This window comes from Leptodactylus fuscus, chromosome 2 (assembly GCF_031893055.1).
Source record: "Leptodactylus fuscus isolate aLepFus1 chromosome 2, aLepFus1.hap2, whole genome shotgun sequence".
In the NCBI taxonomy this organism is placed as follows: domain Eukaryota; kingdom Metazoa; phylum Chordata; class Amphibia; order Anura; family Leptodactylidae; genus Leptodactylus; species Leptodactylus fuscus.
Window position 1 is genome coordinate 50,902,249 of NC_134266.1, and position 72,089 is coordinate 50,974,337.

The 72,089-nt window shown below is 42.1% G+C and overlaps 2 protein-coding genes across 3 annotated transcripts; one reads left to right on the top strand and one right to left on the bottom strand.

Annotated features, from left to right (window-relative positions):
- Window positions 1-17,666: 17,666 nt before the first annotated feature.
- On the top strand, window positions 17,667-46,452 carry NUFIP2 (nuclear FMR1 interacting protein 2). Of its 2 annotated transcripts, none has more exons than XM_075263705.1 (4): window positions 17,667-18,000; window positions 37,973-39,637; window positions 43,852-43,884; window positions 45,421-46,452. In XM_075263705.1, the coding sequence occupies exons 1-4, from the start codon at window positions 17,805-17,807 to the stop codon at window positions 45,471-45,473; spliced, it is 1,947 nt and encodes a 648-aa protein (XP_075119806.1). In that variant the 5' UTR covers window positions 17,667-17,804; the 3' UTR covers window positions 45,474-46,452. The 2 variants fall into 2 exon arrangements, with proteins under 2 accessions (XP_075119806.1, XP_075119807.1); XM_075263706.1 differs by lacking the exon at window positions 17,667-18,000 and adding an exon at window positions 34,434-34,733.
- Window positions 46,453-67,614: 21,162 nt separating this feature from the next.
- On the bottom strand, window positions 67,615-71,765 carry CRYBA1 (crystallin beta A1). The gene is made up of 6 exons (XM_075263707.1): window positions 71,685-71,765; window positions 70,357-70,421; window positions 68,823-68,941; window positions 68,592-68,733; window positions 68,288-68,430; window positions 67,615-67,817 (listed from the first exon to the last, which is right to left on the bottom strand). The coding sequence occupies exons 1-6, from the start codon at window positions 71,713-71,715 to the stop codon at window positions 67,670-67,672; spliced, it is 648 nt and encodes a 215-aa protein (XP_075119808.1). The 5' UTR covers window positions 71,716-71,765; the 3' UTR covers window positions 67,615-67,669.
- Window positions 71,766-72,089: the final 324 nt, after the last annotated feature.

Consider the following 72,089-nt stretch of genomic DNA (forward strand, 5'->3'; position numbering starts at 1 on the left):
CGATGACGTCATCACATCACGCTTACACACGCAAGCCGGGCCGCAGCTAAGCAGGAGCTGAGGTCACAGCTCCTGCATCGCGTATGTGACTGGAGTGAGAGAGAGGAGCGTCGGGGGAACGATGGAAGGTGAGTGATGGAAGGTGAGTGTGTTTGTTTTGTATTAAATATTAAGGTGGAACATAATGAAGGGGGCCCATGAAACTGGGGGGCAAATGAAGGGGAGGGGGGGAATGGCATGACACTGGGGAAGATGAAGGGGGGGAGAACAGCATGACACTGGGGCAGATGAAGGGGGGAGAACGGCATGACACTGGGGCAGATGGAGGGGGGGAGAACAGCATGACACTGGGGCAGATGGAGGGGGGGAGAACGGCATGACACTGGGGCAGATGGAGGGGGGGAGAACGGCATGACACTGGGGCAGATGAAGGGGGGGAGACGGCATGACACTGTGGCAAATGAAGGGGGGGGAGAACGGCATGACACTGAGGCAGATGAAGGGGGGAGAATGGCATGACACTGGGGCAGATGAAGGGGGGGAGAATGGCATGATATTGGGGCAGATGAAGGGGGGAGAACGGCATGACACTGGGGCAGAGACGGGGGGGGACATGAAACTGTGGGCAGATAAAGGGGGAGAATGGCATGAAACTGGGGACAGAGATAGAGGGGGGGGACATGAAACTAGGGGTAGATGAAGGGTGTATATGAAAATGGGGAGAGATGGAAGGGGGACATATAATTTACGAGTGAGTGTAGGAGGATTATACTGTGTGGAATCACATGAAAAATGAATGAGAATGGGCGGAGTCAACATAAAAGTGGGCGGGGCCTAATTTGCTGCGGCCCGCAAACCCTGGATCCGCCACTGTCCATCACCTATAGTGAATGATGGTCCTCATGTTATCTATCTATAAATGATTCATGTCATTGTTATCCTGCCTATGCTAATAATGATTTGACTCCTGCAAAGAAATGTCCTATTATTAGGTTTAGTGGCCAGAGTGAAAACTCCAGGATTTTATGATGACACGTCTCCTAGTAGTAATAGTAGTAGTAGTACCGGTAGTGGATGGTAGCTTGAAAGACAACATGTATGTAGAAAATGCAGGAAATATTACATAACAAGGAATGCTACTTATTAAGCTTTATATCCAGTATGCGGATCCCTTTCATGTTAGAATGAGTAAATCCTGGAAAAAAGAACATCACAGGGGGTTAAGACTTACTCTTAAGAAATATTTGCCTAGTGCGATTCTCCTGCTGTGTTACCACGGAATTATCGTAAATGGTTTACTACTCACTGACTCCCTATTGATTTTTCCTACTAAATGAAACTGCCCCACAATAGCGTCTGCACCATTTACATAGTGCCTTGTGTTACTACCACCTTAGGCTCTTCATAATTCTGAATGAAGCAAATACAAGCAGGACATGGGGCGTGAATACATCATCTTAATCAGTTTCTTATGTATACTGCTCCCAAGTAAAGCACATCTTTGAAATGTCTCAAAAATAAGGCGTCTAATAAACTGTTTTGCTATCACTAATGTTTACATTGGAATATGCATGTTTTAATATAAGCATTACAATAATAAAAGTCCATGCAAAAGATACATTGAATTTACTAAAGAAATCCTACTAATCCTATTAATATTATAAATGTGAAAGTTTGTGAATTTGGATGTTTATGGGTTTGTGTGTTTGGATGTTTGTTCCTCAATCACACTCGAACGGCTGAATGGATTTCCTAGAAATTTCACACACACCTACATATTGGCCAGGAAGGGGTAATAGGCTACTTTAAAAGTGTCTCACTCACCCCAAAACGCCCATAGAGTTCTATGGGCGAGTCCGTTCAGTGCCGTGAATTCACTGCCTTTGCCGACCTGCTCTATAAATTGAGGACCACGGTTGCGACCCGTCATACCACGGATAAAATATCCGGTGGTGTAAGAGGCCGCACTGAATATAGTGTGTCCGCCAATGGTCCGCAATTGAAAAATGGCTGTGAGTCACTTAGCTTCTCAGTATCCGCACTCATCAATATTCATATTCATGAAATATCAGCTATGTTATATTTGATACGTTCAGCCCTACATCTCTATCACTCTATATATAATTGTGTCTTTTCTTCGGTACCTGAATCATCTACATTTATAAGTTTAGCACAGAATTATTTTAGGGACTGGCGCATAAAGCAATTTCCTAAAGTACTGTATTAGTAATAGTAGCTGTAAAGGTGGAATCTCACTAAAGGAAGTATTTGCTATTAAAATAGTTCTAAATGTGGATTTCCAGTTGCTGGATACTTAGGGAACTTATTGCAACATGTTGCTTTACAGCTATTGCAAAACTACAAGGACCAGCATGCCTTGACAGCTGAATGCTACATTCTGTTAGTTGCATTTCCATAGCGGCTGATGAGCCACAGGTTAGTACCCACTACCTTAGAGGAGCCTGATCCATAGAGCTATAGCTGGCTTTGCTATAAATGCCTGGTTTGTAATATTATTCCATCGCCATAAGTCCTACTGCACTGGCTTAGAATATCAGGGACACAAGTAGATGACATTTCATTATTTATTATACTTACATATCATGAAAACTTCTTTGGTATTTACTTCTCTGGAAAACTACTGAAAGGATAGACTATTTGCAAGTACTTTATGTCTGGCTTTTGAAAATGCTTCTGCTGCTATAGAAACAGGAGACAAATCTTCCCATGCATTATTTGTATGGACAGCGGCACTGCCAGCTTCACCTACATCTGCAACATGAAGCTCTGTTTGTCTACATTAGAACAGCGCGTTCTAGACTGGCATTCTAAACTGCATTATTATGCTAAGTGTTTGTGACTGCTCAGGCCTGAAGTCGCTTATTTAGTAACTTCAGCATCATTTCACAATACCAGCTGCACTTACGTCAGACTCATCTTATACAATGCAAAAACCTACCCTCTATAGGATATTCGTGATGTTCGTAATAGTCTCCTGCTCATAAAAGATTAAACTCTTGAATAAAATGGCACTAAAGATTAACCCCCAAAATACTCAATCCATACTGCATTACTGAGTTGTAGCTAAGTTAGAATTCATTTAGGGCAAAGATTTAGTATGTCTTCTTAACCCGTATCTAAATACCCTGGCCAAGGCCAAGTGCCCTATTGGTACCCTGGGTACTAAGATTCTAGGACACATATGGGTAGTCCTCCCCTAGCTATGTCTTTGATGTAGTATGTAAACCACAAGGTGGTTCAGACAATGCAAAGAGAGCTTACACTCTATAAGGAAGCAGGGATATACTAGAGGTCAGACGGCTTGTTGGTACGTTGGTCCAGCCATCTATTAATAGATCTGCTCCTATAACTGAAGCTGTATGAGCCAGTATCTTTGACTATACAGATAATAAGTGCATGGAGTGCAGAGTAACCTTTAAATGAAGGGGTTAGGTTCTGAGGAATAGAGTAGAAAGCAGTGGCATAACTAAAGTCTTGTGGGCTCCAGTGCAATCTTTAGTCTGGGCTCCCTACTTCATCCCTACAGCGAATTCTTGATAGTGATGGTTATGGGAGCTAAGGAGTTTAATCCACCTTAGTGTGGTTAGGGTAATCTGTGGGTCTCCTTGGTTTATGGGCCAGATGGAAGCTGCAATCTCAATACTGATGCCAGTGCTTATGGGGCCACTAAGGCTCCTGGGCCCCGGTCAGTGCCGCACCTCCCATGAGGCGACCTGAAGCGAGCGCTTCAGGCGGCACTATGCCAGGGCCTCAGGGAGGGCGGCATTTTTGCTAACCTAAGCCAGTCCAGGACAAGCTGTCCTGGACTGGCTTAGCACCGAGCGGTGGTTTGGGGAGGCCACTGGAGCAGCGCTGCTCCGGCAGCCTCCCCTCACGCTCAGGCAGAGAGCAGGCAGTCTCCGGGCCTACTCTCTGCCGGCGAACGGGGCTAAGCCCCGCCCCTTCACTCGACCACTCCCCCAATCCATCCGGCCACGCCCCCGATCCACCGGCCACACCCCCGATCCGCCCCCTCCTCCCGGCAGGGGGGGGGGGCGGCTTTCTGCAGTTAGCTCGGGCGGCGAAAGGGGAAGGATCACCCCTGGCCCCGGTGCGACAGCAGATAGTTTAGGATGAAGAAATGAGTGAGGAAATGTAGAACAATGTGATCAGGTCATGTGATAAGTCTGCCTAATGAGATTTTAGGGAATATTTGAAACTGCTGTACTTGCAGATATCCAGATTCTCCAGGTTAGAGCATTTCAAAGCACCGATGCAGCTCGAGAAAAGTCTTGGAGACAGGAGGCAGAACGGAGAGGATGGTTAGGGCAGTAGACAGGAGGGATGAGATGTAGGGAGGTCAGCCCTATGGATGGATTTGTGGGTGAGTGTGATAATTTTATATTATATTCTGTGATGGATAGGCAACCAGTGCAATGACTGACACAAGGTAGATGCATCTGTGTACCAGTTTGACAGAAAGATCAGTCTGGAGGCTGCATTCAGGACAGATTGTAGAGGGGAGAGATTAGTAAGAGGAAGAATTAGATGAGAATTGCAATTGTCAAGACGAGAGAGAATCAGAGTGACAATGAGAGTTTTGATGTTTCCACAGTGAGAAAAGGCAAATTCTAAAGATGTTTTTAGGTGCAGGTGACAAGAGCGAGCAAGTGTCTATGGGAAGAAGGTGGGATCTGAGTCAAATATAACCCCGAGACACTGGGCATTCTGCCTTGGTTTTATAGTAAGACCACAAGTACAAATGTAGATTTCAGGGTTAGGTCAATTAGTAGATGGAGGGAACACAAGAAATTCATTTTTTGAAAGATTCAGTTTTAGAAAAAGAGAAGACATGATGTTAGAGACAGCGGAGAGAAAGCCACTGGTGTTCTGTAATAGAGCACAGGTGATGTCACGGGATGAGGTATATAGCTGGGTGTTATCAGCATAAAGATGTTGATGGTTTCTCCATTAGGAACTGTGTAGAGAGAGAAGATAAGGAGGCCTAAGACCAAGCCCTGAGGAACCCCAACAGCAAGGAGAAGAGAAGAAGAATTAGCACCAGCGAATGATACACTAAATGAGTGGTCAGAAAGATAGGAAGAAAACCAAGAGAGAGCGGTATCCCTGAGGTCAATAGAGTGGTGCATAGTGAGGAGGACTTGGTGGTCTACAGTGTCAAATGCTGCTGAGAGATCCAGAAGAATAAGTAGTGAATAGTTCCCTTTAGACTTATCAGTTGCCTCTGTATCCATCTGTCTGAATGCCAAGGAGTGGGTTTTCATTATTGGCAGGGAGAAGCTAATATACCTGGTTCTAGTAAAGTATAAGATATAACCTTCTTAGTGTTACTGACATTCTGGCATTTGTTGGTACTCCCATCACCTCTGTGCATGATAAGCCACAGTGGCCTTTACAAAAAAAGAACTTGAAGCAAAAAAAACGATATCCAGGAAATTTCAATGGGACTCCACTGCAGTACCTAGACCTGCTTCTACACATCTAAAGGCAAGTAAGCAGCATATCTCCGAGCTTGTAAGGCCTAATACACAAGATTGGGGATGCAGGCCAAGGCACATCCGATGAGTATAGAGCAGGTTCTATCCTGCTCCATGTTAACATTGTAGAGCAGATCAGAAGTCCCCATAGATATGAATCAGGGAAGGCACTTGGATGTGCCTCTGGGACACTCTGGGAGAGTCAACAAGCTTGCATTACTCTGTAGGTCTATTTGGTTTCCTACCTATAATAAAATACTGGAGATTTATGAAGACCTGCTTATTCAAAGGCAGTCTTAATTTTTCTTGTGACACTCCTCGTCATAAATCTAGCCCATTCTACTGTAGCTTGTAGGCCCCATTTTTGGAAAGTGATGAGGGCAACAGCTGTTAAACTTCTGTCCAAATTAGCATTTAAAAAGTGACAAACTCCCAATTTGGAACTTTTTTTACACTAAAAAATTGGCATGTTCAGATAATAAATGTGCCCTATAGTTTTTGGGAGCATTACTCCCTGTTATAATATAAAACAAACTATAATAATCTAGACATAACAGTAATAAATCAAGCCTTTTGCCACAGTGGTCATACTCGTAGAGACACACTTTAAGCTGGCATATGGGTACATGGGACAACCTCTTTAACCACCAGAAAGGTCTGATAGGTACTGGTTAGGGGCCGAACTACTGCTGTTACAGCTGTAATAGCTTCTATGGAGCCCTGCAACATTAAGGAGCCTGGCTTGGCGACCTACGGCTTTTGTTTTTGTAGTATATTCAGCTTTGCATCCCCATTCACACTAACGCCACTCCGGGAAAACTGGACAGGGAATGGCTTGTCGGCGATCAGCTTTAAAACCCATTCATTTGAATGGATTTTTAAAGGTGACCACCGGTGTCCATATGTGGCCTCTCCACCTGGAAACCTTTTTTTTTTTTTGCATGGACACAAAGTCCTACAAAGCTGACCACCGGCAAGCCGTCCCCTGTCCAGTTTCCCCAGGGGTTTACAACAGAAACTCCAAGATGGATAGCGACGGTAGTGTGAACGCAGCCTAACTTAAAATTTATGATTTTTGGCCTTTTTTTCGGAAATGCTATTTTATAGCGGTCATAAAACAGAACATTTTGGACAGATGATATAAATGTTCCAGCACATCCTGGATTGGTATTATGATACTTCTCACAAGCTCTGTTGCTTTCTCTTTCCAGAGTATATTGCTGACAATGTAACCAGCTCAGAGACATGTGACTTCCTAGGAAGTGTGTGGAATCTGCTCTGCAGAGGACTCTGCTACCTTTTACATGGCCCCACTGTGTAGAAAGTGCAGTCTTGGAAGAGATAATGCTGACGTTGCCATCAGTGGGAGCGCGCCAAGTCATAAGAAGGCTGGGATACAGATTTGCAGAGCTTTGTCTAACCCCATGTAAACAGTAACAAAATGCAATTGGTCCAATTATATTCTGCAATGATTATTGTGTGACTAAAACCTAAAAGATATTGTTATCAAGGAACAGAAATGATTGGTTATTTTGTGACAATTCAGGCAAAACAGATTCACAACTGATGACATATACATAAAATATGCATACAGTACTGATGACATATAGATACAATACACATACAGTACTGATGACATAAGGATACAATACAAATACCGTACAGTACTGATGACATATAGATACAATACACATGCAGTACTGATGACATATAGATACAATACACATACAGTACTGATGACATATGGATACAATACACATACAGTAATGATGACATATAGATACAATACACATACAGCACTAATGACTTAAGTATACAATACACATACAGAACTAATGACATAAGGATACAATACACATACAGTACTAATGACATAAGGATACAATACACATACAGAACTAATGACATAAGGATACAATACACATACAGTACTGATGACATATAGATACAATACACATGCAGTACTGATGACATATAGATACAATACACATACAGTACTGATGACATATGGATACAATACACATACAGTAATGATGACATATAGATACAATACACATACAGCACTAATGACATAAGTATACAATACACATACAGAACTAATGACATAAGGATACAATACACATACAGTACTAATGACATAAGGATACAATACACATACAGAACTAATGACATAAGGATACAATACACATACAGTAATGATGACATAAGGATACAATACAAATACAGTACTGATGACATAAGGATACAATACACATACAGTACTGATGACATAAGGATACAATACACATACAGTACTGATGACATATGGATACAATACACATAAAGTAATGATGACATAAAGATACAATACACATACAGTAATGATGACATAAGGATACAATACACATACAGTACTGATGACATAAGGATACAATACACATACAGTACTGATGACATAAGGATACAATACACATACAGAACTAATGATGTAAGGATACAATACACATAAAGCACTAATGACATAAGGATACAATACACATACAGCACTAATGACATAAGGATACAATACACATACTGTAATGATGACATAAGGATACAATACACATACAGTACTGATGACATAAGGATACAATACACATACAGTACTGATGACATATACGGTAGATACAATACACATACAGTACTGATGACATAAGGATACAATACACATACATTACCGATGACACAAGGATACAATACACATACAGTACTAATGAAGTAAAGATACAATACACATAAAGTACTAATGACATAAGGATACAATACACATACTGTAATGATGACATAAGGATACAATACACATACAGTACTGATGACATATACGGTAGATACAATACACATACAGTAATGATGACATAAGGATACAATACTCATACAGTACTGATGACATAAGGATACAATACACATACATTACTGATGACATAAGGATACAATACACATACAGCACTAATGACATAAGGATACAATACACATACAGTACTGATGACATAAGGATACAATACACATACATTACTGATGACATAAGGATACAATACACATACAGAACTAATGACATAAGGATACAATAAACATACAGTACTGATGACATAAGGATACAATACACATACAGTAATGATGACATAAGGATACAATACACATACAGTACTGATGACATAAGGATACAATACACATACAGTACTGATGACATAAGGATACAATACACATACAGAACTAATGATGTAAGGATACAATACACATACAGTACTAATGACATAAGGATACAATACACATACAGCACTAATGACATAAGGATACAATACACATACTGTAATGATGACATAAGGATACAATACACATACAGTACTGATGACATAAGGATACAATACACATACATTACCGATGACACAAGGATACAATACACATACAGTACTAATGAAGTGAAAATACAATACACATAAAGTACTAATGACATAAGGATACAATACACATACAGTACTGATGACATAAGGATACAATACACATACATTACTGATGACATAAGGATACAATACACATACAGAACTAATGACATAAGGATACAATAAACATACAGTACTGATGACATAAGGATACAATACACATACATTACTGATGACATAAGGATACAATACACATACAGAACTAATGACATAAGGATACAATAAACATACAGTACTGATGACATAAGGATACAATACACATACATTACTGATGACATAAGGATACAATACACATACAGCACTAATGACATAAGGATACAATACACATACAGTACTGATGACATAAGGATACAATACACATACATTACTGATGACATAAGGATACAATACACATACAGCACTAATGACATAAGGATACAATACACATACAGTACTGATGACATAAGGATACAATACACATACATTACTGATGACATAAGGATACAATACAAATACAATACTGATGACATATAGATACAAAATGCATACAGTACTAATGACGTAAGGATACAATACACATACAGTACTGATGACATAGGAATACAACACACATACAGTACTGATGACATATGGATACAATACACATACATTACTGATGACATAAAGATACAATACTCATACAGTACTGATGATATAAGGATACAATACACATACAGTACTGATGACAGGATACAATACACATACAGTACTGATGACATATGGATGCATCTGTATATTGAATATTCCCTGTATATATCTCAATGGGTGTTGTCTTTATAATAGTGCATTGTGAATTTCCCTCCCTTCTGCCTACTGAGGCCACATACACCGCTGGCCAAGATGAGTGTGCATGAGTATAGAGGATGTGTGTGAAGAGGAATAGATGTGCTCATCTATCAGTTAAAGTGTGTCACCAGTCATAGGCCTGGTTCATGTCTGTGTTCAGGTTTCATTTCAGGGAGTCCGCTTGGGTCCCCGAACCGAAACCTATCCACGTAACAAAGTAGTTACCTATGGAAACCCGTGAACCTCATAGACTATAATGGGGTCCATGTGGTTTCCACATGAAAAATGCGGAGAGCAAAGTGCTGTTTACGGAACTTTTCATTTGTATTTCCATTTTGTATTTTTAGACGTCCATAATGTGGAAACCTAAGTAAGCTAAATAGAAGGAATAGCAGTGGATTTGCAATTCTATCAATTCTATGACTAAAAGATAGCATTACAACTTCTAAAAATGTCTCAGGAACTAATACAGCCATGGCAAAAGAAAAAAAAAGCATGTGCTTTACTCGTGTACTGTTTAAGCCCACTGAATCTGGTAAAATCACAGGTACCAATGCCCATCACAGAACCTCAATGGGTCTCTAAAAAATGACATGACAATTATCACAGATCTATTACCTTTCGAGGGGTATGAATACTTTTAGAAGACACTATATCTGTGGTAAGAGGAGTCCTTCAATGTGCCTGGTCTTCTGTTCTAGGAAATAAGTGCTAGAAGTGTTGGCCAATCCTAGCATGTTGTTTGTATACAGAGAATTACTGTTACTTATAGCAAACTGTTATGTCAGTCCAGGTAGCTGCAACGGGGCTAAGGAATAGCAGTAGGGAATCTCGCCCTGCACTACTCCCACTAGCTATCCCGGTCCCTGCCTCACGGGTGTGGGTCGGCTGTACTCAGGCTAAGCCTGACCCCGACAGCTCCTCTCTCACTGATACCGTAGGCCTAGAGGGAAGTGGGAGAAGGAATGCCCTATAAGATCTCTAGGGACTGGAGACTAAAGGGGGTCACCCCTAACGAACAAGTGAAGCTGCTACTGACAGGGACTGACAAGGGTGTGCGCTGACTAACAACACAAGCAGCACACAGGAAAAATGTGGGAAAGGATTCCCCCAAACCAATATGGGAAGGAACCTTACACTAGGAAACAAACACAGGGAAACTGAGTCGAAATCAAAGGATAAGGCAATTCACTCACACAGTCAATTATACACAGAGGGAGGATTGGTGAACACAGAAGGGAAAACACACAAACCAACTCGTTCACCCAAACCTCCCAAAAACCAACCACGGAACTTCCTCTATCCAAGATAACCACCTACTCCTCCTGCTAAGGCCTAGCTCTGTAAAAGCGACACTCAGCACAGAACCATGGGAGGCATGGGTTTAAATACAGAGTAGAGACCACTCCTCCCAGGTGCAAATGGGAGGACAGACTAATCAACCAGGAAATAAAGCTGCCTACCATCAGTGCGCACGTGCAAGTCAGAAGGTGTGCACCAATACCCACGACAGGACAACCCCGCAGCGCCAGGATGCCACCCCAGACACTGCGCAGCCAAAAACTCCCCAGGTAAGAAAAATAGAAAGTAATGAACCTAAATACTCCTAACAGCAAACAATATAAACTGCTTCCTCGGAGGTCAAACAAAGTTTCTGGGTAAGAAGTTGCACTGGAGCTCCATCCAGCTGTTCATACCGGAGTTGTACCATCAAGAACGAAGAGGCATGAAACCCCAAATTTCCAGCTTATGCAACACTTGTATTTTGACCTTGTAAGCCATTATATAATAAAACTAAAATAAATTTGACATAACAAAGTTTCATGGCTGCAGCTAACCCTGTGCTCTTAACTGTATAAGTGTATAATGACCGTAAGATTAGCGGTGAATAGACACTAAAAAGAGCTTACAAATTACCCAGATTCTGTTTCATACTATGTAGTTATTTTGTGGTTTTGTGAAAACTGCAATCTCCTGCTTTGTTCTAAAAATGCAAGTTTGGTGAAGAAGAAGAAGAAGAAGAAGAGTTTGCCTAAAAAAGAATCCTATAAAAAAAAGGGGGTTGTAAAATGAAATGTTATGATTTTCGGCAAATTTGGGAAAGAATGTGCTGGGTGCAGTCGGTCACTCTAGAATTCAGACAATGTACCATATATATATAAAACCCCAAAACTGTTACTATCAGTCTTATTAGGTTTTCTGGACCCCCAGACCATTTTTATGATGACCTATCCTCTCAGATGTTTTGGCAGTCTCAAGACATCGGCAGTATTGTGTCGTATATATGATTTTATTACAATGTGTACTATGTATTTTATAGAATAGATGTTGTATACATAGTTTTTTGTTGTTATCTATATATTATGGTATATGGTGGTGTTGTGTTGTTTATTTAAAAGTATTACATAGTGTATTTTAACAGTATTATGTTGTTTCCAGGATAGTATTATATTTTGTATATAGTTTTATTAGGTTACTGTTGTTTTATTTTGATTATGTAATACTATGATGTATTTAATAGGTTTAAGTAATTAATTAATTATTTAATTGAATTAAGTATAGTTTTACCATGTTGTTTATATGATAGTATTCTGTTGTGTACAGGATAGTATTATGTTGTGTATATTATTTTATTGTTGTTTGTTAGCTTTATTTTGTTGATATAATAATCTAATGTGTTTACTAGAATAGAATTATGGTGTGTATATGATGTTACAAGGTAGTTTATATGATATTATTATGTAGTGTATATGACAGTATAGTGTACAGGATGGTAACCTGTCTATATGATAGTATTATGTAGTGTATATGACAGTAGTGAGTACAGGATAGTATGCCGTCTGTATGATAGCCACGGGAGAATAGACTGTGCCAACACTGCGACCAAGTGGCCCTAGCAGACGAGGCCCATTTCCTGCTACACTGCACCAAATACTCTACCGTCTACTTCCAAAGACTCTGTGCCCAAATCCTTTATTTCACATCTGCAGACAAGAAGAGGAAACTCTACATCCTACTGGGAAGAAATGGAGTCCACTGTGGAGATCGCTGCCCAATATGTGTCCACCTGCCACCAAATGAGGGGAAGATGAGACTCAAAGGACTATTGTACCCCAAATCACCCACCCTACGCCTGCCCATACCCACCACATGCCCATTGTCCACCTGCCACCAAATGAGGAGAACGACGAGACCCCCAAGGACTATAGTACCCCAAAACCATGTATCCTGCATACCAACAGGGATGTGTCCAGGTGGAAGGTGGCTCTGTAATGGTCTGGGCTGTGTTCACATGGTCACTATTGGGCCCCATTGTCCGGGTGCAGGGATCAATGACCGGTGCTTGATACATACAACTTATGGCAGACCATATGCACCCTTTTCTGGTGTTGGAGTTCCCTGATGGGGATGCTGTGTACCAACAGTATAATGCAACATGTCATCGCTAGTTGGTGGCACGGGACTGGCTTAAAGGGGCTTTGTCACCATATTTATGGCCTATGAGCCACACATATGCCTGAATAGCCTTTAAAAAGTTGTGTTGAAATCCCGCGCATGCGCAGTACGGTTGCGAATTTCAATTGACAAATATGGCCCTGGAGCGTGCGCAGTAGTGCTCCGGAGGGAGCGCTACTGCGCACGCATGGGATTTCAACACAACCCGCCAGAAGAAAAGAAGGTGAAGGCGTGGAAGAAAGAGCCCAGGAGGACGTCGCTGGAAGACACCAGAGGAGGGCGTGACCAAAAGATGACATCCAGCAGTGCACGAACCGCCCACCGTGCACGGTAAGTATGATTTGAATATTCATATTTAGGGTCTTAGTTTAAAATGGGGGGACTTTTACAATACGATTAGCGGTGCCTGAATAGCTTTTTTTAAAGGCTATTCAGGCATATGTGTGGCTCATAGGCCATAAATATGGTGATAGAGCCCCTTTAATGAACACACCAGTAACCTCACAACCCTCGATTGGCCTGCCCGCTCGCCCAACCTCAACCACATAGAGCATTTCTGGGATGCTGTGGATACCAGTGTCCGCTCCATGGACCCAGCGACATCTACACAGGACCAATGGTGGGCTGCAGTGCAGACTGAATGGATCAATATCCCTCCAGAACTCTTCCTACACCTTGCGGAGTCCATGCCTCATCTTCTTGCTGCAGTTATCAGGGCTCGCGGAGGGGCGACCCACAATTAATGGCGCATCCGGTACTTTCCCATGACTTTTGGCTACTGAGTGTAGTATTATCCTACTAATATTATAAATGTGAAAGTTTGGATTTTTGTTAGTCAATCACGCAAATACGGCTGAACGGATAACTTTCACATTTATATTATTAGTAGGATACTATATTACACTGCTTCTGCAGCAGCCTTATCTCAGGTCCCAGGGCTGTTATCTCTCTGTGTAAACACACGCTAACCCTCAGTGGTTTTTGTACCTGCATTTGCATATTATCTGATCTGCTCCAGGCAGGGCAGACAAACTGACATGGGCAATCACCTTTAATCCAAATTGGCAGTTCGTCAATTTTAAACATGCCTGGAAAAAGAAAATCTAATATGTCGCAAACAACGAGAGCTATAAAGGTAGCCAGAAGTCACAGAGTTCTCCTCAAGCGGAACTGTGGGGGATCATCGACGCCAACAACACATGCATTATATGGTGTCCCACCGAGTTGCTGAGATGCCAGAACAATTACAGGCACGGTGCGAAGAACAACTTCAGTGCCAGGCCAACTTGAGAGCTGCCGAAACGCCGGAGCAGGTGGATCATCAACGCCAGTAACACGCTCATTATATGGCGTCCCAGCAAGCTGCTGAGATGCCGCAACAATCACGGGCACAGCACGAGGAACAAGTTCAGCAACAGGCCAGCTTGAAAGCTGCCAAAACGTCGGAGCATACGAATCATCAACGCCAACAACATGCTCATTACATGGTGTCCCAGCGAGCTGCTGAGATGCTGGAACAATCACAGGCACAGCACAAGGAACACATTCAGCGACATGCCAGCTTGACAGCTGTCGAAATACCAGAGCAGGTGGATCATCAATACCAACAATACATTCATTGTATGGCGTCCCAGCAAGCTGTTGAGATGCCGGAATAATCACAGGCACGGCGTGAGGAACAAGTTCAGCAGCAGGACAGTTTAAGAGCTGCGAAATGCCGGAGCAGACAAACCATCGACGGCAGCAATTTGCTGAATATAGGTGGATCATCCACTCCAACAACCTGCAGACAAAGTCACGGGCAGAGGCTCGTGTAGCGTATATGACAGTATAGTGTACAAGACAGTATGCAGTGTCTATGACAGTATAGTGTACAGGATAGTATGCAATGTATATGACAGTATAGTGTACAGCATAGTATGCAGTGTATTTGACAGTATAGTGTACAGGATAGTATGCAGTGTCTATGACAGTATAGTGTACAGGATAGTATGCAGTGTATATATGACAGTATAGTGTATAGGATAGTATGCAGTGTATATATGACAGTATAGTGTACAGCATAGTATGCAGCGTATATGACAGTATAGTGTACAGGATAGTATACAGTGTCTATGACAGTATAGTGTACAGTATAGTATGCAGTGTACAGTATATGACAGTATAGTGTACAGCATAGTATGCAGTGTATATGACAATACAGTGTACAGCATAGTATGCAGAGTATAGGACAGTATAGTGTACAGTATAGTATGCAGTGTATAGGACAGTATAGTGTTCAGTATAGTATGCAGTGTATATATGAAAGTATAGTGTACAGCATAGTATGTATGACAATATAGTGTACAGCATAGTATGCAGTGTATAGGACAGTATAGTGTACAGTATAGTATGCAGTGTATATATGACAGTATAGTGTACAGTATAGTATGCAGTGTACATTATATGACAGTATAGTGTACAGCATAGTATGCAGTGTATATGACAATATAGTGTACAGCATAGTATGCAGAGTATAGGACAGTATAGTGTACAGTATAGTATGCAGTGTATATATGACAGTATAGTGCACAGGATAGCATGCAGTGTATATGACAGTATAGTGCACAGGATAGTATGCAGTGTATATGACAGTATAGTGTACAGGATAGTATGCAGTGTATATGACAGTATAGTGTACAGTATAGTATGCAGTGTATATGACAGTATAGTGTACAGTATAGTATGCAGTGTATATATGACAGTATAGTGTACAGGATAGTATGCAGTGTATATGACAGTATAGTGTACAGGATAGTATGCAGTGTATATGACAGTATAGTGTACAGGATAGTATGCAGTGTATATGACAGTATAGTGTACAGCATAGTATGCAGTGTATATGACAGTATAGTGTACAGTATAGTATGCAGTGTATATGACAGTATAGTGTACAGTATAGTATGCAGTGTATATGACAGTATACAGTATAGTATGCAGTGTATATGACAGTATAGTGCACAGGATAGCATGCAGTGTATATGACAGTATAGTGCACAGGATAGTATGCAGTGTATATGACAGTATAGTGTACAGGATAGTATGCAGTGTATATGACAGTATAGTGTACAGTATAGTATGCAGTGTATATGACAGTATAGTGTACAGTATAGTATGCAGTGTATATATGACAGTATAGTGTACAGGATAGTATGCAGTGTATATGACAGTATAGTGTACAGGATAGTATGCAGTGTATATGACAGTATAGTGTACAGGATAGTATGCAGTGTATATGACAGTATAGTGTACAGCATAGTATGCAGTGTATATGACAGTATAGTGTACAGTATAGTATGCAGTGTATATGACAGTATAGTGTACAGTATAGTATGCAGTGTATATGACAGTATACAGTATAGTATGCAGTGTATATGACAGTATAGTGTACAGGATAGTATGCAGTGTATATGTCAGTATAGTGTACAGGATAGTATGCAGTGTACAGTATATGACAGTATAGTGTACAGTATAGTATGCAGTGTATATGACAGTATAGTGTACAGGATAGTATGCAGTGTATATGTCAGTATAGTGTACAGGATAGTATGCAGTGTACAGTATATGACAGTATAGTGTACAGGATAGTATACAGTGTCTATAACAGTATAGTGTACAGCATAGTATGCAGTGTCTATGACAGTATAGTGTACAGGATAGTATACAGTGTCTATGACAGTATAGTGTACAGCATAGTATGCAGTGTATATATGACAGTATAGTGCACAGGATAGTATGCAGTGTACAGTATATGACAGTATAGTGTACAGTATAGTATGCAGTGTATATGTCAGTATAGTGTACAGGATAGTATGCAGTGTACAGTATATGACAGTATAGTGTACAGGATACTATGCAGTGTATATGACAGTATAGTGTACATCATAGTATGCAGTGTATATGACAGTATAGTGTACAGGATAGTATGCAATGTATATGACAGTATAGTGTACAGGATAGTATGCAGTGTATATGACAGTATAGTGTACAGCATAGTATGCAGTGTATATGACAGTATAGTGTACAGTATAGTATGCAGTGTATATGACAGTATAGTGTACAGGATAGTATGCAGTGTATATGTCAGTATAGTGTACAGGATAGTATGCAGTGTACAGTATATGACAGTATAGTGTGTCATCACACTTGGGGGCCATCCATCACAGGCTGTCATCCCGATGAGTGGAGTAGTCCCCTGGCCTGTGCTCCCCCTCCCCTCCTCACAATGTGGCAGCTGTGTGTAGAAAGTGCTGTAGCACACAAGTAGTGAGGGCCATCCATAGTGCTGACGTTGAAGCCCAGCCCTGTGAGGTTGCAGAAGTTGTGCAGCAGGGAGGGAAGCTGTAAGAGGAGGGGGCGAGCAGGGGAGAGCTGGGGGAGGCCGCGCCGAGGCTGTGGGCGGGGAGGACGGGCACTTGGAGACGTCTGATTGCTGGAGAGAGACAGTCAATCGTTTCTAGAAAGTCCCTGAGCCAACCGGCACATCTGCACCCTGACATCCAGAGAGGGCTGTGTGCTCTGCAGCCAGCACAGGGGGAGCCCAGACACTTCAATGGAGGAGCAGCCTGGGCCACAGCCGCACCAGCACCATCTGCACCCACCGGCCTCTGTCCACGGCTCCAGCTACTACTACTACCCGGCCAGCCTGCAGCATGGAGCAGAGGGCAGCGCCAAATACCAGCCAAAGCCGATAAAACATGACCAGAAATACGCCCTACAGCACCAGGAAACACACCAGAAGAAAACAGGTCCGGCTCTGACTGCACGGGGTGTGGGGCCTGTACACTGGGGGGAGGCAGGGTGTGTTGGATAATGTGGGCCATGCTATACGATGTGTACTGGGGCACCCAGGCTTACAGTATGGCGGTGCAGGCGCTGTGGAGGACTTTGGGCATGTGATGGCGACTTATGTGTGGTTTGAGGTTCACGGTTTACGTTCCTTCCCCAATGGAAGTCAATGGAAATTCCACATCCCTATGTGTAAGAATGCCTCCTGGCATGCAGGAACGCAACTCCTTGGTCCATTTACCAGCATTGAGCCAGTGTGGTCCATTCAGCAAAATGGTGGCCTTCGACCGGTGACGAACGCCAGTGTGTAATTGTGTTGCCCATTGGGCGCCAAGGTTGTGGATAATTTCCTTTGACTTCTACGCAGTGTGACCGCCGCGCGACAACGTTGAACCACACAAAAGTTGCTGTCAACTTTGGTGGCTGTCAGGTTATGCCCAGTTGCCTGATGCCAGTCTATGTGCCATAAGACATTGCACAGCACACCTTATATTGGGGTATGGATACATTGTTCCCATTACAGAATAATTCTGTATCTATGGAGCAGTTCACACCTAGAGGCGATTGACATTTGACCATTTGCATTTTTTACTGTGTGTCATGTAAATCATTGAGATTTGTAGATAGATGGATACCAGGGTGTGATCTAGTGCCAGGCATTGGGGTGTGTGCTAATACCTGAGCCCCAGGCTCTGACACGATGTCAGTATTATATTTTTTTATAGCCACTTTGGGGTGCAGGGCGGAGGACACCCCAAATGGAGGAGCACTGGTGCCTTATTGTACTTGCCTGGCTATATTTTGCTACTGGTTCCTCTCCTGGGTGGTGTATGTAGTTATGTAAAGCCGCTCAGGACCGGCTGCTTGCTGCAGGGGGTTAATTGAATTCTCCAAGCCGGCTATGTGCATTCTCCTCCCCTTCCAGTCAGCTGCTTGATATGGCCTAGTGTCAGCAGCCAGAGCCGGGGACTCGCCTAAAAGCTTTGTGTCTAGATAGAATGGGGTCAACTGCAGCGTGGGCTCCCAGTCTGTAGATATTGACGGTGATACTAGTAACGTGTATGAGTGACCCTCACATCTGCCGTCATATCCTCTGTATCAGAGAAAACAAGTTCTCTTAGATGAATCTTCTAGAATATGGCAGCATGGCCCTGGTGCCTACATTATATAAGTGGACGGTTATCCTATAAGGGATGTTCCCACAGGTCGGAGAACCTGCTGTGTTATAGAAGTGAGCTCGTATTCTGCAGACTGGGGTAGGTTTCTATCAATGTAAAAGGAGAAGTGTTTAATATAACACCTGAAAATCATCAATTATTATTACAATATGTGTAAAGCATTGTGCAATATGATGGCGCTATATAAAGAAGCAAAAATAAATTCAATATATATGTAGGGCATAAGGGCGCACATTTAGGTTTTGCTGATGCCCTTTTTGAAGGCAAAACCAGATGTGGGTCACGAGGGCGCTGCTTCTATTCACTATGGGCAGCTCTGCTGTTTGTGTCAATTAAATTTATTGAATATTACTTGGTAAGTTGTTGTCAGCCACATGGTTTTATAGGTAAGGGCTCGTTCACATCTGCGCCCGGTCTCCGTTCTGCAGGTTTCCGCTTCCTGCACAAAACAGAGGCAGGAGACAGAAACCTGCAGGACTCTTTCTCACCCATTCATTTGAATGGGTTTGAAAGCTGTCCGGCCGTGAGCAGCGGTAAGCGTTTTATGCTCTCCGCCGTGAAACCGTTTTTTTTTAAATCCGGACACAGTCGGACATGGAGTACTCTGAGTCCGGTTTAAAAAAAAAAAAAAAAAAGTTTTTGCGGCGGAGAGCATAAAACGCTCACCGCCGCTCACGCTGGACCCGGTCTGTGGTTTCTGTCCTTCTTAGAAGTGTAGAAGCCGGAAACCACAGAACGGAGACCCGAACGCAGGTGTGAACCTAGCTTAAAGCTGCATAACTATTGAGTCTGTGGAATTGGTAGGCCAACGCTCTGACCCCGACCCTTTATTTTTCTACAACCCGATTCCATCTCCTTTACTGACTGACAACTATGGTCAGAGAGAATCAGTAAAAATCCTATAATTCATGACAAACGAGTGATTACTATGAAGTAAATATATAACACGCTAATTATACAATTTTAATTATTGTATAATTAAGGTAACTTTTATCCAACTCCACTCAAATCCGGCCCCAACTACAACTCTGGCTCCAAGTTCACAGCCCTGAAAACAGAACAAGCAATAATCAGTAAATCTTACTTAAAACACCGGTTACATGTCCTAGTGTGCTACTGGTGCTATATCTTGTTGGAGAAGCATGAAGGGTGCTTTTCTTTTTGTAACCCTGTCCTGGTTTTGGCTTCAAGAACTTAATTCAATAACCTTAAAGGGGTTGTCTGGGGAGTTAAAATTACCTTATTCATTTGGCATATTCTTTATGATGGACCCCCTGGGTCGCTTCTAATCTCACCTGTGCTATGTGGGGGAGGGGGGGGGAACCGTGACTACTATAGTCGCATGACTTGGAGGTCAGAACGAAGATGAACCCCTAGGCCCATCATGAAGAATCCACTGGATGTTTTAAGGGTAAATTTAACTCCCTGGACAACCCCTTTAATGCGTCTAATAAGGGATAAGACACATTGTGGCTCTCTGTTAGCAGCACTACGATTTTGCAGGTTTACCCACTAAACTGTCTGATAACCAATAATTAGTAATCAATAAATCTTTAAGTGAAAACATTGGTGACACATCATGTGTCTTCTGACACCGATTCATCTGCGGCTCCAGACACCCCACTATTTACGGCCCATTTATGTGGAAAAAAACAGAAATCCGTGTCGGATTTCTGTATCCAATTCCTCATTATTTCCTAATGTCTAAACAGTTTCTAATATTGTTTTGGGTCTTAATTAAAAGGGTTTACTAGTATTGATCTGTTGATGACTTATCCTTAAAATAGGTAATCAATATCTGATTCGTGGGGGTCCAACACCCGGGTCCCCCATAGATCAATTGTTATATCAGTTGGCAGTGTTTCGGTCAACACTGCAGCTTCTTCACTGAATACCAAGCCCGGTGCTGTTTCACAGTTCACCTTTTAGTGGAATGGGACTGAGCAGAAGTATCTGGTGATTGATAAACATGATGTCATCTGTAAAGGGAAGAGGCCACAATGCATGCAGCTGATCTATGGGGGTCCCTGATGTCAGACTCCCACCGATCTTGTATACTTCTAACTTCTGCTAATTCCACCCATGGCTATGGGAAAAATAAAAAAAAAGACACAGCAAAATCTGAAACAAAAATTTATCAAGGGCCATGCTGTCCTGAAATTGCGGCATGTAGACATTACCAGGGGCCGGACTGTCCCGGAAGTGCCCAAAATTACACGATGGTTGATAAATCTAGAAGTTTAATAGTCCTGTCCTGAAATGTTCCTCCATTGGAGTGATGGCTGCAATTTTTGTGATTCTCACTTTGCGACTTTTTTTATGCCAGAATTCTATAGTACACGGCTTGATAAATTCCCGCCATTGGGTGGATACGCTAGGAAAACTTCTGGCACATGCTGGATCTGCCGAAAGTATCTAAAGGACCCCTAAATGTCCTCTTCACTCCTGTACACTAATGTGTAGGAAAGCAGATTTGTCTTGTTTTCTGATACAGATAAATATATACCATAAGCATGCAATATAATTTATATTAAAAAAACAAAAGACCTGTGGGGTGGGGGCAAGGGCTGTGCCATACAGTGGCATACATCAGAGGCTTCCAGCAGAGCTTTATGTTGGGGAATAGATTCTGATGTATACCCTCGCCGACAGCGAGAAACCAAGCGTGAACGGAGCCTTCTTATGGATCTCTTTATTTGGCCATTTGCACAAAGCTTAATATTGAAGGGTGTGTTGAATTTTTAGAAGTTCTCCTTAGACAGTGTAGGCATATCAAGGGCCCGAGGTTATTTGTGCACCTTGACACACACTAACATCAAGCTGATCATGTGGGCACTGGCTCTGTACCCGTTCAGTCATTTCCTGGAGCATGTCTTTCATAAACAGCTGCACTTCCCTGGAATTGCTGGGATCACAGACTACTTCAGTCTTGGCAGTTAACTCTTTCAGTTCAGTTAGCAAATCATATTGCAGCATTGTACAAGGGGGAGGTGGCCCTATGGGGAGCAGTATGAGGACAATTGTGACCAAAGCTGCAGGGTCATCAAGCCAAACTTCTTACTCCGACCCCTCAACTCCGATTTCACAGCCATGCCTATGACCTGCCAAAATTTCTATCTCTTGTAAAGACTTATCTCTCTATTGACAACAGCTGTAAGAAGGGGATGGGGTGACCCCGGTTTCTGGGGGTGGAGCCAGCATCTGTTGGACATTTTATGGCATATTCATGGATAAGAAACTTCCTATGTGACACACAGATTAAATGAAATGTAAAATAAAAGAAATCGCCCTGTACCCCTTCACCATGTACAAAATCATTGTTGGGATCCAGCTTTAGTGAACAGCTTAGTCTACTACGCTCGTGGTTCTCACGGTGCAGTATGTCTACTCCTGGGGGTACATTTAAGTGTCCCCAAGGTTATGCACGGTGAGAACCCCCTACCCCTAATGGTAGTCTGTGGTTCATCACCCACACCCAAGACTTAGTATAATAAGCAGAACACAACAATGTTACTCTCCTCTAGCCCCCAGAGATATCAGGGACCATGTAGGTCATGTGGCATAATGACACTAGGACGCTATTTGACCAATGATGCTGATTAGAGATGAGCGAACACTGTTCGGATCAGCCGATCCGAACAGCACGCTCCCATAGAAATGAATGGAAGTACCTGTGACGCTGACTTTGACGGCGGCCGCCCGGCGTCACAGGTGCTTCCATTCATTTCTATGGGAGCGTGCTGTTCGGATCAGCTGATCCAAACAGTGTTCGCTCATCTCTAATGCTGATATTACCTCTCAGGGGCCTCCGCTAATTATACTATGGGGTCAGAAAAAAATGCGGGTCCATCCGAACCAAAAATTATTAGAAAATCCCTATGTATGTGGGGTTATTTAAAGGGGCTCTATCATTGGGAAAAGTCATCCTTATCCTTACTAATATTATAAATGTGAAAGTTTATTTGTTTGGATGTTTGTTCCGCAATCGCGCCGCAACGGGCAAACTGATTTCACTGAAATTTTGCACATATCTAGAATGGCACCCGAAAAAGAACATAGGTGCCTCACCATCCCCGTATATTGCCGTGTTTGCCGACCGCGAGCACTGAATTCCAGCCCAGAGTGAGGTGGGTGAGGCCGGGGTTCACAGGTTCAGGTAGGGGGGGAAAAAGGGGGTACGGGGTGTGGTGGGAAGGGGGGCCCAGGGTCGCAGGTTGGGGGAAGGAAGGAGCGAGAGAATGGGGGAGCGAGCACGGAAAAAGGTGGGAAACCAGGGGGGAGAGGAGGGGAAGGGGGCCAGGGGGTCCATGGGTGCACTGGTGTTGGAAGGGCCCGCTGCGGCCACAAGACAAAGTGTGTGTGGTGGGGGGGGGGGAGCGGGACGAAGTCGCGGGTAATGCTAGTTTTTATATAAGCACATCCTTGCATAGCCTTTAGAAAGGCCATTACACACCTACCTTTTGAATGTAAATCGCCTCAGTGGTTTTTGAATGAGCCCGCTTTTATTCATACATTACATGTGGAGCATTGACTAGGCCGAGAGCACTGATGTGGTCATTCTTCTGAGTGTGAGGGAACAGAGAGGCCATTATATAATTGTGAAGGAAGGCTTCTTTGGAGCCTTATTTTATTAACATTTAGAAGTGATTGCTACTTTAGGGGTACTCATTTGGGATGTTATCTCACAAGGGGGTACTATCCTTAAAAAGGTTGAGAACCACTGTACTACTCTTTTCAGTACAGTAAACCAATGACTGGTGTCCAAACATATGCTAACTGGAAATTATTTTGGACTCTTTATATTCTACGGACACATTTATGAAATTTGTTCAGAGCATTGCCCAGTGTATATCTTTGATAGAGATGTGACCATAGCTTTGAGCTGGCCATCGCATCAGATCCTTACCATCCATAGCTGTCAGTTTTGATGGACCAGCCAACTGTCTAAGGCTGGGTTCACATGGGGGTTTCTAGTCCGGATTTTGACGCGGAATTTGTGTCAAAATCTGGCTCAAAAAACCACCTCCCATTGAATTCAATGGGTTCCTTTTTTCACGAACGGTTTGTTCTCGCTCGTGGCAAAAAGAAGCGACATGCCCTTTCTTCAGGCGGATTCCGCAGCTGATTCAGCCGTGGACGTCCACGGCACGACACTCCCTCCCGACTAGGCCAATTCATTTGCACTGCACCAGCATCCAGTCACGGCTAGCCGCTTTTTGGACCGGATTCGGAGGCGGCTTCCGTGTCATAATCCGGTCCAAAAACCGCCTGTGTGAACCTGGCCTATTATGTATGGGGGCTCCTGACTCTAAGGTGTTGGCAGATGTCGAGGGTAGACAAAACGACCAGTTGGTTGCATTTTGTTCTTTGGGAGATGCAGGTTATCTTCTCGCTCCCAGTTTAGTACATATGCACTGCTCACCAAACCAAGTGTGTATAGAGGAGTCGGGCAGTCATCCTAAGATGTGTGGCAGAATTTACGTTACAGAGCTATACATGTGGCTGAATGTAGCAACCTCAAGAGAAAAACAATGGAAAATAGAAATAAGGCTTATGTTAAAAAGTGACGTTTATATCATGACTAAACTGCTTTACCGAGGAAAAAAAAAAGTTTAGGTCCTTTTGCATTGCAAATTTATGGTAAATGTCTGGAACACTAAAGACTGCTATGAAGCAGGCACCAGGTCTGACCTGATGTATATGGCCTCAACTTCTATGAGACAGAAATCTGCCTCTGCAATGCCTCTTCTGAAATACAGAACTCACAAGTGTCCTCATACTGCAGGGCTAGGGACATCCTTCTAGTTTATAAGTCTACAATAGAAACATCATAAAAGCTCAGGTAGATTCACCAAATTCTTTTTTGCACAATTTTGTATTTTTAAACTTTGCTCCCTTTCTGCCGACCCCCTGTTAATAATGTGCAAAAAAACTGCTTAAAAACCATAAATGTGGCACAAAGCACGTACACTTATGAGTTGTTGTTTTTTCTGTTTGTTTTTTGTTTTGTTTTTTTTGTGCCAAGGTGGATTCAAATGGTTTTTCAGGGGTTTGTTCGTAACGACCCATTGAAATGAATGGGATCTGTTTTGAGTGCTCACATTCTGGCACGTATATACGTGCCAGAATGCACGCCCGTAAACTCCGTGTGAACTGGCCCGTAAGTTCCTATTAGACAGTGCGATTCAGCAGCCAGTTGTCGGGAGTGAACAGTCGTACAAGTGCTCATTACTGACAATTGGCCTGTCTAATAGAGCCAACCAGCACTCAAGTCATCGTGTGATAATCTGATTTTTGGCAGGGAAAAAAAATAAAAAATTGTCCGTCAGCAGAACATCGACTTGTCTAATAAGGGCTGTGCAGCCAGCAAGCACTAAACGTATATGCTAAGGGAACGATTGCGTTAGTGGTTGTTTCCCCTGCATTGCTTTGTGTATTCTGACTGGTACAGAACGAGCGCACACTTTGTATCATTAATTTACAAAAAAAAAATTAAATAAGTTAAATTTATTATATAGATAGATATATACATAGCTACCGGTTTGTGTAAATTTGTGCAATACTACCTTTAGCTCAATACAAGTCCTGTAGTTCACATACGGATCCCATTAACTATAATGGAATCTATTGGGTGTCCCCTTTTTTTTTTTTTTTTTTTTTTAATTTTTTTTTTTTTATTAACTTGCCGTATATAATACCAGAATGCTCTGCAGTGTTGTAATCCCTCCTCATTTCCTTATCTTTTTCACATACCCCTGGGCCAATTCGCCTTGGTTTCTTGCGGTTGGGAGTTTGATAGATGTATATTATTTTGCCTTGTGTATTATAAGATTGAATATAATCTTTTCCTAATCACTCGGTTAGAACATGACGTTCTCTCCTTACACAGTGTTGCTGATGGGCCTCCTATGGAAAACTGCTCTGTAATTCTTCATTTGTATTAATGAAAAGGCAGCTCTTATACAAAGCAGATGCTACGCTCAACCTTCAAATAGGTGTTCCTATGAAATCCAGGGCAGAAGTTACCGTATATAACTGCTGTAAAAAAAAAAAAACTTCTGCACTATGTATTAGATGCCTTATGGGCATGTAAGCAGCAAGGGTGCTCTTCACTGATGGTACAAGGATCCTTGATATACTGCAGACCCTTGTGAGTGCTACAGACGGCGGTGAGAGCTGACTCATACTACATCACACAAGTTTTACGGTCAATGCAGGCATACACTTCCTAATTTCAGTCTCTGTCATCAGGTCTGCTGTATTTAAGTATGAGCTGCACTTACTGTATTGTCCTGCATGACTTTGTGGGAAAAGCCCTTTAGAGCAGCTTTTTTCTATAGAATATGAGATAAATAGATGAGTTCTGGGGTCCGACTTCTGGGACCCCTAGTGATTAGGAGGATCTCGAGTGTGAATAGAATAGTAGTTTAGCACTACTGCTCTCTATACTTATATAGAGCCTTTGGAGGTAGCCAAGTACAGAGCTCCATCAGTTCAATGGAGTGAAGTCTATGGAGCTGTGGTCACTCATGCAATCTACCATTTTGCTTACACCCTTGTTCTCCACTAATAACTCCCTGTATAGCATGAGCCCAAATTCATCAACCATGTGCCCATCCCCTGGATTTTGTGTAGGCTGAAAACAGATGTGATGGAAAATCTACCTATGTTTAAGATCACATTTTGCAAATCACAGCTAAAATATGCAGCAAAAGCTTTTGCGTTGTTTTTCAATGTGTTTTGCATTTTTGCAGCGTAAAATGAATGCAGCCCAAAGTCAAGAGCGTGGTTAGCAGAATGGAGAAGTATAAAAGCTTCCTTGTATATTCTGCAGTCGTTTTAATACAAGTCTTGGCTTTGGCTGAAAAAACTGCAGCAAAATCTGAAACCAAAAAGATGCAACGTTTCTGCTACATGTGGCTTAGCCTAAATAAGAGGCCCTCAGCAGGTATTTGTAGCAATGCTCAGTTTTCCAACTCCTTTATATGTTTTACGTTGCCAAATGTCCTAGATCAGTATGGCGTTTGATCTCTCTCTATTCCTTCTGTTCAGTTTCAAATGGATTTTGACAGTAAAAATCTTTGTGAAATTTGACTAATTCAGAGAAATAATAGAGAGCCAAAAAAGAGTGAGGGTGCAGCATCATACCTCAGTACAGGAGAAAGGATAGGATATAAAGGGAACAACCTGTAGATGGGAATGCCCAGGTTTCCCAAACTTTGCTATAATGGGAAGGTTACCTGTTATGTGACTTAGAGGGATTCTCACATTAGAATCCCATTTTTTTTCAGCACTGGGCGTCCCCAGTGCTGTGAGAAAACTCTCCAGCGCCGCCTCATCTTCTTCTGGCACGCCTCTCCGCTGCGTCCTCTGCATCCAAATCCCAGGCATGCAGTCGGCTCTGCCATCGGGCCTAGGGCAGAGCGCATGTCTGTGGCCGCTTACATAAGCATACTGTGCATGGTTTAATTAAAGGCGTTATCCAGCTTTTTAAAAATATGATGCACCCAGTATTTTATAAATGACAGGATGCATCAATACAAAACACTTCCTAATATATATCCTGTTTAAATTCAGCACCATTTATCTGATTTTTTTTTTTTTTCTTAAGGTCAATGACCTCAGCTGTGACGTTTCGTTTGCAAGCTCACTACCCTTCCCTGTGAGACGTTCAGCTAGCAAACAAAAACGTCACAGCAGCTCGTGACCTCCTTGATGCTCATACTGACCTTGGATGACGGAGTGATTAATTACCTGTGATCTCATTGCAGGGTAGAGTGGAGAAGGGAGGGGAACACAGAGAGTGAGAGCAGGCAGATGAATCATGGGAAATGTAGTTTGTTCACAGATAAGCTAAATATGAATAACGGTGACACAAGGAACAGCAAGTAAAATAAACCCAAGCAAAGAGTGCACAAGGGAAGAGTGAGTATATAGCACTACTGTGGATATATTTGCAGATAATTTTTGGAAGCTGGATAACCCCTTTAAAAGGTATGGGGGAGGGGTGCAACGTATTTGCATGTAACCAGATTGTGGAGATGGGTATAAGTGACATAACTCTTGTAAATTACCGTATTTTTCGGACTATAAGACGCACTTTTTTTCCCCAAAATTTTTGGGGAAAAGAAGGGTGCGTTTTATAGTCTGAAGGTGGCGCCTGGCATCCGCTGTAATAGAGAGGCGGAAGCCGGCAAGTGACAGACGCCATTACAGGTGCCGGGGCCTGAGACATCGCTGCGCTCCTCTGTCCTGCATGAAGCCAGCAGCGGCAGGGGCTCCTCCGTCCCCCCGCTGCTGGCTTCATGAAGGGCAGAGGATCGTAGCGATGTCTCAGGCCCCGGCGTCTATCCCTCCCCGGCATCCGCCTCTCTAGTACAGCGGATGCCGGGTCAGTATCCGTGGCCCCTTCTCCCCCGGGGCCGGTCACCACCGGCCCCGTACCTGTAAAGTTGCAGGCCGGCTCCTGCGCGGCGATATCGCAGGAGCCGACCTGTCCGGGTGACAGCCGGGAGCCTAATGAGGCTCCCCGGCCTGTCACTGCTGTATTAGTATTGCGGCTGGTCTCTATGACCAGCCGCCGTAATACTAATATACAGAATGTCCCATAGACGGCAATACAGTTGTATTGCCGTCTATGGGACTTGCGATCAAGTGACCGCAGGTTCAAGCCCCCGGGGGGGAATAAAATAGTAAAAAAAAAAAAAAAAAAAAAAAAAAAAAAAAAAAAGCTTTAAAAATATGAAATAAATAAAAGTTCTAAATCACCTCCTGTTTTTTTTTCAATACAAGGTGATCTAAGCAATAGATATCCCCCAAAATGGTATAACTAAAAAGTACAGCTGGCCCCGCAAAAAAAAAAACGCTCTATGCATCCCCGTACAGCTGCAGGGTCACCTGTCAATGTGGCCTTGCAGCTGTTGCAAAACTACAACTCCCATATATTAAATATTTTACCAGTTTTTGCTTCAAAATTTTTTTTCCCTATTTTCCTCCTCTAAAAACTAGGTGCGTCTTATAGTCCGAAAAATACGGTATACAAATTGGATGCTAAGCCATGCCAGGCAGCAATACGATGGCCAACTTCTGGAAGGAAGGAAAAAATATGTCCGCTACTGGAGCAGGGCACAATGTTACCATTAAATGTGTGACTAATGCCCCCCAACTATCACAGGAACAGGAGTCTGACCCTCATTACACCAGACAAACTGGTCCGTGTAGGCAACATCCAGGCTGAGGATGGATAGAGGGGTGTCTGCACATGTGAGTGATTAGTCTTTATAGTTACGGAAACGGCTGACAAAATCCTTATTGTAAACCCCATAGACTTGAATGGAGAAAGCTCTAACACCATCCTACCTGTATGTGTTGGCCAATTGGATAGGGGAACAGGGCTATATGATTTTCCTATATTTACAGGTCTATTTCAGACAATTCTGATATATCACCAAAAATGGCCTATAGATAAATGGATGGATATAATTTTTTAATTTATTTTTTTAAACCATGTTTTTTTATGAGAAACACATTTTTCAAGAATTTATTTGCTGATTTTAATTTTCCATATTATATAAAAAAGACAAAAAAAAAAATTCAGATAAGGGCTCGTTCACATCTGTGCCCGGTCTCCGTTCTGCAGGTTTCCGTTTCCTGTACAAAACTGGGCAGGAGACGGAAACCTGCCGACATCTTTCCAAACCCATTCATTTGAATGGGTTTGAAAAGTGTCCGGCTGTGAGCACGTGAGCATTTTATGCTCTCTGCGGCGAAACCGTTTTTTTTTTAAACCGGACACAATGGAACATGCAGTATTCTGTTAAAGCACAAAGCGTATTTGTAACAGCTCACTCACGTGTCCCACATGGAATAAACGTCCGCTGTTTTTGTGGTTGGTTAGTATGGGAGATACAGGGATTTTGAAAGCTCCTCGGCCTTGGGTTGAAATCCAGTGAATCGAAAAAAATATATCCAGCGATCGATCCCGTTCTAAAACTTAACTTTTATTTGTAAAATCCAGGAACATTACATAGTTCAATAGCTCATGATGACAGGGAAAAAGCGTCTGGCTGATGCGTTTCGAAGCTTAATAGCGCTCCTTACTCATAGCTTATATTGTCTGTGTGACCTGAATGTCTAGAAAAATATGCTGTTTTTTTTTACAGAATAGACTATCTGATTTTCCTGGACCCAATTCACACATTGACATCAAGGAATCTGTTAAAAAAATAAATAAAAATGGGTGGCACGGGATTCTGCACTTCACGCAGCTGAGTATTGGCTTGGTCATGTGAGTACAGAATACAGTTCACTCTGATTGCGAGCATTGCAAGGCAGAACCCCACCACCACCACCAAAGTCCAAAAATGGCCTCCGGGGTCAGTCACTGATGGCTCCGCCTTCTGGACTTCTCAACACAGATAGAGAAGAAATTTCAGTGGATAAGTGACAGATTATACTGAATCTTTCCCCACAAACGTAATTATTAATCTTCTCACCCCCTCCTGCTCTATAACCTACTGCCTGCAGATTAGCTGGGGACAGGTTCCCTCTATACTACTTTTTGGGAAGTTCCTGAATGGGATCCGTTTTGATCTCTTGGAAATTTACTGTAAAATCCTCTTAGTCATCACAAATCAGAAGTGACAGTAAATGCATTGGACTTTCTGAAATCTAAGATCTTTATAATATGTAGGCCAGTTTACTATTTTCACATCTGCGCCATGTGTGTCTGTTCTGGTTCGCTGGAAGACCAGAATACTGAGGACACACAAACCGCTACAATACAGATACGGATGATCTGCATTAACTATAATGGAGCCAGATACCCGTTGTTCTTTAATTGAAAGTATGCGCCAGTGTGGAGATATCGGTGCCATTAATTTTGACACCGATGTCTCCACACTGTCAGAAGGGTGTTCCCTCACAGCTCAATCTAATCTCTGGGCTAGTAGGAATGCTTCCTCCCCCCCCCCAACATTACTAATCCATAGACTCGTACTGGGGGGGGGGGGGGTATTCCTCACAGCTCAGTGTGATTGCAGAGCCATAAGGAACGCCCCCTTTCACAGTATATGGCTATATTAGAGTCATGTGGGTTCCTTCTGACAGTGGGGAGATATTGGTGCTGAAATTAAGGTTGGTGTTTCCTACGCCAGTCTTGATCAGCGTCCTTGCTGGTGTAAGATGTGCCTAAATTATTAAAAGGCCACGGCCTCTTATGATAGGTTCACAATAGCATTACCTGTATGTTGGAGGACCAGAACAACAGTCAGATGGACTTCTATAATTGCAGTTCTGTACAGAGCTCAGCAGATCCCACTGACTATAATTTAGGTCCATTGTTTTGAAACTGAACACACAACTTTTTTGTCCGCAGTTTTCAGGCTGACCTTGCAACAGAGATTCCGGTGCATATGTGAACCTAGCCTTAACTGTAGCTGCTCCCATGTGCCAGAATTGAATACAACATTTATACCCATCTATGGCAGAATATAATACAATCTGCAGACTCTGTTCTGCCCACTTAGTTTGCACATTGTTTTCTTTCTTGAACCTGTCAAGGGCCAAACCAGATATTTTGTTTTCGAAGTGGGAAATGGCACTTCCGGCCTGCTATACCTCTTGACCCTTGGAGAGCAGATTTGTCATAGGGGCTGTGTAGGGAACAGTGACCTTAAAAATACCAGCATGTACACTTAACATATAACTATATTTAGCCTGCAGTTCACACAGGCGTCCTTATCTCTTCCTTTACAAACGTGCACTTGACTAAGACTGGGTTCACATCTCTACTTGCATTTCCAGTTTTCTGTTTCATCACATCATGAGAAAACAGAAAATGATAGCAGTGCTGGATCCACCACCTGACTAGTGGAGCTTTATAGACCTCATTCACTTGACATGGCTGCACCATTTTTCCAGCATTTCTTACAGGATCTGTGAAGGATAGGCATTCATTTCTTTACAGATTTAGAGCCATTCTGGTCCACAAATGTGGAATGAGTTCAGAAGCAGGTGGTTTGGGATTTCTTTCCTAAAGTTTTCCATAGATTTTGCAAGATTTTGTGTGTTTCTACCTCTACTGAATGTGGCCTTAAAGTTAGAGGACCTTTCACCTCTGCCAACAAGTTTAGTACTTGCTTGTCCCCTTTCCAAACAGAATACCAAACGCAGATGTGAACCAGGCCTTAGGTTAAGTCCACCTGGAATGGGCCCACTGTGGGAATTCTCCAACAGATCCAGTTCGTTTTCGCCATCAATTTCAATCTTTGCATTTCAGATCTTGAATCTGCAACTGAGCCATACCTCCCAACTTTTGGGTACCTAAAGTTCCTGCGGCAGCAAATTTGTGTGTACTTGGGTTAAGTTGATATCTGCGCATGGGTCTCTGTCGTTCGGGACTGCCAGGGGACGCAAATGATGGAGAACCGGACCAATAAAAGAGCAGTTACCCATGGATGCCATAGAATAGGCTGCAGGATCTACGCTGATTTCTGGCGGTTTCTGGGGCCAAGTCTGTAACTCTAGCGCAGATGTGAACCTAGCCTAAGGCATGCTACTAACTCCACCCATGTTCCTTTGGCCCAAACGATTTGTATCCCGATACTGTAATTAACCCCTTTAGAGCATTGACCAGGTATCGTGCCCCCACTCAATATCATGCACCCTTGTGGCCCCAATACTTACTCATTAAAAATGTACAATAGGAAAAAAGACCCTGATATCTCACCCCAAAGTCCACTCTGATCTCTGCTCCGCTTCAGGGAGCAGTAGGACATTACTATATCATCTCTGCCTTCTCAATCTGCAGCTGAGTACAGCACCTGAAAGCCTGGGACAGTTGGGTAAATTCCCATGGAGTTTTTTTTTTTGTATACTGAAAAAAAATCTTCTTTGGGAATTGGGAAGCCGTTTGCATTGCAGTTTCTTTGTTTTTTTCCCTACCTCCCATTCATTTCTAAGGGATTTGCAAGGCAGAATCTGCCTTAAGATGGGAGTCCGTAATTTTTTTTTTTGTCGTTGTTGTTCTGCTAGAGGACAAAAGAAGCATCATGGCCTATCTTCACTTCTACCTTGCAAGCTACATAAAACGATTGGGAGACATTATTTGGGGAGGGCAGACTATGTGTTTGTACAGCTGTGTGTTTTAAAAACTGCTGCACTAAATACTTTGGAGGAAATTTATGAAGATTGACGTTTTTAACGCCATACCCCTGCGTTGTTGGAGAGTGCGCCTGCCGTGCTAGGAGTGAGATCTACATCAGCTCATAGATTTCTAGCATCATTTAAGCGAAGGCCCCACATTGTGGAAACTGCATTTTTTTTTTTTTTTTGCACATTTTTGAGCCAAAGGAGTAGAATCATCAGAAGGGAAATGTTTGAGAGTTTCCTTTTATATTTTTCATTACTTTTGTCACTATTCCTGACTTAGTCTTAAAAAAGTGAAGCCAAGTCTACAAAAAACAGTGTTTCCACAACGGGGCCTTTGTCTTATGCTGAAAATGATAAATCCAGTGGGGCCAATGACTCTGCTATAGCAGGTGCATTGGTAGAAGCCTCTACCAGGCCTGAGACCCTGACAGGACACCTAAAGGGTCTTCTCAATGGCCCTAGGTTGCTGGGGGCCACATTAGAGATTGCATTGTGGCCCTGGAGCTTCAGGTTACACCTCTGACTGCGCCCCTGTGTGGTCTAACAGAACAATTACAGCCTTGTAACCTTTGACTGAGATGTATCAAAGCAGCAGCAGAGGGAATGGCTGGGTGATGCCTATGGCAGCCACTTTACTTTCCAGTGCCCATTTGAGCACCCATCTTCCTTTGCACAATGTTGTGACACCCATCCCTGGGCATCCATTCCCCTCTAGACAACATGGTATAGATAGCAAAGTCATGCACTGCCCTTGTCTCTATACTGCTGGCTTAGTGATGAGCCTGCTCAGGGTTGTGCTTGTGGTAACTGTACACGATATGACTTGGCAGTGACAGGCAGTACATCTCCATTATGGATACTCTGTCGTCTTCACTTTTGCTGACTGTTCTTTTTTTTCGCGTACAGTTCAGACTAGAACGCCACACGTTAAGTGCGCCGGGCGGTGTCACGTCTCCGCCTCTGATTGGTGGATTAGAGAAAACGAAGGCGTGTCCGCGCATGCGTTCCTCGCATCCGTGTGACGCACACTCTCGTCGTGCGTTCTCGCGTTGGTCGTAGTAATCTGGTCATGCGCAGTAGTGTCTTGAAAGTCTCGCGTGAACTGTAAGTTCTTACGGAGCGAGACTTCCCGGCACCGTGCTGAATGGTGAGAGAAAGCCGGGACTGTTCGCGGCCGCCGGGAGCTGGGGCTCAGGGTGAGGCGGCTCAGCAGCTTGCGTCCACTCGTCAGCGGCGCGGTGTCATGTAATGTCCCGCACAGGAGGAGTACGGCCATTGGGCTGACGCCTTGATGTGCGAGAACCACTGCCCTCCTTCCTGCCACCCGCCCTTCTGCAGCTCGGACTCGGGACCCAGCAGTCAAGGTGACCGATGGCAATTGCAGACTGGATAAGGTAGTAATAGGGCCGTGTCATGGCTTAGTCACTGCCCGGGGAGGTGTGTGTGCTTGTATAGTGTAGACGTGTATGTTCTCTGTCACTGGTAGTGTAGTAATGTATAGGATGTATCAGTCACATCCTATACCGTGTATAATATATCAGTCACACTCCATAGTATACATAGTGATGTACAGAATATATATCAGACCCTATAGTATACAGTGTATAATATATGTCACACTCCATAGTATACATAGTAATGTACAGAATATCAGTCACGCCCTATAGTATACAGTGTATAATATATCAATCACACGCCATAGTATACATAGTGATGTACAGAATATATCCATCACACCCTATACAGTGTATAATATATCAGTCACACTCCATAGTATACATAGTGATGTACAGAATATATCGGTCACACCTTATAGTATACAGTGTATAATATCACACTCCATAGTATACATAGTAATGTATAGGATGTATCATTCACACCCTATAGTATATACAGTGTATAATCAATCACACTCCATAGTATACATAGTGATGTGCAGAATATATATCAGACCTTATAGTATACAGTGTATAATATATCCGTCACACTCCATAGTATACATAGTAATGTACAGAATATCAGTCACGCCCTATAGTATACAGTGTATAATATATCAGTCACACGCCATAGTATACATAGTGATGTACAGAATATATCCATCACACCCTATACAGTGTATAATATATCAGTCACACTCCATAGTATACATAGTGATGTACAGAATATATCGGTCACACCCTATAGTATACAGTGTATAATATATCAATCACACTCCATAGTATACATAGTAATGTATAGGATGTATCATTCACACCCTATAGTATATACAGTGTATAATATATCAATCACACTCCATAGTATAGACAGTAATGTACAGAATATATACATCACACCCTATAGTATACAGTGTATAATATATCATTCACACTCCTTAGTATACATAGTAATGTGCAGAATATCAGTCACGCCTACAGTGTATATCAATCACACTCCATAGTATAGACAGTAATGTGGAGAATATAACAATTACACTATATAAATGTATAGGATCGTATAGAGTATGTAATGTATCAATAATACTCTATAACTGGATGGTACAGAGAAACTAAGGTATATAATATGTCAATCACGCTATATATGGCTGATATGGGGGGGGGGGTTGTATACGGGGAGGTGTAGTATACAGTATAAAAATATCAACCACACTGTATATATGGATATATAGACTAGTGTAGTGTAATATAAAATGTATGGATGGTATAGTAATGTGAGGATGTGTATATAAGGAAACAGTATGATATAAATATCTCAACCGCACTGTATATATGACTAGTATCTCCTATTACTCAATACTATACAGTCTTATCAGTCGCACAGAATATATGGGTGCTGTAATATAGACAGTGCAGTAATATGTGTATTGTAAACAATCTCACTGTATATAGGGATTGCATAGTACAGACTGTAATGTGTATAATATGTCAGTCACGCTGTATATTTATGGGTGATATGTAGAGCTGGTGTAGAAATATATATGCTTAATGATATAAATATTATAGTAATATCTCGCTGTATATGAAGCTATAGCTCTAGAGTGTAGTAATGTATATAATCAATTACTATATGTGGATATTGTATCATGGGCAATATGGTAATATGTATAATATATATCGCACTGTGTGGCAGTAGGACCGGTTTACGGTGAAGTTGGAATCACAACTGGTTTACTGGCTCAAACTCAATCTTCGGACTAAAAATCTTATTGAATTTAATAATAATAAGTTGGATGTATATGGTAGTTTGTTACATATTTACTATCATAGGAATCAATTGCTGGTTTTTTAATGATTAAGAGGATTTTTACTGCTTGTCTGACCATGGCTGTCAGAGTCAGTGCTTTATCTTACCAACTCCACAACCCTAGTATATAACAATCATACTACATATATGGATGGTATAGTAATGTGTATAGTATAATATTTATCAATCGCATTGTATATATGGAGGATTTATCATGTCCAGCTGCTTTAGACACCAGCCACGCCCAACCAGAATCTGCTCCATTTTAGTTTGTAATATATAGATTTACTTTGTTGAATTGGTTAATAGTTTGTTGCTTAGGTTGGCTGTCAGTGTGTTGTGATACTTAGTTATGTTCAGGAACATCCCAGTACAGGTCTAGTGATGCATCCATACGGCGATTTACAGATATAATTGACAGTGTGAGTTGTATGGAGGTCTAATATAAACATCTTTAGGGCCATACTGTACTGGTTCTTAGCCTCTGCTTCACTGTTTCTGGCACAGTTGGAGTTTTTCCTGTAGTCCTCACTGTTCCTGAGCAATTGTGCAGTTAATTTTGGTACCTGATTTGCTACTTAGGCTTCTTCAGTCAGATGGGCAGGAGCAGGCAAAGGGACATGACGGAGGCTGTCAGAGCTCAGAATCACACCCCTGACACCGCCCTTCTGACAGTAGACTGTTTTTGCTGTTTATGCCAACTGCATTGATTGCACGGGAATGGTGGGAGCTAGAGAGAAAATTCCAACTGTGCTGAAATTAGTGCGAAGAGCGGGTCCTCTTGTAATAAATGTCTGGTTGCTGATATCCTGTCCATAAGGTCTACTACAATTTAATAGTGTGGAGGCATAGAGCCTCGGGTTCCTTCTCCCTGCTTGGTCCTGGTGAGAAGTTTGGTCAGGTCCTATAGCTTCACTTAGTGTCACGGAAGGGAGAAGGCAAAGTACAGCGCTAATGAAAATAGTCGTCCTGTAGATTTGGGATAAATGTAGAACAATCCTTTTAAGGGAGTATTGAGATGCTGCTAAAAGGTCATACAGGATCATAAAAACATGACTTTTCTAGGGCACCAAACCTGACGACACGTTGTGTATGATATTGCAGCTTGCTTTGGTGCCGAGCTGCTAGTGGACAAGTGTGGTGCTGCCTCCTTAATGGGAGGGGAGGGATGGTGACTGTGTATACAATGAATAGTCTCCAGATTGCTTGGGTTTTAATTCTGTGCAATGAGAGGAGTTGTCACCAGGTCTGAAAAGCCCAGTGACATGCATCATCTGATAGGCACCTATTTTGGTGTTTGGTTACAGTACAGCGGAGATTTCTATACCTAATTTTTTTTTTTTTCTGCTTCTTTCCTTTATAGTACATGGAGAACTAAATGGTACCACAGGAGACCGCAAGACCCTGGGCTCTGACAAATCTGCAAACCAAACTGCCTCCAGAATTTCCAACGGTAGCCAACAAGCCCCTCCAGAAATCAACACCAATTCTAAGCACCTAGCCAAGACTATTAACTTTGGAAAAGCAAACAACAAACCTAAAACTTTGCTTCATAAAAACAGTATGGACAAAAAGAATGAGAAATCTTATGAAAGCAAAGCTAAAGATATCAAATGCACAGACAAGGGGGAGAGCGGTCACATTCACAATGGTTTGCTGTCTAACAGTTCTGCTTTTATAACTAACGGCTATGTAAGCAAAGGTGCTGAGAACGATGGCAGCGGTTCTGAGAGTGGATATGCCACTGCTAACAAAAGGAAAGCCAAGTTCACCATTGCCAAGCCTGCTGAGAACTCCAGCTTTATGATCAGCAAAATGTCAGACTCTGAAACCAAACTGGATTCTGAGAATTTGTTTGCAGATCAGAAAGGGTCGACTCGGGCAGATAACGGTAAAGCAAATTGGAAAAATGACTCTTCAACTACAGGCGCCGGTCGGGGAAAATCAAACCCCGCAGATACCCAGAGGAAGAACTCTGACGCCAAACCTGTTGTAGGAAAGAAGTTTGATGACCGGCCCAAGGGAAAAGCTTCTCCGGTTAGCTCCACTAAGGAGGACTCTTGGACTTTGTTTAAACCACCTCCGGTTTTCCCAGTGGACAACAGTAGTGCTAAAATAGTTCCCAAAATTAGTTATGCAAGTAAAGTTAAAGAGAACCTCAATAAAGCAGCCCAGAACAACACAACGTCTCCCTCTTCCCTTTCCTTTTCCTCTTCAACTGGTGAAACGTCCTCATCAAACTGTGTGTCCCAGGTTCCTATGTCTGCCATGAAGTCTGTATCTACAATTAATTTTGCCAATGGACCCCTCTTAGTAGGAACTGATGGGGGTTTTATGGCTACTGCTGCTAGTACTGTTTCACACGCACTGCCTGGGGGAGCAGAGCCTTTGCCCACAGAATCCTCTTCTGCCTCTTTTAACCCCTCTGAACAAAAGAAATCTGGCCTTTTTACTTATCCTTCAAATATGCAACACGCCCTTCCGGACGCTTTGCAGGGAGACCAGTCTGGACAGTCAAATCAACATAGTTTGGGAGAAATTTTTCAGAACCAGTGGGGCTTATCTTTTATAAATGAACCAAGTGCTGGCCCCGAGGCCGGAGCAGATAAGCGGGACACTGGGCAGGTGGTCTGGGAGCACCCGACCCCTTCTGTTTCACAGGGTGCTGAAACTGTTCCCTCAGGAAATGAGCGCCCTGTTTTTCCCAAGGCCTATGAGCTGGAGAAACGGACTAGCCCTCAAGTTGCAGATGGTGCCACACTAAAAGCAGCTCATAGTTCGGGGGGAGATGGGGGTGCATTATCCTTAGAATCGCTGCATATAGAGGAACTGCAAAAGCCGGAAGCTGCTAGCCAGGGTTTATTAGTGTTTCAGGCCAAGGTCTGTGAAAATGAAGAGATTCCTCAGACCTCTCTGAAAAACACTTTACAGACCTCCGCCAAAGATAAGAGGTACCACGGAGATCTTGATTGCAAAGATAGCTGGGGTTCTTTTGACCTGAGGGCTGCTATAATCTATCACACTAAAGGTAAAGACTGGTGCTGGGATTCTGTCATTTGTGAGTGTTTTGTAGACATGAAGTGTCATGACTGTTGGCATTTACAGCCAATGTAATCCATAGGGTAGGTGATAAATGTATGATGACTGGGGTCTAACCCCTGGGGCCCTAACCACTCAGGAGAACATGGGTGCCCAAGTGCTCTATGTGAAAGAATATGCATGTGTGATTTCTGCTCCACTCAGCTCTATGGGACTGAGCGATGCACTCTGCTTTATCCTTCAGTCCCAAAGAATTGAGTGAAGAGCAGTCATGTAAGAGCAATGCTGTGTTCTCTGGGTTCCTTGTACTCATGATCAGTGATGGTTCCAATATTCAGACCCCTGACAAACATTTTTCGACTATCCTGTGGCTGGTAAATGTTACTTATAGTCCAACCACAACCATGTGTGAATATGAGATGTGATGGCCTGGTTGGATTGCAAATACATGAGATCAAAATGTCAACAATGAAGTTCTTTGCTGAATTCATGTCTGAGGTTTGCAAATTGATGCCTTTTATTACACTTTCCGTGACTCTCTTAGACGTCACCATAAAGGCTGAGGGTGGAGGGAACGTTATCCATCAGATATTTATGTTGTGCTGATATGTCATTCAGCTGCCATACACGTGTAAGTCATTGTCACAGAGGTTGTTCAGGATCCTTTTCTGTAGCTCTCACTTACATGTAAAATTATGTATAATGTAAGGAATTGAATTTGTTTAAAGGATTTTCTAGGATTTTTTTCAGTCCAGCCGTGGTGGAAAGTTATGACTTTAAAGGTTGGCTCACTTTATTGTCCCATTAGCTGTAGATCAGAGGTGGGACCCTTCACTTTTAGCATTTGTCCCATAATCAGTGGTTTTGCCATAAATGATTCAGATGGGAATCCTCCTGAGGGATGACTAAGACAGACATGTAGTCTCCATATCTCAGCGTGACTATGGGTCTAAGGAACTGAAATGTTGATCGGTTCAGCGTTCGAGTTCTAATATGGATTCTGGAATATAGGGACAGTATGTTCATCGGAGTCATTCTTTAACAAAGGCTTATTCACCACCGGTAGTCTTTAGTACGTAAACCAGTAAGTATAGGCGTTCTACACAGTGACCACCTCTGAATACAGTCAGGGTACTTACATGACCATCCTTTGGCGTTCACATTTCTCATAAGGACAAGAGTCCTAGGCAGTGTCAGTGGGAGTCTGTATTGTACAGTCTGCACTATGACCTGTTCTGACTCCCGCCATCAGAATTCTATTTACTGCCATGGTCCATTTTATCTGGATATTGCACAATTCAAAGGTGTCGTCTCGAATTAGAAAAAATGTGTCAGCTCTATTCCAAAAACTGCATCAAACCTGTCATTAGACTGTGCATGATATTGCAGATCAGCTCCATTCACTTTAATGGAGTCGGCCATCTTTCATGGACAGATGTGGCACGGTTTTTTTGCAAGAAAGAAGCCATGTTTTTCTAATACTGGAATCCCTGTAACTGATTCTTTATGAAGAAACTGACGTATAATAACCATATATTAAGGGGATACGCAAGACTCCCTTTATGTATTTTTTTTTTTCTTTGTTACACATAAGTTATTTATGCTCAGTAACCAAGTGAATTTTTTATTTTTTTTGCCCAAAATGTTTTTCTTTTGCCTGCAAAGCTTCCCCTGTATTTTTCCAGGTGTATGGGCTTTTTTCCACAGAACTTATGTCATCCTTCCTATAATCCTCGATGCTTATTTGTGCCTAGTTTGCTTTCTTTTCTGGCCTCATGTATCACGTCCACCCATAGCACTAACCAGCGCCATCTTTGTCCTACTGCGGCCTTTCATCTGTATTTTTACTGGCTTGATAACTCCTGGCACCATCTTAGTGCTCCCATGGGAGCATGTACCAGCTGCCTCACAATGCCCGGTGCGAGGGCAAAGATGGTGCTGGCCGCTGCTGTGAACCTGAATTGGCTCTGAGGATTAATGTAGAGGCGCCGGAAGACGTTTCTGAAACATGGACGTGGAGGTCGTACATTTTTAAATGCAATATCTGCATTTGGAGGCAAAAGGGAAACCTTTAAGGGAAAAAGGGTTACAGAGAGTTTCATTCATAAGTAACAAAAAATATTTTTGTGCGTCACATTGAGATGATTGGAATTAAGTGAAAAAATATATATATAATGAATTTTTGACCATGCGCGTAGGAAAATCAGAACTGGAAAATCTCGTCCATGCGTTGTTAGGATTTCCCAGCCTGAACCCAGTCAAGAGACTGAACCTCCTTGTATCAGAGCGATCTATCATGTTAGGAGCCTCTTCTCGCTCATGGCTTCATTGTCCCATACTGTATATAGTACAGAACAGTGGCACAGCGAGGAAGAAGGGGCTCCGAGCACCCTGGATCACCATGATGTAAGCAGGCCCGGTCTCCTGAATGAGTTCTGGCTAGGAAGTCCAGTAGATATACAGGCCGGTTTACCTCGTGTGTATGGGGCATAGATCTGTGATGCTGTTATAAGAGTCGTGGGTTTGCCAATATGTGCAGATTTAGATAACCCATAAACTGATTTTAAATAAATGGGTTTAAGATATTGTCATGATCATTAAATAGGGTTCCTTAATGGATGTCCAACAGCATCAACTGAATTATTTGTTGGGTTATTGTAGTTTCAGCAATTCCCCGTTACGATTGTATTCCATACACTTCTCTGCGGGAAATCGGATGCTTTGTAGCCCTGCTACTGGTTCTACTCTTAGGGTATATTTAGACAGTTCCCTTCATCTGAATGGGGTCGTTTCCACAGCAAGTACACTGCTTTCTACAAGTCCCATTCAGAAATTTCAGCAATGAATCTGCTGCAGTGTCTTGGCCTCAGTAATCTGTTATGTCAGCCAAGAGGCTGTTGGAAGATCTCCACTAGCATCTATGAGACGGTCATAGGCGGCGTTGTAATAGAAGAATCGGAATCTCTCAGTGTAGTCCAGTACACTAGTATTGCAGCATATTGTATTGGACTCGCGCTGGGATTGCAAAAAGTTGTTAAAAGTGTAGTTCCCCCCCCCCTTCCTAAGATCAGATATATATAAAAAAAAAAAAATTAACCCATTATGCATCTCCCTGTCCAAAAATCAACAAACTGTAAAAATATAAAATGACTTATCCTGTATGTAATTGCGTAATGGGGTATAAAATGGCACAATCGCTTAACCTACCCCCCAAAAAAAAGTTGAGAAAAATGTGATCAAGTGATGATATCTTCTACAATGTATTAATAGAAACTACAACTTGTCCTACAAAAGAAAAGTCTCCTTAGGGTATGTTCACGCTGAGTTTTTTTTTTTTTATGCAAGCTGAATAAATCTGCTTCAGGAATTAGGAATCTTTTTTTCTTTTTTTTTTTTTTTTTTTACTCCTGCACATTGTATGGACCTGGGAACTTCACTATAAAAAACTACCGTAGTTGTTTTTGATGCATTTTTGCAAAAAAAAAAAAAACTGCAAAAACATTTAAAAAATGCATCCTTTTTTTTTTTTCCCGCCTCCCATTCATTACTGTGGGCTTTGCAAGCGCACAATACGCCTGAAGATGGGTAATGTTGCTCCCCCCCACACCTCCCTCGGCTCAAGGGGGGGGAAAAAAACTTTTCTTCTTGAAATGAATGGGAGGTAGTTTTTGAGGCGGATCCTCCTGCAAAAAAAACCTCCCATGTGAACTCACCCTTGCACAGCTCTGTCCAGGGAATTATGAAAAAGAAGTATCAGAAAAATCGAAACTTTTTTGGTGTGGCAATATTCTAAGTTTTAAAGGGTTTTAAATGTGAAAACTATGTAACTTTGGTATTACCATCATTGTATTGATCCACTAAGTATAGGTAACTTATCAGTTTTACTGCAGGGTGAAAAGGGTAAGCACAAAACCTGTAAAAAATAAAATAAAATTCCCAATTAATTTCACCCCATTCGTACAAATATTAAAAGGGTTGTCCCACGACGTGACGTCTGCGGGATCTTTGTGCAGGCTGAATGTGGACAGGACTGGTGCTGGTTGTCTTACATGACCCTATCACTAGCTATCTCTTGGTCGTATTTCACCGCCAGGTTCTCCAGTATGTGAGAACGTTCTCTTTTCCGGAGCGTGTGATATTGCCGTGCTCATCTGAGTATTCACTGTCCTCTTACATCTACTTCTCTCTTTGTTTTCTTAACAGAAATGGAATCTATTTTGAACTTGCAAAAACAAGGTAAGTTGAGACCTCCAGGTACAGGCTCACATTTGCTTACCTTGACTAAACAAAGTGTCTTATCTGTGTCTTTCATGTTCTAGTAATTATTAACATGGCCCTGTCCTATTCACAGCTTGTTTAGAAGGCCACGCAGTGACACCCTCTGCTCAGTTACTCCGTTGCATCTCATTCACGTTACCACTCATGTAAAATATGTCTATTTTAGCAAATAATCCTATTACTCAAACTATTTTCTGTGAAAAGTAGACAAATGGGGGTTACCAAAGGGGTGTTCCCCCTACATAATGTCACACTGTCCAAGGAGTGCTAACCCTACAGACTGGAACAATGCTCTCAAAGGAGTGCAATGATAATAGCCAGTTGTCATTATTCATGAATATCCAGGAAGAATAACAGAGGAATGGTACTCCAGAATCAATACTATATGGAGAACAGACATGTCAGGAGTGGGGGCCGATCCGCTGCAGAGGGCTAATGCCATGATCAGCGGAGGTCTGACCACTAAGATTCTCACTGATCCTGAGTGTTTTACCCCCTGCCATGGGAGGAGTAGCTGAACCCCTAGTGTACACAGACACAAACCCCACTCTCATTCACTTCACTGAGATAGCCAGCATTCCTATTGAAGTGAATGACAGCAGGGGGGCACTTCGACATCCCCTAGAGGTCCCTGGGTTCTGCCACAACTCCCTGTTTTCTTTAGCACTTCTGCCTGACATCAAGGACTGCTGAGGCCCTGTGAATTGGGCCTCAGCGGTCACATGGGTCATTCAGGATTGACTCTTTCATCTATGCGTCACAATGCCACGTGCCCCTTTGAGGCCCAATCACAGGCCTCAGGGGTCCCATGACGTTAGGCAGAAGGTGCAGAGAGAACAGGAAGCTTTGCTGGAGCCCATGAGAGGTGCGTTACACTAGGTTTATGTTTGGGCCCACTGCTGCTTATACTCTGAAGATACACTACAGTATAATTGCAGTTCCATCTCGCACTAAACTGCAGGTAGAACCTTGCAAATATTGTATTAACCAATATGAACAAAAATCACACCAGTTATCTTGGTTGACTTTATTTATGTATTACTCGCCCAGCCCTAGTATATAGCCAGCTTAAGCTTTATGACCTGCGCCAAAAGTAAGGGTGCATTCACACTAAATATACGCTGAGCTGATTCTGAACGTAAAACCTGTTCAGAATCAGCGCGTACAAAGCAGATCCCATTCATTTCAATGGGAGCCGGCATACGAGCGCTCCCCATTGAAATGAATGGGCTGCTTTTTTCCCCCTATTGGTTTCAATGTGATACGCGCATATATAGGGAAAAAAGCAGCCCATTCATTTCAATGGGGAGCGCTCGTATGCCGGCTCCCATTGAAATGAATGGGATCTGCTTTGTACGCGCTGATTCTGAACATGTTTTACGTTCAGAATCAGCTCAGCGTATACTTAGTGTGAATGCACCCTAATCGTGTATTTTTTATTTTTATTTTTGTCTTTTCCATGGTATTAAACTTGTTTTCTGCTTTTCTTTTTAGATCCCAGTAGGATAATCACTTATAATGAAGCCATGGACCGCCCTGATCTTTGAGATTACCGCCAGGGGACTGCTGGCTTTTCTTTTCCTACGTCATTTCACCAATGCATGAGAGACATTATCTGGCTGTCATGCTCCTTTAAAAAAGAGAAAAAAGATGAAAAAAGAAAAAAAATGCAAGAACAGAGGGGAAAATAAGAACATAACAGAATCGAATCCTTGGATATATAATGATAGAAATATATATACTTACATATATATATTTTGTTTAGATAACTATGTATAGAAAATTCTATCTATATAAATATATATAAATATATAGTTATTTAAACAAATTATTAAAAGGAGAATATTATTAAAAGTTTTAGATCCGTTCAGGAACCATAACTTCCTTTTCCAGGAATAGAAAGTTTAATTACTGGTACAATATATAGATTTTTTTTCTTTAGTGTTTTTTATTTTTTAACTCCTAGTTTATTTTTGTCCCCTCCTTTTTGTCCTCATCACACAAGACTAAAGTGCTTAAGTGAATAGCGTACACAAGCATCGTAAGCACGACCTTGCTATATGACGGTGGAATAACAAAGGCTTGTGTGCTTATTTGCCGACGTCAAGAGAGCACATCGTATCATTTTTTGGGGATTGCCCAGACAGTCCCGGTCTTATTCCTCCTACCTTGTATTTTTTGTGTTTCATATGGCTTCTGACACTTACCCTGGCTGAAACGATGAACACATTTTTATTTAAAAAAAAAAAAGAGAAAAAAAATAACACTTTATATATCATGTTTTTTTTTTCTATTGCTTTTTTCTGTTTTCTTCTGGAACTTACAAAAGACAGACACAAACAAAACAAAAAAATATATATAAACGCAAGCTGTCTTAATTTTTCACTTTTTTGGAACTGGAGACAGACGCACTTTTTTCAATTCTGGAAAAATTCGGACAAGCAGGTTTCTTAATTTTGACCATTGGAGTTTGTGTCCCATCTATGGAAGACTAGAGAAGATGCTTTAAAAAAATTTAATGAACAAAGGACAAAAAAAATATATATATATATATATATATATATATATATATATATAAAAAAAAAAAAAAAAATTAGCAAAACGCAAAAGAAATTTAATCTATTTAGGCATTTAATATATTTAAAAGATATATATAAAGAGAGTCGAATCTGTTCCCTGTTTGATGTCATTGTATGAAAGAGGGAGCAAGCTGCGTGAGGCTGTTCTGGACTTTGGCTGCATCATCTCCTTGTGTGTTGCTTATACCTGTCCTTTTGGTTATCTGCTTTTACCCTACTTGTGTTGGATGGAGTATCAACCGATTGCACACGAACATCATGTTGAGAAAACCTCCATGGCTCTGACAGGGGTCCGATGACATATATATTTTTTAACTGTATGCTTCTAAAATCTTTCTGAATCTTTTTTTTATAATTTTGAGAGTGCCCTTTCTGTATGAAGGACATTACTGGAAGCAGGACTTTAGCAATAAAGGTATTGACCCTTTCCATGAAGCGAGTGGCTTGCAATGCATTGGATTCGACTCGGGAGATTTGCGGCATCATATACGCACACGTTGGGAGCGCCACTCCTCTGTTGCTCACTGTCACTTTGTCTTCAAGCAATGTCCTCCATGCTTGTTTGCTTTGTTACCTATATCACTCATGCAGAGCACACAGTGTTGGGCTTCTATGCAGGCAATAGTCGTGAGTGCCTCTGCAACAAAACAAATGTTATATAGAATCGAATGGTGCTATAAATATATATATATTTAGAAATCACATTGTTTTTATTATGTTGCGAGCCCCTTCAGGGTTTGAAGGGGTTCATCTCTTAGTTGCAAGAGGTTTCCCTCCGTATCACCCCCAAGTCTAGAGATAATTTAACCATTTGCTGCTGGTTAAGTCAGCAAGCAGAATATGAGCTTATATATATGAGCATAAACATTTCATTAGAAAGACTGCTTGGTTATTGCATTGGCAGCGATTTTTTTTTTAAAAAATATATATATATTTTTTTTTTTTTGTCTAAATAGTACATATCAACCAATTCTCACTTGGAATTATTTATTTTGCTGCAGGAAATATGCACAAAATGCTACACGGTTTTGTTAACCTGGTCTCCCTCGCAATGTTATGTTTTTTTTTTTTTGTTGTTTTTTTGGGGGGGGGTTTTTTGTGCTGAAGAACTTAAAATTGCCTAAAATTTCTTTCTTTAGACTTTATTTGAAGTGAGACTTTAAACTTGCTGGCAGAGTATGTGCACTCTAAATGGCCACCTATGGTTATTCATTTCTTTATTAGATAACCTACAGAAGCTACTTGTGTCATATAGAACGCACCACCTTTCCTTTGTCTTATTTCCCATGTAGAGTTGGGCAATTAATCTAAAAATAACCAAAAGCGACTGTTTGATGGGGTTGTGAACACATCTGTAATTTTGGTTCAGGTATAACATTATGTGCAAGATTTTTCCTGCAGTTTCGTTCAGGCCAAAAACATCCAAATTGGAACAGCTGCTATTATACTCTGGGGGTCTCTTCTTCCTGAATGATGACAGGGACTGGCGAGGCCAGTTATTGGACTTCAGTGCAGAGATGCTGATGTTTCGTGACCAGTGTCATCACTTGTTTACTGAGACCCTGACTTAATTTCGGGAGGCTGGGAGAAGGCGGAAGGCTAGGTTCACACCTACGCCTTGTCCATTCGGGGTTTCTGTCTCCTAATCCGGTTAAAAAAAAAAAAAAATGTGGAAAGAAAAGTCCTGCAAGCACTTTTCTTTTCTTTCCATGTTTTTCAGGCAGAAACCCAGCAGATCCCATTATAGTCTATGGGATACAATGGGCAACTTTTTTTTTTTTTTTTTTTTTGTGGATTTGCTAATTGTACTCTTAAGAGACTCCAGAGTATATTAGCGATTCCGGTATGGACACTTTTCATCTGAATGAAACGGCTGGGCAAACCTTGCGAGACACATCTCATGTGGATCAACCAACAAGTAAACTAAAAGTAGTGTGTGGTTTTTTTTTGGTTTTTTTTAATAGGGGTGTTGCCTAAATAATCAATATTTCATTGTGATAAAAAGCCTAATTAATTTTGATTTAGGTCAGAATCGCCCAGCCCTACTGCCGTGTTGTCTGTATATTTGTCTCGCACGCTATAATAGAATTTTAAGTACAACGTGAAGACCAGGTTCACATTGTGTATATTCATTTTTTTTTTTTTTAAGTTGCTGTTGTTGTTTATGGAGTAATTGGATATTTAAACACCATAACTAAACTTTCAGATCTCTTGTGATTTTCTGACAGTATTTGTCTCATTAATACATTTTGATATATTTAATTAACAGATATTGGCTCCTTTATGTGAAACCTGCATCTCTTTATTCTTCTTGCTTCTCCATTGAGAGCTGCGCCCTGCTTCTCACTGTGTATGGGCTGTGTAATCAAAAGAAAATGAAGGAGGGAGGGGTCATGTTAGTTAATTTCGGTAATTATTAAACGTAGAAGCATGATTAATGTGTGTGTCCCAAATATGTATTCAGCTGATATCTCTGAAAAGAATAAAGCTAGAACATTAATCTTAATGTCATGTGAAAGATGAAAGTTTCTAGGTTTTATAATGCCTGATATGTATTTGAAGTGACCCTGTTCCCCCTACCTTTGGTCAGGAATCTGACTCAAATTCCTCCTCCAAAAAAATGCCTCACCATACAGTCCTATGGTGAGGTATTTTTAGGAGGAGGAATTTGAGTCAATTTCATGACCAAAAAACTCTTTAAACGCAGCCTTATTTTCCCTGTGTTACACACTTGCCTTCACACAGTGGGAAGCAGGGCTCAGTTCTTAAGAGAAGCAAGGGAAAGAGTAAAGACAAACAGGATTTCACAGAAATAAAATACAGAATGTATTAATGACTCAAATTGTGCCAGAATGTTTGATGGTTTAGTTTCAGGGTGCCTTCACACCGCTCCTTTAGACACATATACACGTGTCCGAGTGCGGCGCTTCAAAACAGAGCCCATTGATTTCAATGGGTGCCGATATATGCACGCTACCCATTGAAATCAATCGGAGGCTTTTTTACCTATTGATTTCAATGGGTAGCGCGCGTATATCGGCACCCATTGAAATCAATGGGCTCTGTTTTGAAGCGCCGTGCTCGGACACGTGTCTAAAGGAGCGGCGCGCTACGCTGTGTGAAGGCACCCTCACGTTAATTGCATTAGAGGAGTTTTCCCAGTAATAATTTGTATTCCCAGAGATTAGAAGAAATTTGTCACCAGACACTGACCTATTTTTCAGTTTATACGTTAAACATTTTTTATAGTGTTTTTTTTTTTTTTTTTTTTTTTTTTTTTTTTATATTTTCCATGTTGCTATCTATATTTGTGGTTTTTAAGTCAATCATGCAATTTTCATTCTGGTCACTATGTCTAATAATAGAGTGAGACTTTCTAATTATGTAGGGGTTTCTTTGCAGCAGTCGTGGGGAACCAGGGACGGAAAGTGAAGAGGAATCTGTGGCGGATGTCTGTCTCAAATTCCTCTTCATTTCTGCCATGTGAACTTAACTGAGCAGAGGAGAAGCTTAGGCAAGGTGACAGCACCATAATAATGTACTGACTTATGGGTGACTAGAGAGTTAAAAAAAAAAAAAAAAAAAATTACACTCAGAAAATGTGACAGAACTTGGTTTTTAATAAATTGAAAAAAAAAAAAAAGTGATCCATTTTCTTTAAGGGTAGAGCTGTCTGATGTCTCGTGAGAAACCGGACCTCTGACTATTGCATGTGAATGGGACAGCGGTGTGAATAAGTCACTGCTCCATCACTTCTGTGGGATTAAGGCCCAGTTCACATGTGTTCGGTATTCCATTTGGGAAGTCCCCCCTGAACAAAAACCTATCCACATAAAAATGCGGTTACCTAAGCAAAACCCATGGAGTCCGTGTGGTTTCTGCACGAAAAATGCGGAGTGAAAGTCCACTGTTCTGTATGTTCACATGGACGCTTAACCACTACCATACCCACAGAACAATGTGTCCTATGTATGTATGCGGCTTTACTGTGTTTTGTTTTTTTTGGGGGGGAATGGGGGTGTTTGTCATTTGTATGGAAAACCAGGTTGCTCTACTATATGTAATATTTGTTAGATGAGGCTTTTTATGCTGCAGATTCCCCCCCCCCTCCTCCTCATTAATGCTAATGGAGTAAACAGAGAAGAGCTGGAGGATATGCTGTGACTTACAAATAAATGTAAAGTTCTTGCCCCAAAAATGTTGAAGAGATTTTCCGACATCCTGTATTTTTGTTTTTTAGAAAAAAAAAATTCCTTCCAAAACGCCAATTATGCCTCCCTATTCCAATACTATGGGGTCATACTCGTCTGTTTCCTGGATCCTCTTGACACACAGGAATGACCATTCAGCCAATTGCTGTCTGTAGCAGTGACCTGCCCTGGGCTAGGTTCACATTTGCATTCACATTTCCGTTCGGGGGGTCCACTTGGGGTCCGCATTAAAAAAAAAAAAAAAAAAAAATCAGTTACCTTTAAGAAACCCATGTACCCCATAGACTATAATGGGGGGTCTGTGTGGTTTCCGCACGAATAATGCGGAAAGAAAAGCGCTTTCATGCGGGAGGGGAATGCAATCCCCAAACGCAAATGTGAACTGGGCCTAAGGCAGTGAGTGTATCAGGAGGGACCCACAAAAGGCTAGAATGGCAGCCAGATTTTATTTTATTTTTTGTTAATCCCAATTTTTATTTATTTTTTTTTAAATATTTAATTATGCCCAATATTGTGTTCACTATAAGGGCTAGTTCACACAGGGGCAAAGAGGTGGATTTCGCCTCAAAATCCGCCTCCATACAATGGTGGTCTGTGGCAGCAACCCCCGGGCTCGGCCCATTCATTTGAGCAACTCCGGAGGGGGAAACCACGACGGTCGTGGTAGGTGGGTTTTGACCCAAGAGTGATGCGGCTCCCTGCGTCACTCTCTGTGCCAAAATCTTCCCCCTTTGTGATTGAGCCCTTACATAACATCAGTGCTGGAGCAGCAGCAACACTGTGTGAACATGTCTTTGGGTTTTTTTTTTGTTTCTTTCCCATAGAAATTGGTGATCACTGTTTATGTTCCCATTATACTGTGACTTGCTGCATTGACGATAAGGGCAGACAAAGGTCTTCATTTAGTAGCCTTAAGGGTCCATTCACACAGAGTTTTTTTTGGCACTGAATCCGTGTCAGAATCCATGTGGGAAAAAACACCTCCCCATAGAGTTCTATGGGTTCTGCTAACTTTTTTTTTTTTTTTTTTTCCACTAGCAGGGAAAAAAAAAAAAGCTTTCTTCAGGTGGATTCCGCCTGCAAAAACCAACAGTTAATGGGAGGTGGAAAATCCACGTGGAATTGGCAAATTTCCTAATTCCTGACGTGGATTTTTTCCTTGCCAAAAAACTGTGTGATTGGATCCTCAGTGGTCCTTCACACTTGGATAAATGAAGACGAATTGATGTGGACCTTTTCCTTTTGTCTTTTTGTCTCTCCACAAAATGGATGGGCCTGGTTTGTTTTCAGCATGCCCAATCCTTCTGTCATAGAGAAGGTGATTAGCCCCAGAGAAAAAAAACTGAGCTTTGACTCTCACTAATATACGGTATCAATCCACATAAAATCTTGGACCGAGCATTGTAATGGTATTAAAAAGTAGCAGTTCCATTTAAAGGCAGAGAAACGGGATGAAATTGGCGTCATGTAGCCTCGGAGTTTACTGTTGCAGTATGGTGGATAGGATTTATTCATAGTCCATCCACATGCTGTGTTTATATAAAATAAAAAAAAATCTACAGCGACACAATTATTGTCATGGGTCTTACCTGCAGATTTCAACCTTTAGGGTCCATTCACAGGTAGGAAAATGACGCTGAATTTCACAGAAAAAAAAAAAAAGCCTCCCGTTGACTTCCATGGCTATCGGTAAAAGGAAGCTTTTTTTCAGCGTTGAAATTCCTGACCATTTCCTCCGCATGAATGCACCCTTATCATTGCAGAGGTTTAACACTATGGGAGAATTGCTGAGAAATCTGCAGGTGAGTTGCAACTACACCCCCCCCCCCCCCCCCCAAAAAAAAAACCTCCATTTCTGGTGTTTTTTTTGCTATGTATGGTGTAAGATTTCCACTTTCAATGGGGTAATATAAAATTTGTAATAATCAAACGTGAATTTTTTTTTTCCTTCTTTCTAATACACTTTTCCAAGTCCTGAATGGTTTTTCATCCTTACACATTGCATGTCTGTGGGGAAAAAAAAAACTGCAAAAAATGCTGTATATCTGCTGTGAGTGGAGTCTAATGCTTTTATATGGCAGCATGTGATTTCGGTTTAGTGGTCTTTTAAAAGGCCAGTAACACAGAGTTGTAGGCATCTAAAACAAGTCCTTATGTGTAAACCATGTAGTGTAGTTTTTTTCACCCCTTTTATTAGGTTTATCCAATCAGGGAGACATATTTGGGTAGACGATTGCTTCTGTCAACAAGTCTTAATTTGCCAAAAAAAAACAACTCATGACTGTGTTTTATTTGCTGACCAGGAACTTTTTTTTTTTTTTTTAAATGTTGTTACTCGGCCTTTTAATGCAGGAAATGTTTTATTGTCTGTGCAGTTTCACACCCCTAATACGAGATCGCTCGGCTGCGGTGATGTCACTTTTTCCTTTCGGTTTATGATGAGGTCTATACATCACACTGTTTGTACATCCTGTCCAGTATTATGTTCTAATTCAATAACTTGTTAATAAAACATTTCTCTGCAGTTAAATGAACATCATTTCCATATTGTTGCAGTATAAAATAATTTTGAGGTATTATCCTGTGTTTAAAAAAATAAAAAAAATGCTGAATTACCACCACAGCGCTACCTTTTGGGGCCAGTTTTGGTAATAGGTTCTGTGTCTGGGCCATTCCTTTTGCTTATCCGCATGAAATATGCAGGCTCTGCACATGCTGATCAGTTTACAATGAAGTCTATAGAGAGGTTAGGAGGAGAGACCTAAATATGATGCAGTCATTCATTGCTATATGGAGAAGCAATTATTATCCAGCCTTCTCCATATAGCAATGAATGCTGTAGATTGCATAACACTTAAGTCTCTCCTCCGAACCTCTCTATAGACTTCATTGTAAACTGATCAGCATGTGCAGAGTCTGCATATTTCATGCGGATAAGCAAAAGGAATGGCCCAAACAGACTCTGCACATGCTGATCAGTTTACAATGAAGTCTATAGAGAGGTTCGGAGGAGAGACTTAAGTGTTATGCAATCTACAGCATTCATTGCTATATGGAGAAGGCTGGATAATAATTGCTTCTCCATATAGCAATGAATGACTGCATCATATTTAGGTCTCTCCTCCTAACCTCTCTATAGAATTTATTGTAAACTGATCAGCAAGTGTAGAGTATGGATCAGAATCACTCCAATAAAAGTTACTTTTCTTTAGTGACGTATACAATGTTGTTCTCTTCACCTGCCCTATTGAATTCTGACATGATACAAGTATACTTATGCTTTACGGTAACCTCTGGTCTGTTATTATGGATTCTCTAGTGCAGATGTTTCCATTCCTGATATTTGCACAAAAATACTGATGCAGAATACTATATGACTGTGTCTGTTCTTATAGCTAAGCTTGGAAAGTATAATGAACTATATGTGACCCTCACTCTATTCCCTTTCATACTCCCATTTCCCCCCCCCCCCCAAAAAAAAAAAAAAAAAAATCACCCTACACACTTTAAGGCCAGGGCCCCACTGGCCAGAAACGCCGCAATTTGGCCGAGGCGGAAACTCCGCAGTAAAAATTGTGGCGTTTTACAGTACTTGTAAAGTGGACGGGATTCATGCGAACCCCATGCTCACTTTGCGGAAAAAATTGCAGCGTGGACACGCTGCGATTTCCAAAACTGGTGCAGTTTTGAAAATCGCAGCATGTCAATTATATCTACAGAAACACCGGCAGCTTTCTCATAGATATAATTGTAACAAAGTCTGTGGAAGAAAACTCTGTGAACTTTTTGTTGAAAGTGCTGCGGAAAGAACCCGCAGGGATTAGGGGGCACTGATCGGGAGATGAATGGTTCTCCAGGCTGTTGCTATAAAGAATTGACCAATAGGCAGGGGTGCAGACAGCTGGGGATTGGGCTGCTAGTTCAGTATCCTTGCACTAAATAATGGGAGATGCAGTGATACAAGAGATATTGCAAGAAATAGGATTCTTAACCCTTTCAAGTCACCTATTATTGGGGGGGGGGGAGATTGTTGATAAATGTGATTACTGTGACACAAGTCAATGTGAAGGGGGTCCTGAGTGTTTCTTACTGCAGTCATATCATGAGGAGTTGGAATAGAGCTGCACTTATACAGGTGGCTCCTCCATTCACTATACAGTATGTAGGGCTGATTTACAGATCGTGGAGCATGTTTTTTTTTTTTTTTTTTTAAATCTATTTCATAGATGATAAATAGAAATCAAAAAAGTCACTCCCTACACTTGGGACCCTTAATACATGTATCATCTTTCCTGTGGTTTGGCATTCATTTTAAAAAACAAACAAAAAAACCTCCAGCCGCCTCACCATTGAATGTCCCAGTATATAAAATCCAGTCCAAAGCCAGCAGTCACCTTTACAAAGGTGACAGAATGAGTCGCTGTAAACCTCTCACTGGATCCCTGCATATTCATATGTCACCACTGCAACAAGGCCGTTTACTATTACCTGTGAGGTGTGGTATTATAGATAAGTGGAAGTATATACGGAGTCTGTCGCCATGTGAGGAATCTCTGTGCAATTATCATCAGTGCAAAAACTGCCCTGCCAGGAGCTTCATGGAAATCTTATGTCACTGATCACAGATGTAAGCATTGAGTGAAGGGCTACAAGGCACTGCCACAACTGGACATCGGAGCAGCAGAGACGTACTCGGTGGAGTTGCATCTGGCTCAGCAGTACGGCAATATACACTTGAAAAAGGGCGCGAGGAAGCCAGAAATGCGTTGTGCAAGTTGCCAATAAAAGCCGTTATTTCTTCAATACGTCTGTGGAAGCGCAATTCACTTTTTTCCTGCCCTCACCAAGGTTTGGGGTTAGGTCCGTGTTGTATTCTATGGAGTTACAGATCCCACTTCTTTGTCATATGGTTGTGTTTGGTAAATGAAAGGTGAACTTTGCCTGCCTGACTTTTGCTTGGAGATGCTATGATGTTTTTCAGGGGTTGGTCAAGGCCCTATAGTTCCAGCAAAGTGAAATCTCAATGCTTCAGTATTCCAAGACATTTTGGGCAATTGTATATTTTGTGGGAACAGTTTGGAGATGGCCATTTTATGTTCCAGAATGTCTGTACCCCAGGGCACGAAGCAAGGTTGAAGCACGGTTGAGTGAATTTAGAGTGTAAGAGAAAATTCTCTTTTTCTGCCGCCATATTCACCCCCGGGATTGGCATTCTGTTGCGACTTTCCTCTGCTGATTAGACTTAGATTAATGGGCCTAAGTGGCAGGGACTCCTGAACTGCAGAATCCGTGGCAAGATCGATCAGGAAAGCTGTTTTTGTTTTTTTTTTTTTTTTTTTTTGCTGCCATCTCTGCCTCCCATTGAAACCAATAGAAGGCAAATTTGGAGTGGAATCTGCTGCAGATTCGGGAGTGTGTAAACGTATCCTCAGAACTTGACTGACCCCACATGGAGTCCTGACCTTAATCCCCTAAACACCTTTGAGATGAGTGAGAATGGAGCTAGGCCTTGTTCAACATCACTATCTGACCTCTGAATGCATCATTGATTTTTTAGGGTGCATTCACACGGAGTTACGTGCATTTTGTCCATTTAACATGTGTAACCAGTAGTGGGCGTGACCCTACACATTCTAACATTGTCCAGTCAATGCTGACTATTGCAGGCTTTAGAGAAACACCGCTTTGACCAAGTTGTCTATTTATTTATGCATTTATGAGAAGAAACAAGTAGTTACTAATACAGACATGTCAGTAACGGGGATAAATCCTCTTTAAGGGCCCGTTCACACGGGCACAGAGAGGGCAGATCCACGTCACAATCCGCCCCCTCACAATGGTGGTCTGTGGAGACCAACAGGCTACTTTTTTCCACTAGCAGCAAAATGAAGTGAGCTTCCCTTTCTCCATGCGGATTCTGCGGCTCGTTGAGATGTGGCGTCCGCCTCGCGGCAGCAACCTCCGGCGTCGGCTCATTCATTTGAGCCTACGTCGGAGGTAGAAGTCGTGGCAGGCAGATTATGACCCAAGAGTGACACGGTTTCCCACGTCCCACACAGAGGCCGCCTCAAAATCTGGTCCAAAAAACGGCTGGCGGCAACTGGATGCTGGTGCAGTGCATACAGTGCTCCGGCATCCAGTCGTGGCATTCTGCTCTGGATTAGATCCAAATGAATGGGCCTATTCCGGAGGCAGTGTCGCGCGGGTGACGTCCGTGGCTGTATCAGCCGCGGAATCCGTCTGAAGAAAGGGCAGGTCGCTTCTTTTTTCTGCCAGCAGGAACAAACTGCTCGTGGAAAAAGTAACCCATTGATTTCAGTGGAAGGCGGTTTTTTGAGCTGGATTCTGTGTCAAAATCCGGACCAAAAAACCCAGTGTGAACTTACCTTAACACTTGGGCCTTACAGTCCGTCCATATTAATGAGCTGATCTGAAAATTGTATACAAGGTATACGGACGGAAGCAGCGCTGCAGCAATTCATGTGAACGGGAGCAAAAGGACACATCCCCAGCACTACTGCTACAGTGAGGAACTATGGGGCACATTTATTAAGCTACTTGTGCCCTTTTTTTAGGTCTTTTTCTCCCCCTATGCTTCATTTCTGAAGCATTTGCACCTTTTTTTTTTCCAGATGTTACACTGTTCTCTCCATGGTCTAAATAGAGATCCTTTTCATGTTGTAAGAAGGGGAGGGGGGTGGCAGGTGGCGCAAATGCACTCCAGTCCATGGGCAGCATAAAAGAACCCATCAAGTTAGAAAGCATTACAAAGAGGCAATTGTTCAAATTTTGAACAAAAATGGGAAAAGTGCTCATGGCCAAACAAGGTGCATGTAAACTAGCTAACATATGCACAACATTTAACACGGAGCTGCGCCTACATCATAAATGAGCCCTACAGTAAAACGAGTCATAAAAAAAAAAGCTGCATCTGCAAAACATTTGGCCAATAAAGGAGCAGATGATAAATAACCCCCGATATCTCCCAACCACTTGAATAACTGCACAGCTGCTTCCAGCCGTATACCCTGCACACAGCCTGCTGCAGCCAGATCAGCTGATCGGTGCAGGATCTGGTGTCGGACTCCCCACCGATCAGATACTGATCACCTATCCACAAGAGAGGTCATTTGTATCCAATACACCATGGCTCTTGGACAACCCCTTTAAGTTTTGCTGTGTCTTCTAGGTTTGGTATCACTTGACTTGACATCTCAAGGAAGTGCAGTCAGCCTTCTAACAGCATGAAGGTCACCAGTCTTATCCATGTTAGTCATAACAGAGAGGAATAGATCTGCTCCTTACTTCTCAGCCTCTCTCCTTATCTAATGTTCTATTGTTTGTCCTTCACCTTACTAGCACTTGTGGTACTTGGGTGTTCTGAAGTGTGTGTGGAACTAATCCTGTAAGCAATGAGAAATTCCAAGTGACAAGCCATGTGTACTGATGTGTCCACCAACAACAAGAGAAATATCTACTGTAAAAAATATATAGGGGTAGGATTACAGTAAATTATACTGACTTTTATTTCACTTTTCAAATATTATGGTTGGTTTTTATTCTCATTCAATTTTGGATTCTATTATCGTTCATTTCTCAGGTCACAACCAGCATAGTGTTTTCTTGCCAACCAGTCCTGTCATTCAAATTTTCTGTGTCATTTTGTATGATATGAGGAGTCGCTTGTAGCTTTACTGTACAGTAGTTTTTATGTTTTTATTCCCCCGGGTCTCTGATTATTATACTCTGGGGTCTGAAAAGCTGGCGACATGGATTAAAATATACAATTATAAAATAAAAACATTAGGAGCAGAGAATGGCTTCATGAATAAGGAGAACTGGCATCCACAACAATCACCGGAGAATTTCACATCTGAAGCAATGCAAACATTCAGATGTAATGGTTTTTGCTCGGAGCAGAACAATGCGCCTTGGAATAACGTGTTCTTTATTTGCACGCCGCGTTCTGTTTGATCAAGGATGTTTTACTGAAATCATTAATCAGAAGGGAAAACTTTCCAAGTTTCTATGAAACATTTAATAATCCGATTTTACTTTGTTCTTGTCTTTATTCTGAGAGCCAATATCTCTCCTGTCAGTCTTGTGCAGGTGTGGTAGATCTGGCAGCAGAGGCGTGCGTGGCTCACGATACATTTGGCAGAGTGACACAAAGCCCGTGCCTCGCAGTGCATGCTAGTACTTGTGGGCTTGCTGCAGGGATTATTGCTAGGCCTATTTTCTCTGTATATTAACAGATCGTATGGTTTACTTATAACATATATAAATACTGTCATGATATTTGGGAAGCCTTTGCAGCATGCTATCACTACCATTAGGCATTACACTTGTGTAAGTGTTAGTTGTTATATTCTGTCCATCTCGTATAACTGTGTGTGCATATTAGTTGCCTGTGAGTTCCTGGCAAGGGAAAAGAAAAGTGAGGGTTCATATTTCTTTTTTTTTTTATTACAGTGCTGCACAAGGGTTAATAATACAAAGCACCTAAATCTTTCCATTGTTTTCACGTATGACCTTTGTCACTGACATCCGCTGTTTTCTCAACCCATTGTCCCATCATCTAGATAGGAGGTTTAGCAGCCCCCTGGAGAAAAAGAAAATTGGAATTTTGCTTACAAATCAGTTATTCTATTTTAAAACAAAAAATTTTCAAGTGTCAGCGAATGTGATTTTCAGGAATTCATCATGTATGTTAATTTTTAAGGAATGTAGAACAAACCGAATGCATTATAGTAGCAAATGATAGTATACAGTATTTTCAGAGCTCTGCAAAATTATGTTGACTGTGGGCAAAAATATAATGTGAAACTCATATCAAAGGAACCAATACCAGTCACAAATCTCATAATAACCGTGACAGACATAACACCCAATAGAGTCAACAACCTTGACAATGGTGTACACCAGAATAATCAAGCGGAAGTTCCTCTTCTCCTAGTCCTCTTAATGCTCTGATATAGTAGGAGTATTTTAGAGTAGATAGGTTGGATGAAGACACAGATCCATCACATTCAATTTATAACCCTCTGTTGATACAGAGGAAGGCAGAAAAAAAAACAAGCTCCATGTAGACATTTCAATCTTAAAGTGAGGGCTGTGAGCAATGCTGCACTGAAAAGTATGACAGCTGAAAGTAGGCTAACACACATTGAGAATCGTAACACTAGTCCATCTTTGTATTCTCTAGTCTATGTCACTACCACTGATTATAGCTTACTTTGAGTCAGAATTTTACTCCAAGATTTTGATACAATTTGGATAATATTGTCACATCTATGCCACACCCTTTCCTGCAAAATCACTCCGAATTTGAAAAATTTGATCTTAAACTAGATGCACCAAGATGGACCATGTTTTAGCACATTTTACACCTGGGGACCAACACTGTTGTGTCCTGAATCATTTTTTGAAACCCTTATATGCATAACGTGAGTTCAGAAATCCTTAACTCCATGTTTCCATAAGCGGTATGTGTCTAACTTCTCTCCAATGATTGCAGAGCTTAAAAGTGACCTAGATATGCAGAACACCCACAAGCTGTCTTGGCTGGCATGCCTGTCCTCAATAAAAATGACGCTGCTCCCAGAATTGTTGTATTTGTTCTGCAGTTTACTGTTTTCTATGGTTTAAATTAAACAATCTCAAAGCATTACAAAATGACAATCTGAATTCTATCTAGGGCAGAAAAGATGGTTGTATCAAACCAAAAACTCTTTACACACCTCGAAATCCTGATGGATTGCCCCCAGAAATATTATGAAGTATCTGTTCTGGCGCAATTGGCATCTAAACCCTAAACATAACCCTTCATTGATTGTTCCATGACACAACTTTGCTAGTACTTTGCATTCTTCTAAAACAGAAGCTTTAGCTTCTATACCAATAAAATTACACTGGCTAAAAGTGCTTGTATATCTTAAATAGCAACCAAACACCCCTACAGCCATCTTGTTTTCCTCCAGAGTACCCAATAAACTAACAAGCTAAGTTTTGCTAAAAGTAAATAATCTTATAACAGCAAATCAGAATCGGTTTATGAGGAATCAGTCCTGTCAGACTAATCTGATCAGCTTCTATGAGGAGGTCATTTCAAGACTGGACATGGGTGATGCAGTAGACGTGGTGTATCTGGACATGGGTAATGCAGTGGACATGGTGTATCTGGACATGGGTGATGCAGTGGACGTGGTGTATCTGGACATGGGTGATGCAGTAGGCGTGGTGTATCTGGACATGGGTAATGCAGTGGACGTGGTGTATCTGGACATGGGTGATGCAGTAGGCGTGGTGTATCTGGACATGGGTGATGCAGTGGACGTGGTGTATCTGGACATGGGTGATGCAGTGGACGTGGTGTATCTGGACATGGGTGATGCAGTAGACGTGGTGTATCTGTACATAGGTAATGCAGTAGACGTGGTGTATCTGGACATGGGTGATGCAGTAGGCGTGGTTTATATGGACATGGGTGATTCAGTAGACGTGGTTTATATGGACTTTTCAAAGGCTTTTGATACTGTACCACATAAAAGGTTGTTATGCAAAATGAGAATGTTGAGACTGGGGGAAAATGGATCCAGCCAGCACATAGATGAATTAAAACGTAACCTTTATTCTTCTAGTTCATCATGACAACGTGTTCACATGGACAAGGTGCTGTAACTCAGCCAGACTGACACGTTTCGGAAGAATCCTTAGTCATAGTCTGACCTAACCAAAATGATTAGGGGAATGGGTGGACTGGAGTACAATGATAGATTAACAAACTTGGGGTTATTCAGTTTAGAGAAAAGACATCTACGGGGAGATCTAATAACAATGTACAAATACATGAAGGGACAATACAAAGAACTTTCTAAGGATATTTTTACTCCTAGGCCAGTGACAGTGACAAGGAGACATCCTCTACGTCTGGAGGAGAGAAGGTTTCACCAGAAACATAGAAGGGGATTCTTCACAGTAAGAACAACGAGGTTATGGGACTCTCTGCCCCAGGAAGTGGTGATGGCGGATTCATTGAGAAAGTTCAGAGGGACTGGATGACTTTTTCAAACAGAACAATATTACAGGTTATGGGTTCTAGATTATAAGGACATGTTGATCCAGGGTTTTATACTGACTGCCAGATTGGAATCGGGAAGGAATTTTTTTCCCCTGAAATGGGAAAATTGGCATAATCCTCATGAAGTTTTTTGCCTTTCTCTGGGTCAGCACTGTAGGGTTATAGGTTGGACTTGATGGACTGATGTCTTCATCCAACCTTATATAATATGTAACTATGTACATATGTTGTTATTAAATAAAATAGAAGCTGAGAGATAACGGGATAATCAGGAGATCCGTTTGGGTGCTTCAGGTCATCTCAGATATCCCCACAGCAAATATGATATTAGAATCAAGTTTGTTGCAGTTCACACTTCAGTGAAATTCAAGCACTCTGCATACTCCCTAAGAGTAAGAATCCAGATAAAATGCATCCAGTGATATTGAATTACTGCAAACTAGATGCACTGAAAACCACTTTAACCCATTCCTGCCGCAGCCATTTTTTTTATTGCATTCTATGGGAAGGCTGCAAGCTAAGAGAGAGGTAGTGGCAGCTCCCAGGGATCTAGTAGAGAATAGTACCAGACTGCCCCCCGTTGATATGATCTGAGATATCAAACTAAGATGCAGAGAAAGCATAAAAGAAATATAAACTCTAAATACCAGTAGAATAGAAGGATAATAAGAACCATGGAGTGATTCACAAGGCTATATGGAAATCTCAAAATGGAGCTGCCTAAGACACAGTTTGGCAAGGATAAAAGCAGAAAACTGTTTTTTAACCTTGCTAGATTGTTCATAAAGAGATTTTATCATTCAAACGCTTTTTTTTATGACTAACACGTCGGAATAGGCTCAAGAAAGGCTTTTCTTCTCCTACCTTTAGTTGTCTTCTCTGCGCCGCCGTTTGCCCGAAATCCTGTTTTTTATCGGTATACAAATGAGTTCTCTCGCATCACTGGGGGTGGGCCCCAGCACTCAAACAGCACTGGGGGTGTCCCCAATGCTGCAAGAGAACTCTCTCCAGCGCCGCCTCCATCATCGTCAGCAATGGCCTCTTTATCTTCTTCTTCCGGCGCGTGGTGGGTCAAAATTCAATGCATGCGCAAGTTGGCTCTGCCAGCGGGACGCGGGTAGAGCCGACTTCACATGCGGGTGGCCTTTTTTTTGTGGCCGCTTATGCGAGCAGGCGCAGTACGCTCTGTACTCCATAGAACTACAGGAGTGTACTGCGCCTGCTCACGTAAGCAGCCACAAAAAATGGCCGTCTGCATGTCAAGTCGGCTCTGCCCGCAGCCCGCTGGCCAAGTTGACTTGCGCATGCGCCGGAAGAAGAAGATAAAGAGGTCATTGCTGAGATGGAGGCGGCACTGGAGAGAGTTCTCTCGCAGCATTGGGGACACCCCCAGTGCTGTTTGAGTGTTGGGGCCCACCCTCAGTGCTGTGAGATAACTCATTTGCATACCGACAAAAAAACGGGATTTTGTGAAAACGGCGGCGCAGAAAAGACAATGAAAGGTAGGAGAAGAATAGCGTTTATTAAGACTATTCCGATGTGTTAGTCATAAAAAAATGTGTTTGAATGATAGTAAAGTCTAGTAATCTGTTTTACTCATTTTTGTTAATTTCTTGCCAAAAATATCTTGAGATTCCATCCCCCAATGGTATCATTGTTTACTCTGATCTGACTTGTTTTGATTAAAAGAAATAAATTTTTCTATAGCCCCTTTGGAACCCCTCCATCTACTGACTTTACTACTGTAGCTCTATGACTGGTTTTGAAAGAGACAAAAGAATGGTTTCTTTTTAGTTACCTGATTTAATAGTAAGGTCTTCTTTCTATCATTGTATTTTTCTAAGATGGGGTCCAAGTCAGGTTCAAGAACATCCTCTCCTTAGGGGCCACATGGTGGCTCAGTGGTTAGCACTGCAGCCTTGCAGCGCTGGAGTCCTGGTGTTCAAATCCTGCCAAGGACAAAAACCATCTGCAAGGAGTTTGTATGTTCTCCCCATGTTTGCATGGATTTCCATCCCATGTTCCAAAAAAGACATACTGATAGGGAAAAATATACATTGTGAGGCTCACAATTAAAAAAAAAAAACATCCTGTCCTTAAAAAAAGGCTGCTTTAGATAAAAGATCCCTAAATATAATTTTTTAACAATAAGGCCTGTTTTGTAGTGTATGAAAAAACTACTGCCCTAGAGGCTATTCTAACAGATTCAGCTGAAGTGTCTGCCAAGAATCTGGCAGCATATTGCAGTAATGGGTAGAGCCTTAGGCTAGGTTCACATCTGCAGAGTCAATGGGGTCCGCCGGCTCTGTGTGTAATCGCTGTTTTAACGGTCCTCCATCAGTCCCGAACAATAGAGAGCAAGTGCTAGTGTGAACCTAGCGTAAACTGTGTTCCATGAGAGTGCCTTCTCCAAGGTGAAGTCCAAGTTGGTCTAGCTAGAGGAACATTGTTCTGGATACACAACTAGCTGTCATGTCAATTTACATAAGTACAGTTTATGAGTGATCTGCCTTATGGTTCCTTAAGGTGAGAAGGGTCTTCATATGGTGTGCTTTTTTACCTACTCTTGCTACCTGAAAATCAATTTTGAGAACCTCAATCCAACACTAATCCTCCTTTAAGGGAGATGTTTATTTTATTTCAATCAGAAATGAAGGTGTTTTTCTGGATATTTCTGGATAGACTGGTTTAGACTCATGAATATGAAACATCTGTCTTCTTTTGCTCTTAGCCCTATAAAACATTTCACTTCTATTCACTCTCTTCTTCAGTGAATGATACACCAAATGGAGGTAGTTTTCCTCTTTCTAGATTATATTCTGGAGAATAGATTAGAGTAAGAGTATGGAGGCTGCCATCTTGGCTGAGCTTTCCTTTCACCATTGCTTCTCTTGTGCTCTGTTAACAACTATTCAGCCCCTACCTTTATAATTCAGCACTGTGATGCCATTTATTGATATTCTGTTTTTTCCCAGTATGCAAATTAGTCTCCAGACAGCACAGGAGCATTCCCTGTGCTGCCTGAAAACTTTCCAGCGACGCCTCTGTCTTCTTCAGCCATGCCTCTCCACCAGGTCCTCCGTGTCATCATTGCCAGGCCGAGCCTGTGTTTGGGATGGAAATCCCGCGCATGCTCAGTTGGTTCCGCCATCGGGTTTTGGGCAGAGCCATCTGTGCATGTCTGTTTGGCCATTTCACTGTGGCCGCTTACAGGAACAGTACGCTTGTGTAAGTGGCTACGGTAAAATCATACCTCCCAACTTTTGAAGAACCGAAAGAGGGACAAAATGTGCGGTGCGCGTAGCGCGCCGCGGCAAATTTAGCCCCGCCCACTTTTGTGTTGACTCTACCCACTCGTTAATTTTTCATGTGCCCGCACACAGTTTAATCCTCCTACAGTCACCCGTAAATTATATGTCCCCCCTCTATCTCTCCCCCAGTTTCATATACACCCTTCATCTGCCCCCAGATTCATGTTCCTCCATCTCTGCCCCCAGATTCATGTCCCCCCATCTCTGCCCCCAGATTCATGTCCCTCCATCTCTGCCCCCAGATTCATGTCCCTCCATCTCTGCCCCCAGATTCATGTCCCTCCATCTCTGCCCCCAGATTCATGTCCCTCCATCTCTGCCCCCAGATTCATGTCCCTCCATCTCTGCCCCCAGATTCATGTCCCTCCATCTCTGCCCCCAGATTCATGTCCCTCCATCTCTGCCCCCAGATTCATGTCCCTCCATCTCTGCCCCCAGATTCATGTCCCCCCATCTCTGCCCCCAGATTCATGTCCCCCCATCTCTGCCCCCAGATTCATGTCCCCCCATCTCTGCCCCCAGATTCATGTCCCCACATCTCTGCCCCCAGATTCATGTCCCCCCATCTCTGCCCACAGATTCCTGTCCCTCCATCTCTGCCCCCAGATTCATGTCCCCCATCTCTGCCCCCAGATTCATGTCCCTCCATCTCTGCCCCCAGATTCATGTCCCCACATCTCTGCCCCCAGTGTCATGCCGTCCTCTCCATCTCTGCCCCCACTGTCATACCGTCCTCTCCTTCATCTGCCCCCAGATTCACGTTCCACCTCCACATTAAACTTACCTTCTCCTCCGCTCCCTCGCCGCTCTCTGCCCGCCTCTCTCGCTGACACATCACGTCTACAAGCCAGGAGCCGGCGGCAGCAGCGAAGCGAGATGCTGACACAGGTCAGCTCCTCGCTTCAGCCGCATGTGTCAGCGAGAGAGACGCAGCGGCGAAGCGAACACGCGAGCCGCTTCAGCCGCATGTGTCAGGGAGAGACGCGGGCAGCGGCGAAGCGAGGAGCTGACCTGTGTCAGCTCCTTCCTTCAGCCGCATATGTGTTCAACTCAGATCTGCGTCCTCTGGACGCAGATCTGAGTTGAAATCGGGACATACCTCCCTCCAACCGGGACCGCGGGACATGTCACCCAAATCGTGACTGTCCCGCGGAAATCGGGACGGTTGGGAGGTATGTAAAATGGACGATTAGACATGCACAGTGGGCCCTGCCCAAAGCCCAGTAGCACAGCCGACTGAGCATGCACGGGATTTCTATCCCGAACGCAGACTCGGCTCGGCTTGGCCCAGCGATGGAGACACGGAGGACGCTGTGAAAATCGCGACTGAAGAAGATGGAGGCATCGCTAGAGAGTCTTCAGGAAGCACAGGGGACGCCCCCTGTACTGTTTGAGCACTGGGGGAACGCCCCCAGTGCTGTCTGGAGAACCATTTGCATACCGGGAAAAAACGGAATATCAATGGAATGGCGGCGTGGAGCAGAATTATAACAGTAGGGGATGAATATCCTTTCTTAAGGCTATTCAGATGTCTTATTAGCTCAAAAAGGGATTCTAATGATGGAATTCCTTTAATGATATGCTTTACAGCAGTCTCACAGACAGCAATAGTCTAGAGACTTATGGGAGAGTTTTCTAGAGACACAGTGCAAGGACAGTAATAGATGCAAAGGTGGGTCAGTGATATTATCTGTATAGGTTTTACCTTTGATTGTAATCCTGTCTGTCTTATTATATGTGATATGAATGAGGTTTCTGCAGCAAAGAAAACCCCAACAGAATTGGTAATTGTCAGTCTATTATTCAGAATTTAGTGACTTTAGTGAAAAATAATCATACAATTTGAAAAAAAAATTGTTTAACATATAAACTTGGTTAAATATTAAGCCATTTTATGCTGACGTATTCCCTTTGATAGTCTGTAGCCTTATACATATATGGATCGCCTTAGATTTGCTCTGCATGTTCTGTACTGTGAGCTGGTTGGGTTCTTTGTAGTATGCCAAGGTACAATGGCGAAGGGTGGAACCTGCTGGTTGGCTAATGCAAGACATCTTATGTGCCCAGGTACATTAATATCATTTTCTGTATTGTTTGACCATTCGCTGTGACCTTTGAGAATCTGGGAGCCTAATACTGTAAGTGGAGTCTTTTGCATAGTAAATGTTACTGTAGTTATTATTATTATCATTATTATTATATTACCCCATTATTATCCAGTCCCAAGTTTTTTGAAAAAAATAAGATACTACCCTGGCGTTTAACACAATGTCGCAACAGCGCATATTACAGTCAGATCTCTCAAGCGTAAAATACACCTTTTCTTGCAATGAAACAAAGGCGAAAGGAAATCTTTGTGTTTTTTCTGAAGTACATTTATTTTCCATTTTCGCAGTTGGTACAATTAATAAGTAATTTTCCCAACATGCATTCACAGTACAATAAAAGGTTTCTGTATCATCTAGATTAGCATTAAAAGAGAATGGTAGCACCACAGAAAGCCTGTGAACGGTGACCTCTCGCAAACACGGCAAGGGTAAGTGACAGGAGAGTCTGGGCCCTTTACTGCTGGATGCGTCGGATAGATTGGATCTGGAAGGTCTGGGCATGAGATCCCCATTCTCTCCAGTGCTTGTATTCACCTCCATGGTGGTCGCATTCCAAAATGTACTGGTAGCCACGGTATCCAGGATATTGGTAAGACACCCAGCTGCAAAATAAGGAAACCATAGTCAATCATTTTTAGCCCTTCAGCCTTAAAGGGGTTTTCCAGGACTATAGTACTGATGAGCCGTCTATAGGATAGAACAACCACATTGGATCAGTAAGGTCCGACATCGATGAGTTTCAAGGGCTTGCAATGATTGGGTGAGCTCCACTTCCTCCAGTGACATCACGAGTATTGGTCACATTGCCTGCCAGGCTGTAGCTCAGTTCCATTCAAATGAATGGAGCACTGCTGCAATACCAAGCACAGACACTATACAAGGTAAGGCGCTGCAGTTCGTAAGCAGTGAAGAGGGCATAGCACTTGTCTAAAGGCTGCAGCCCCTTCAATTAACTAATTTGTGGTGTTCCAATTGCTGGACCCCACCAATCTGATAATGACGACTTATCCTAAGGACTGGTGATTGATGTCATAGTTCTGAGAACCCCTTTGTATGATTTCCAAATACTTACGAGCCACATTGAACCTTCATGGATCCAACTTCGTTGTTGCCCCAGCCCATTGCTTGCAGAGAAGGATAGTCATCGCAAATCTCCCATTGTCTTCCAATGAAGTTCTCTTTCTCAAAGATGACCAGTTTGGATTCTTTATGGTTCTGCAAAGAAAATTCAGATGTAAAGTGCAGAAATCCACAAAACAAAGCTTGGAAATATTTTTAATCTCAAGAAAACATCCATTATCACATAGCATGTCCTCTTTATCATGCCCTCCTCCAGTGTAAATCTATTTGTACAGTTTGCCCTTTTTTGCACTTACAGCAGAACAGATTGGGCGGAAAGACATCAGGCGCTCAATGTGATAGGCATTGCTGCCACTCCAGGCATCCCAGCGGGGGTACTCGCCTCTCTCCAGGACAAACTGCTGACCACAGAAACTTGTGTGCTCATATCCAATCCAGCTGCAAAAAAACAATAAAGCCATTAACACACTATTTACTGGTATCCTAAGCAGACTTTATAGTAGGGAATCCTATAGATCCATACTTACGCTCCACATTCCACCTTTAGAGACCTAATGTTATCAAAGCCGCACTCCATGATGTTTGCGCAGGAGGCAGTGAATTCCATCCTCTTTCCTTGGAAATTTTCTTGATCATATACTGTGATCTGTAAGAGACATTAACTTATATCATGGGAATAGCGCATGGCTGTTATGTTTAGTGATAACTAGTATTTCCTTCCTTCCAAATATAAAAGGGTATATATTGGTCCCCGTCCAATTTTGATACTAATAGGCTATCCTCACAATAGATCATCAGTAACCGTTCGACACCCAGAGCTTGCACCCATCCTCTGTTCAAGGCTTCCTCCAGCACTGAAAGCCATAAAAAAAATACTAGAGTTCTGAATCCATTTAAGGATAGAGCTGCAGTACTCCAACATGGCCGCTATAGAGAGGACGGAGCCTTCTGCTTCTGGTTCCATCATCTGTACAGGTTGCTCAGAACAAGTGAACAGTGTGGGGTCCAGGTGTAGGACCCCACTCATCTGATGATGGTCGAAATTTGTCCTGGGATCATAAAACCCTTTTAGGCCAAGGTCCCAGGTTGTGGAAGCACAGCTTTTTTTGTTGCCAATTTTGTTGCAGTTTTTTGAGCCAAACCCAAGAATGGCTATAAAAGGAATGGGAAATATATAGGAAGTTCTTATACTTCTATCTTCTGCTCAATCCACTCCTGGGTTTGGCTCAAAAAACGCAACAAAATCTGCAGCAAAAAAAGCTGCGTTTCCGCAACGTGTGGCCCAGCCTTAAGACCATTATTCATAGGTTTACAATACAGAAATAATTTGATATATGTTAAAATAGTCCAGTTCTGGTCTACATCTAAAGCTATGTGTCCATTTCCCTTATTAAAAATCCTTAGATAAGCCCATCCCTCACGATCCCAATCTCAGCCTAACTGCTGTAGACCACAACCCTATTAAAGGTCTTGCTTTCATCCAAGGACAGTGCCACACCTATTCTCAGGATTTGCTTGGTATTGCAGCTCAGACTGAGCTGAAACATGATGAATATTTACAACTACATTGGTCAATTCCTAAACTTTAGGGGAGGCAACGCGTCCTCTTAAGGACATAAGCAGTGCCCTAGCATTGCCTGTAGGGATGTGATGTTCCTGTTGGGTGAGCCATACTATTGGGTTATTACAATAATGCACATATGTCATTTGTGAAAGCTTTAACATGCTGTTTCTTTGTTGTTCTTTCCTACTTAAGTCAGATAAGGATGATGAATGGTTATTTTGTTTCACTCGTCTCATGGTTTCTTGTTCTCAGTGCCAAACATAAGAAACTATTTGAGTCACTGACAAGAAATACAATAAATAAACACAAGTCCCTCTTTTTAGTCATTTTTGGTAATGCTCTTCTATAACATGATCTCTTCATTGGAACGTGTTCAGGATAAAAGACAGATACTGAGGAGTATAATCTACATGCAGTCTCAGCATTGGATTTGACTTCTACATAACTATGTTATTGTTATCTCGCCTAACAATCCCATGTAAGCAATCGCTGGATACCTTAAAGGGTCCCAGAGGAACAGTAAGCGGGTTGGTCTGGGCCATTTTTTCAGAGGTGATGTCTTCTAGAAAAAAAAACAAAGGATATCATTTAAACAATGGATGACTGGTCACTAAGCTTACACCACCGGGTCAGACAGGCTGTACATTGTAAGGTAACCTGACATGACCTGGGTGTCAGAATGCGGTCACTCCCAGTGCTAGCATATAGCGGATACTGCCAGGCAAAGGTTTTTCTGGCCTTGTAATAATTAGAAGAATTTCCCCTTTAATATAATTTATCTCCTATTAAGGGTGAAAAGTCAGATTTGCCAGAGATCCAACCACTAAGACCCCCCAGCCATCATGAGAATGGGGGTCAAAGGAGTTCTTGCAAAATGGAATCATAGTGTGCATGTGAGACTAATGCTCCATTCACTTCTATTGCACTACTCCAGTGATGATGGAATGGACACGTGGTCACACACACATGTACAGCCATATTCACACCGAGCACACAGGAGACGTGGAATAATCCCTTGACTGCTGGAGGGCCCAGTGGTCAGAGCCTCAGGAATCAGACACAGCTTGTGGATAAGTGTCTACAGGGCAAACCTCTGTAACATAACACATGAGCTGTTGAGTCTGCCATCTGCTTGTATCTCTGAAGTTTATATACCCGTTACAGCAGATGGACAGGGTGGTCTCTATAAGAAAACCTTTATCTAAAAACCTCCTTCCGCCTCAACATAGATGCCACATCATTATAAGAAATTCTAAAGATCTCAATGTATCAACTTTGTAACAATGTCAATATATATCTAATATTTGTCTCAAAACCAGCAGATTTTCCAGCAACCAAAACTTTTACCATTGAATGTTTTAGAAGTAGCAATAACTAAAGGTATGGAAAGTCTTGCCATATAATCAGTAATAGTGAAAGCAAGAAATATTCCCTCCAGAAGGGCACAATATTCTCACACCCCCTTACCCTGTGCCTCTATGTTTTCAGATGGTTCTCTCTTACATGTAAAATTAGTTTTCTATAATATAATTACAGAGATCACTGTGAAAAAGTTACAACTATAAGCTCTGCTGTCCATGTACAGCATTCACCAGCAGGTATTGAGGGTATACGGCCACCTTATGCCTTTAAAACATAGCAGTTGCTTTACTACCGGCCTTTTCTTCATGCTAGTCTGAAGCCATACTCAAACCTATAAACCATAGTCTAATTCATTGTCCTGTTTTGGCAATGTGGTCAAGGAGCTCCAAGTCGATTATTCCACTAGAAACAGTCTATATGTTACCATTACCCCTATAAGAGACTGCTCAGATGCTGGACTCACCTTGCTCAGTCTGAACTGCTGGGATATCCATCTGGCACTTGCCTACTCTAAACCACCCAGCGACAGGGTTTATATAGGAAGCTAAACCACAGGTCTTAATGCCCGCTTTTCACCCAGTGTCAGCATTATACTGTCAGGGCTATTGTCTCCTCTGATCCCAGTCCTCTTGTCTGAGTCTCTTTGCCCAGCACAATGTACATTTCTGTGTGCATGACTGAGCCTACTGGCCATGACTTCACTTGTCTCCTCTGCCCTTCTGCCTGGATCACAGAGAGAATCTATCTATCTATTCATTAATCTATCATCTATCTATCTATTCATTCATCTATCTATCTATCTATCTATCTATCTATTCATCTATCATCTATCTATCTATTCACTCATTCATCTATCTATCTATCTATC

What these genes read in the sequence shown, in the direction of transcription:
- NUFIP2 (XM_075263705.1), top strand. Translation starts at nt 17,805, where the DNA reads ATGGAGGAGCAGCCTGGGCCACAGCCGCACCAGCACCATCTGCACCCA. An exon ending in TATAATCTATCACACTAAAG is followed by an intron (nt 39,638 to 43,851) that starts GTAAAGACTGGT and finishes TTTTCTTAACAG; the next exon opens with AAATGGAATCTATTTTGAAC. An exon ending in TTTGAACTTGCAAAAACAAG is followed by an intron (nt 43,885 to 45,420) that starts GTAAGTTGAGAC and finishes TTTTCTTTTTAG; the next exon opens with ATCCCAGTAGGATAATCACT.
- CRYBA1 (XM_075263707.1), bottom strand. Translation starts at nt 71,715, where the DNA reads ATGGATATCCCAGCAGTTCAGACTGAGCAAG. An exon ending in AGCAGTTCAGACTGAGCAAG is followed by an intron (nt 70,422 to 71,684) that starts GTGAGTCCAGCA and finishes TTTTTTTTCTAG; the next exon opens with AAGACATCACCTCTGAAAAA. An exon ending in ATGAAGGTTCAATGTGGCTC is followed by an intron (nt 67,818 to 68,287) that starts GTAAGTATTTGG and finishes CTTATTTTGCAG; the next exon opens with CTGGGTGTCTTACCAATATC.